The sequence below is a fragment of the Aegilops tauschii genome, chromosome 5, assembly GCF_002575655.3.
Source record: "Aegilops tauschii subsp. strangulata cultivar AL8/78 chromosome 5, Aet v6.0, whole genome shotgun sequence".
NCBI lineage: Eukaryota > Viridiplantae > Streptophyta > Magnoliopsida > Poales > Poaceae > Aegilops > Aegilops tauschii.
In genome coordinates, this window is record NC_053039.3 from 393,460,526 (window position 1) to 393,531,087 (window position 70,562).

At 48.1% G+C, this 70,562-nt stretch overlaps 5 protein-coding genes and 1 long non-coding RNA gene across 7 annotated transcripts; 1 reads left to right on the forward strand and 5 right to left on the reverse strand.

Moving 5' to 3' along the window:
* Positions 1-17,508: 17,508 nt before the first annotated feature.
* On the forward strand, positions 17,509-22,065 carry LOC109778576 (uncharacterized). 2 transcript variants are annotated; one of them, XM_020337145.4, is made up of 12 exons: positions 17,509-18,159; positions 18,303-18,442; positions 19,150-19,210; positions 19,320-19,439; positions 19,817-19,948; positions 20,045-20,149; positions 20,261-20,655; positions 20,767-20,866; positions 20,966-21,025; positions 21,103-21,189; positions 21,272-21,403; positions 21,494-22,065. In XM_020337145.4, the coding sequence occupies exons 2-12, from the start codon at positions 18,330-18,332 to the stop codon at positions 21,800-21,802; spliced, it is 1,614 nt and encodes a 537-aa protein (XP_020192734.1). In that variant the 5' UTR covers positions 17,509-18,159; positions 18,303-18,329; the 3' UTR covers positions 21,803-22,065. The 2 variants fall into 2 exon arrangements, with proteins under 2 accessions (XP_020192734.1, XP_020192733.1); XM_020337144.4 differs by having other exon boundaries at positions 17,510-18,159; positions 20,042-20,149.
* LOC141023454 (uncharacterized) lies at positions 18,495-19,865 on the reverse strand. The gene is made up of 2 exons (XR_012184968.1): positions 19,729-19,865; positions 18,495-18,625 (listed from the first exon to the last, which is right to left on the reverse strand). It is a non-coding gene; the product is annotated as an uncharacterized lncRNA (long non-coding RNA).
* A 238-nt stretch (positions 22,066-22,303) lies between the features above and the next one.
* Positions 22,304-24,562, reverse strand: LOC109778572 (tetraketide alpha-pyrone reductase 1). Its single transcript, XM_020337139.4, has 6 exons — positions 24,103-24,562; positions 23,834-24,006; positions 23,564-23,755; positions 23,311-23,473; positions 22,810-23,002; positions 22,304-22,671 (listed from the first exon to the last, which is right to left on the reverse strand). Exons 1-6 carry the CDS (start codon positions 24,275-24,277, stop codon positions 22,521-22,523), a joined length of 1,047 nt encoding a protein of 348 aa, XP_020192728.1. The 5' UTR covers positions 24,278-24,562; the 3' UTR covers positions 22,304-22,520.
* LOC109778574 (uncharacterized) lies at positions 24,427-25,457 on the reverse strand. Its single transcript, XM_020337140.4, has one exon. It carries the CDS (start codon positions 25,455-25,457, stop codon positions 24,522-24,524), a length of 936 nt encoding a protein of 311 aa, XP_020192729.1. The 3' UTR covers positions 24,427-24,521.
* Positions 25,458-25,656: 199 nt separating this feature from the next.
* LOC109778575 (protein Iojap, chloroplastic) lies at positions 25,657-28,842 on the reverse strand. The gene is made up of 5 exons (XM_020337141.4): positions 28,082-28,842; positions 27,821-27,959; positions 27,554-27,692; positions 27,310-27,398; positions 25,657-26,079 (listed from the first exon to the last, which is right to left on the reverse strand). The coding sequence occupies exons 1-5, from the start codon at positions 28,277-28,279 to the stop codon at positions 25,967-25,969; spliced, it is 678 nt and encodes a 225-aa protein (XP_020192730.1). The 5' UTR covers positions 28,280-28,842; the 3' UTR covers positions 25,657-25,966.
* A 94-nt stretch (positions 28,843-28,936) lies between these two features.
* LOC109778571 (uncharacterized) lies at positions 28,937-33,488 on the reverse strand. The gene is made up of 4 exons (XM_020337138.4): positions 33,213-33,488; positions 32,036-33,126; positions 29,796-30,345; positions 28,937-29,680 (listed from the first exon to the last, which is right to left on the reverse strand). Exons 1-4 carry the CDS (start codon positions 33,376-33,378, stop codon positions 29,319-29,321), a joined length of 2,169 nt encoding a protein of 722 aa, XP_020192727.1. The 5' UTR covers positions 33,379-33,488; the 3' UTR covers positions 28,937-29,318.
* Positions 33,489-70,562: the final 37,074 nt, after the last annotated feature.

Genomic DNA, 70,562 nt, shown 5'->3' on the forward strand with positions numbered 1-70,562 from the left:
CATCTACAAAGCTCGACTTGTCGCTAAGGGTTATCGACAAGTTCAAGGGGTTGACTACGATGAGACTTTCTCACCCGTAGCAAAGCTGAAGTCCGTCCGAATCATGTTAGCAATTGCCGCATACTATGATTATGAGATATGGCAGATGGACGTCAAAACGGCATTCCTTAACGGCTCCTTAAGGAAGAATTGTATATGATGCAGCCGAAAGGTTTTGTCGATCCTAAGAATGCTAACAAAGTATGCAAGCTTCAGCGCTCAATCTATGGGCTGGTGCAAGCATCTCGGAGTTGGAACATTCGCTTTGATGAGATGATCAAAGCGTTTGGGTTTACACAGACTTATGGAGAAGCCTGTGTTTACAAGAAAGTGAGTGGGAGCTCTGTAGCATTTCTCATATTATATGTGGATGACATACTATTGATGGGAAATGATATAGAATTCTTGGAAAGTATAAAGGCCTATTTGAATAAGTGTTTTTCAATGAAGGACCTTGGAGAAGCTGCTTATATATTAGGCATCAAGATCTATAGAGACAGATCAAGACGCCTCATTGGTCTTTCACAGAGTACATACCTTGACAAGATATTGAAGAAGTTCAGTATGGATCAGTCCAAGAAGGGGTTCTTGCCTGTATTGCAAGGTGTGCAATTGAGCACGGCTCAATGTCCGACCATGGCAGAAGATAGAGAAAAGATGAGTGTCATCCCCTATGCCTCGGCCATAGGGTCTATTATGTATGCCATGCTGTGTACCAGACCTGATGTAAACCTTGCCGTAAGTTTGGTAGGAAGGTACCAAAGTAATCCCGGCATGGAACACTGGACAGCGGTCAAGAATATCCTAAAGTACCTGAAAAGGACTAAGGATATGTTTCTCGTTTATGGAGGTGACGAAGAGCTCGTCGTAAAGGGTTACGTCGACGCTAGCTTCGACACAGATCTGGATGACTCGAAGTCACAAACCGGATACGTGTATATTTTGAATGGAGGAGCAGTAAGCTGGTGCAGTTGCAAGCAAAGCATCATGGCGGGATCTACATGTGAAGCGGAGTACATGGCAGCCTCGGAGGCAGCACAGGAAGCAGTCTGGATGAAGGAGTTCATTACCGACCTAGGGTGATTCCCAATGCGTCGGGCCCGATGACTCTCTTCTGTGACAACACTGGAGCCATTGCCCTTGCGAAGGAGCCCAGGTTTCACAGGAAGACCAGGCATATCAAGCGTCGCTTCAACTCCATTCGTGAAAGTGTTCAAAATGGAGACATAGATATTTGTAAAGTACATACGAACCTGAATGTAGCAGATCCGTTGACTAAACCTCTCCCTAGGGCAAAACATGATCAACACCAGGACGCAATGGGTGTTCGATTCATCACAATGTAACTAGATTATTGACTCTAGTGCAAGTGGGAGACTGTTGGAAATATGCCCTAGAGGCAATAATAAATGGTTATTATTATATTTCTTTGTTCATGATAATCGTCTATTATTCATGCTATAATTGTATTGTCCGGAAATCGTAATACATGTGTGAATGCATAGACCACAACGTGTCCCTAGTAAGCCTCTAGTTGACTAGCTCGTTGATCAACAGATAGTCATGGTTTCCTGACTATGGACATTGGATGTCGTTGATAACGGGATCACATCATTAGGAGAATGATGTGATGGACAAGACCCAATCCTAAGCATAGCATAAAAGATCGTGTAGTTTCGTTTGCTAGAGCTTTTCCAATGTCAAGTATCTTTTCCTTAGACCATGAGATCGTGCAACTCCCGGATACCGTAGGAGTGCTTTGGGTGTGCCAAACGTCACAACGTAACTGGGTGACTATAAAGGTGCACTACGGGTATCTCCGAAAGTGTCTGTTGGGTTGGCACGGATCGAGACTGGGATTTGTCACTCCGTGTGACGGAGAGGTATCTCTGGGCCCACTCGGTAATGCATCATCATAATGAGCTCAATGTGACTAAGGCGTTAGTCATGGGATCATGCATTGCGGTACGAGTAAAGAGACTTGCCGGTAACGAGATTGAACAAGGTATTGGGATACCGACGATCGAATATCGGGCAAGTAACATACCGATTGACAAAGGGAATTGCATACGGGATTGATTGAATCCTCGACACTGTGGTTCATCCGATGAGATCATCGTGGAACATGTGGGAGCCAACATGGGTATCCAGATCCCGCTGTTGGTTATTGACCGGAGAGGCGTCTCGGTCATGTCTGCATGTCTCCCGAACCCGTAGGGTCTACACACTTAAGGTTCGGTGACGCTAGGGTTGTAGAGATATGTGTGTGCGGAAACCCAAAAGTTGTTCGGATTCCCGGATGAGATCCCGGACGTCACGAGAGGTTCCAGAATGGTCCGGAGGTGAAGAATTATATATAGGAAGTCAAGTTTCGGCCACCGGGAAAGTTTCGGGGGTTACAGGTATTGTACCGGGACCACCGGAAGGGTCCCGGGGGTCCACCGGGTGGGGCCACCTATCCCGGAGGGCCCCGTGGGCTGAAAGTGGAAGGGAACCAGCCCTTAGTGGGCTGGGCGCCCCCCCCCCCATGGGCCTTTCCCCCTGCGCCTAGGGTTGCAAACCCTAGGGTGGGGGGTTTCCCACTTGCCTTGGGGGGCAAGGAACCCCCCTGGCCGCCGCCCCTTGCCCTAGATGGGCTTTGGCCACCACCCCCCCCCCCTCCTAGGGGGCCTATATAAAGGGGGAGAGGGAGGGCAGCAACCTACAGCCTTGGGCGCCTCCCTCCTCCCCTGCAACACCTCTCTCTCTCTCTCTCGCAGAAGCTCGGCGAAGCCCTGCCGGAGACCCGCTACATCCACCACCACGCCGTCGTGCTGTTGGATCTCCATCAACCTCTCCTTCCCCCTTGCTGGATCAAGAAGGAGGAGACGTCGCTGCACCGTACGTGTGTTGAACGCGGAGGTGCCGTCCGTTCGGCACTCGGTCATCGGTGATTTGGATCACGGCGAGTACGACTCCGTCATCCACGTTCATTGGAACGCTTCCGCTCGCGATCTACAAGGGTATGTAGATGCACTCCCTTCCCCTCGTTGCTAGTACACTCCATAGATGCATCTTGCTGAGCGTAGGAAAATTTTAAATTATGCTACGATTCCCAACAGTGATATGGTCAAGACATGATGCTATATTTTATTGTATGAGATGATCATGTTTTGTAACCGAGTTATCGGCAACTGGCAGGAGCCATATGGTTGTCGCTTTATTGTATGAAATGCAATCGCCATGTAATTGTTTTACTTTATCACTAAGCGGTAGCGATAGTCGTAAAAGCAATAGTTGGCGAGACGACAACGATGCTACGATGGAGATCAAGGTGTCGCGCCGGTGACGATGGTGATCATGACGGTGCTTCGGAGATGGAGATCACAAGCACAAGATGATGATGGCCATATCATATCACTTATATTGATTGCATGTGATGTTTATCTTTTATGCATCTTATCTTGATTTGATAGACGGTAGCATTATAAGATGATCTCTCACTAAAATTTCAAGATAAAAGTGTTCTCCCTCAGTATGCACCGTTGCGAAAGTTCTTCGTGCTGAGACACCACGTGATGATCGGGTGTGATAGGCTCTACGTTCAAATACAACGGGTGCAAAACAGTTGCACACGCGGAATACTCAGGTTAAACTTGACGAGCCTAGCATATGCAGATATGGCCTCGGAACACGGAGACCGAAAGGTCGAGCGTGAATCATATAGTAGATATGATCAACATAGTGATGTTCACCATTGAAACTACTCCATCTCACGTGATGATCGGACATGGTTTAGTTGATATGGATCACGTGATCACTTAGAGGATTAGAGGGATGTCTATCTAAGTGGGAGTTCTTAAGTAATATGATTAATTGAACTTGAAATTATCATGAACTTAGTACCTGATAGTATCTTGCTTGTCTATGTTAACTGTAGATAGATGGCCCGTGCTGTTGTTCCGTTGAATTTTAATGCGTTCCTTGAGAAAGCAAAGTTGAAAGATGATGGTAGCAATTACACGGACTGGGTCCGTAACTTGAGGATTATCCTCATTGCTGCACAGAAGAATTACGTCCTGGAAGCACCGCTGGGTGCCAGGCCTGCTGCAAGAGCAACACCAGAAGTTATGAAGGTCTGGCAGAGCAAAGCTGATGACTACTCGATAGTTCAGTGTGCCATGCTTTACGGCTTAGAACCGGGTTTTCAACGATGTTTTGAACGTCATGGAGCATATGAGATGTTCCAGGAGTTGAAGTTAATATTTCAAGCAAATGCCCGGATTGAGAGATATGAAGTCTCCAATAAGTTCTACAGCTGCAAGATGGAAGAGAATAGTTCTGTCAGTGAGCATATACTCAAAATGTCTGGGTATAATAATCACTTGATTGAACTGGGAGTTAATCTTCCGGATGATAGCGTCATTGACAGAATTCTTCAATCACTGCCACCAAGCTACAAGAGCTTCGTGATGAACTATAACATGCAAGGGATGAATAAGACAATTCCCGAGCTCTTCGCAATGCTAAAGGCAGCGGAGGTAGAAATCAAAAAGGAGCATCAAGTGTTGATGGTCAATAAGACCACTAGTTTCAAGAAAAAGGGCAAAGGGAAGAAGAAGGGGAACTTCAAGAAGAACAGCAAGCAAGTTGCTGTTCAGGATAAGAAACCCAAGTCTGGACCTAAGCCTGAAACTGCGTGCTTCTACTGCAAGCAGACTGGTCACTGGAAGCGGAACTGCCCCAAGTATTTGGCGGATAAGAAGGATGGCAAGGTGAACAAAGGTATATGTGATATACATGTTATTGATGTGTACCTTACTAATGCTCGCAGTAGCACCTGGGTATTTGATACTGGTTCTGTTGCTAATATTTGCAACTCAAAACAGGGGCTACGGATTAAGCGAAGATTGGCTAAGGACGAGGTGACGATGCGCGTGGGAAATGGTTCCAAAGTCGATGTGATCGCGGTCGGCACGCTACCTCTACATCTACCTTCGGGATTAGTATTAGACCTAAATAATTGTTATTTGGTGCCAGCGTTGAGCATGACATTATATCTGGATCTTGTTTGATGCGAGACGGTTATTCATTTAAATCAGAGAATAATGGTTGTTCTATTTATATGAGTAATATCTTTTATGGTCATGCACCCTTGAAGAGTGGTCTATTCTTAATGAATCTCGATAGTAGTGACACACATATTCATAATGTTGAAGCCAAAAGATGCATAGTTGATAATGATAGTGCAACTTATTTGTGGCACTGTCGTTTAGGTCATATCGGTGTAAAGCGCATGAAGAAACTCCATAATGATGGACTTTTGGAATCACTTGATTATGAATCACTTGGTACTTGCGAACCGTGTCTCATGGGCAAGATGACTAAAACACCGTTCTCCGGAACTATGGAGAGAGCAACTGATTTGTTGGAAATCATACATATAGATGTATGTGGTCCAATGAATATTGAGGCTCGTGGCGGATATTGTTATTTTCTCACCTTCACAGATGATTTGAGTAGATATGGGTATATCTACTTAATGAAACATAAGTCTGAAACATTTGAAAAGTTCAGAGAATTTCAGAGCGAAGTTGAAAATCATCGTAACAAGAAAATAAAGTTTCTACGATCACATCGTGGAGGAGAATATTTGAGTTACGAGTTTGGCCTACATTTGAAACAATGCGGAATAGTTTCGCAACTCACGCCACCCGGAACACCACAACGTAATGGTGTGTCCGAACGTCGTAATCGTACTTTACTAGATATGGTGCGATCTATGATGTCTCTTACTGATTTACCGCTATCGTTTTGGGGTTATGCTTTAGAGACGGCTGCATTCACTCTAAATAGGACACCATCGAAATCCGTTGAGACGACGCCTTATGAACTATGGTTTGGCAAGAAACCAAAGTTGTCATATCTTAAAGTTTGGGGTTGCGATGCTTATGTGAAGAAACTTCAACCTGATAAGCTCGAACCTAAATCGGAGAAATGTGTCTTCATAGGATACCCAAAGGAGACTGTTGGGTACACCTTCTATCACAGATCCGAAGGCAAGACATTCGTTGCTAAGAATGGATCCTTTCTAGAGAAGGAGTTTCTCTCGAAAGAAGTGAGTGGGAGGAAAGTAGAACTTGATGAGGTAACTGTACCTGCTCCCTTATTGGAAAGTAGATCATCACAGAAACCAGTTTCTGCGACACCTACACCAATTAGTGAGGAAGTTAATGATAATGATCATGAAACTTCAGATCAAGTTATTACTGAACCTCGTAGGTCAACCAGATTAAGATCCGCACCAAAGTGGTACGGTAATCCTGTTCTGGAGGTTATGTTGCTAGACCATGACGAACCTACGAACTATGAAGAAGCGATGGTGAGCCCAGATTCCGCAAAATGGCTTGAGGCCATGAAATCCGAGATGGGATCCATGTATGAGAACAAAGTATGGACTTTGGTTGACTTGCCCGATGATCGGCAAGCCATTGAAAATAAAGGGATCTTCAAGAAGAAGACTGACGCTGACGGTAATGTTACTGTCTATAAAGCTCGACTTGTTGCGAAAGGTTTTCGACAAGTTCAAGGGATTGACTACGATGAGACCTTCTCACCCGTAGCGATGCTTAAGTCTGTCTGAATCATGTTAGCAATTGCCGCATTTTATGATTATGAAATTTGGATGTCAAAACTACATTCCTGAATGGATTTCTGGAAGAAGAGTTGTATATGATGCAACCGGAAGGTTTTGTCGATCCAAAGGGAGCTAACAAAGTGTGCAAGCTCCAGCGATCCATTTATGGACTGGTGCAAGCCTCTCGGAGTTGGAATAAACGCTTTGATAGTGTGATCAAAGCATTTGGTTTTATACAGACTTTTGGAGAAGCCTGTATTTACAAGAAAGTGAGTGGGAGCTCAGTAGCATTTCTGATATTATATGTGGATGACATATTGTTGATTGGAAATGATATAGAATTTCTGGATAGCATAAAGGGATACTTGAATAAGAGTTTTTCAATGAAAGACCTCGGTGAAGCTGCATATATATTAGGCATCAAGATCTATAGAGATAGATCAAGACGCTTAATTGGACTTTCACAAAGCACATACCTTGACAAAGTTTTGAAGAAGTTCAAAATGGATCAAGCAAAGAAAGGGTTCTTGCTTGTACTACAAGGTGTGAGATTGAGTAAGACTCAATGCCCGACCACTACAGAAGATAGAGAGAAGATGAAAGATGTTCCCTATGCTTCAGCCATAGGCTCTATCATGTATGCAATGCTGTGTACCAGACCTGATGTGTGCCTTGCTATAAGTTTAGCAGGGAGGTACCAAAGTAATCCAGGAGTGGATCACTGGACAGCGGTCAAGAACATCCTGAAATACCTGAAAAGGACTAAGGATATGTTTCTCGTTTATGGAGGTGACAAAGAGCTCATCGTAAATGGTTACGTTGGTGCAAGCTTTGACACTGATCCGGACGATTCTAAATCGCAAACCGGATACGTGTTTACATTGAACGGTGGAGCTGTCAGTTGGTGCAGTTCTAAACAAAGTGTCGTGGCGGGATCTACGTGTGAAGCGGAGTACATAGCTGCTTCGGAAGCAGCAAATGAAGGAGTCTGGATGAAGGAGTTCATATCCGATCTAGGTGTCGTACCTAGTGCATCGGGACCAATGAAAATCTTTTGTGACAATACTGGTGCAATTGCCTTAGCAAAGGAATCCGGATTTCACAAGAGAACCAAGCACATCAAAAGACGCTTCAATTCCATCCGGGATTTAGTCCAGGTGGGAGACATAGAAATTTGCAAGATACATACGGATCTGAATGTTGCAGACCCGTTGACTAAGCCTCTTCCACGAGCAAAACATGATCAGCACCAAGACTCCATGGGTGTAAGAATCATTACTGTGTAATCTAGATTATTGACTCTAGTCCAAGTGGGAGACTGAAGGAAATATGCCCTAGAGGCAATAATAAAGTTATTATTTATTTCCTTATATCATGATAAATGTTTATTATTCATGCTAGAATTGTATTAACCGGAAACATAATACATGTGTGAATACATAGACAAACAGAGTGTCACTAGTATGCCTCTACTTGACTAGCTCGTTGATCAAAGATGGTTGTGTTTCCTGGCCATAGACATGAGTTGTCATTTGATTAACGGGATCACATCATTAGGAGAATGATGTGATTGACTTGACCCATTCCGTTAGCTTAGCACTCGATCATTTAGTATGTTGCTATTGCTTTCTTCATGACTTATACATGTTCCTATGACTATGAGATTATGCAACTCCCGTTTACCGGAGGAACACTTTGTGTGCTACCAAACGTCACAACGTAACTGGGTGATTATAAAGGTGCTCTACAGGTGTCTCCAAAGGTACTTGTTGGGTTGGCGTATTTCGAGATTAGGATTTGTCACTCCGATTGTCGGAGAGGTATCTCTGGGCCCACTCAGTAATACACATCACTATAAGCCTTGCAAGCATTGTGACTAATGAGTTAGTTGCGGGATGATGTATTACGGAACGAGTAAAGAGACTTGCCGGTAACGAGATTGAACTAGGTATCGAGATACCGACGATCGAATCTCGGGCAAGTAACATACCGATGACAAAAGGAACAACGTATGTTGTTATGCGGTCTGACCGATAAAGATCTTCGTAGAATATGTGGGAACCAATATGAGCATCCAGGTTCCGCTATTGGTTATTGACCGGAGAGGTGTCTCGGTCATGTCTACATAGTTCTCGAACCCGTAGGGTCCGCACGCTTAACGTTACGATGACAGTTATACTATGAGTTTATATGTTTTGATGTACCGAAGGTTGTTCGGAGTCCCGGATGTGATCACGGACATGACGAGGAGTCTTGAAATGGTCGAGACATAAAGATTGATATATTGGAAGCCTATGTTTGGACATCGGAAGTGTTCCGGGTGAAATCGGGATTTTTCCGGAGTACCGGGAGGTTACCGGAACCCCCCGGTAACTTAATGGGCCTTAGTGGGCCTAGGTGGAAGAGAGGAGAGGAGGCCAGGGCAGGGCCGCGCGCCCCTTCCCCCCCCCCCCCCCCAGTCCGAATAGGACAAGGAGAGGGGGGCGGCGCCCCCCTTCCTTCCTCCCCTCCGCCTCTTCCCCCTCTCTCTCCTAGTCCAACATGGAAAAGGGGGGAGTCCTACTCCCGGTAGGAGTAGGACTCCTCCTGGCGCGCCTCTCCTCCTTGGCCGGCGGCCTCCCCCTTGCTCCTTTATATACGGGGGCAGGGGGCACCTCTATACACACAATTGATCAATGATCTTTTAGCCGTGTGCGGTGCCCCCCTCCACCATATTACACCTCGATAATATCGTAGCGGTGCTTAGGCGAAGCCCTGCGTCGGTAGAACATCATCATCGTCACCACGCCGTCGTGCTGACGAAACTCTCCCTCAACACTCGGCTGGATCGGAGTTCGAGGGACGTCATCGAGCTGAACGTGTGCTGAACTCGGAGGTGCCGTGCGTTCGGTACTTAATCGGTCGGATCGTGAAGACGTACAACTACATCAACCGCGTTGTGTTAACGCTTCCGCTTTCGGTCTACGAGTGTACGTAGACAACACTCTCCCCTCTCGTTGCTATGCATCACCATGATCTTGCGTGTGCGTAGGAAATTTTTTGAAATTACTACGTTCCCCAACACCGCGTGCTCCTGCCTCCAATGGCCGGCTGTGATGCTGCGGAGGCCTCACCGCCCCCTACTACTCCCACCGCTGGCCTGGCCATCCCTCTACTCACCCACACCCCCTGTTATTATGCGACGACGACAGCCTCACACCGCAGCCGAACCAGTGAACCCTCGTACTCCTCTTCACGTGGGTAACCACTGCCGCATCTTCCCCGGCTCCGCGTCGTCCCCTTCCTAGGCCTCGCCGTCATCCACCGCCCGGGTGCTCTCAGTGCAGCGTGGTCAAGGAAGGACTTCCATCGGAAGAGTACTGAACGTGAAGAGGCTGACAGCTGGGTTCACGGCCGCAGCAAGGAAGTGCCTCCTTGTTACGCGGAAAATAATGATTCCTCCACCTGACAGCAGGGACCCACGGACGGGCCACCGTATTTCACGAAAAAATGTGTTGGGACCCACCAGCTACATCATCGCACGCAAGGAAGTGCCTGACAGTCGGGACCCACCTGGTCGAAGCGTACGTGGCGTTCTCATTCTGGTCGCGAACGTGTACGTACGTAGTGGTCGATGTAGAGGCTCGCACGTGTCGTAGTAGAGGCGCGCACGTAGCATGTACACGTACGTACAACGGCCAGGGTGCAACAAAGTAAATACGGCCACGTACGTACATACGGGCGGGGTCTCGAACGCCTACTCGCGCATACGTACGGCCAGGGCTCGTATACATGGCTGGGTCGGAACGGAGAAGCTGCGCCGTCGTCGTGATCATGCGGAGGCAACCGGCTGGGTCGGAACGGAGTGCGTCGTCGTGTTCATTGGGAGCCAACCGGCTTGGACGAAACAACCGATGGAAACGAGGCCTGGCGTACCGCAGAACGGAGGAAACGGCCTTGTGTTCGACCGGACACGGTCGAAACGGGATCCTGTTCATCGGGAGGGGTCTGGCGTACTGCAAAATGGAGGAAACGGACCTCCTACAATGAAAACGGGGTCCTGTTGATCGGGAGGGGTGTGGGGTACCGCAAAACGGAGGAAACAGACTTGTGTTGGAGCGCTACGGTTGAAACGGGGGTCCTGTTCATCGGGAGGGGTGTGGCGTACCGCAAAATGGGACTCCACGGGATGCTGTTCATCTCCACCATCGACCTCCTCCAGCCTCCACGGGCTACTGTTCATCCACCGTCGACCTCCTCCAGCCTCCACCTGCGACTGTTCATCCACGGGCTCCTGTTCATCCAGCCTCCACCGCACGCTCCTCCACCGGCTACTATTCAACCAGCCCTCTCCACGGGGTCCCGTTCAACCACCCCTCCACGGGCTACTGTTCATCCAGCCCTCCACCGGCTACTGTTCAACCAGCCCTCCACGGGGTCCTGTTTATCCAGCCCTCCACAGGGTCCTGTTCATCCAGCCCTCCACGGGGTCCTGTTCATCCACCGGCTCGATCGATCGGGGTACTGTTCATCCAGCGGCAACGGCCTCTACTACCTCGGGGTCCTGTTCATCCAACCCCCCACCGGGAACTGTTCATCCAAACCCCCCAACAACGCTCACTGTTCATCCAGAGGCAGCATCGATCGGCTTCAGTTAGCAGCAGTAGCGAAGGAATCACTCGGCTTCAGTTAACAGCAAAGATCGATCGATCGCTCGGGTTCAGTAACGCGTAGCCTGTAGTGCAATCGCTCGGGTTCAGTTAGAGCCCAACGCCTCGCTCGGGTTTAGTTAGAGCGCAACGCCTCGCACACACGCGCGTACGTACGAGAGAAACGCGCATCGCTCGGCCCCCGACCACCCACCGTAACTGGGAACTCCCCGATATTTTCCTCGCCCTCGCTGCTACCACTGTTTTTTCTGTCATGGACGACCCAAAGAATGTCATGCAGCTGCGTCTCCGGCCCGCCCAGGATGAAAAGCACATTTTCTATCATGATTTTTTGTCATAGAAGTAGGACCCCACCACATCTATGATGATACCGGGTTTTGTCACAATTATCGTCATAGAAGTGTCATATGTATGACAGAATGTTTTTTTGTTCGGCCCAAAATGTCACGGATGTGTCTTTTTTTGTAGTGTCACCGACCAGTGAGCCTACGAAGGAATTACTCACTCCCGGTGGGGAGCATCATGGAATTGGCGATGGAGATGGGTTGGTGATGATGAAGAACGAAGATCCCCCTCTCCGGAGCCCCAAACGGACTCCAGATCTGCCCTCCCGAGGAAGAACAGAGCTTGGCAGCGGCTCCGTCTCGTGGAACGCGATAATTCTTTCTCCTTGATTTTTTCTCCGAAAATAGGAATTTATAGTGTCAGGATTGAGGTCTACGGGGCCACCAGGTGGGTACAACCCACCTGGGCGCGCCAGGAGAGGGGGGCGCGCCCTGGTGGGTTGTGCCCACCCAGGGGCCCCTCTCCGGTAGGTCTTGGCTCCAGAAATTCTCATTTATTCCATAAAAATTCCTCGCGAAGTTTCGTTCCATTCCGAGAACTTTTATTTCTACAAAAAAAACACCATGGTAGTTCTGCTGAAAACAGCGTCAGGCCGGGGTTAGTTTCATTCATATCATGCAAATTAGAGTCCAAAACAAGATGAAAAGCGTGAGAAAAAGTAGATACGTTGGAGACGTATCACACGCGCTCCTCCTCCTCCTCCTCCTCAAGCCGGAGCGCCTCCGCGTCGCGTTGCAGCATCGCCTCGTAGCACATCTGCCGCTCACACGTCGGCATGCTCCTGACGGAGCCAGTGCGCCTTCTAGTGCTCAAGGTGGGCCGCCTCCTGCACCGGCGTCGCGGCGTAGTGGACAGGAGGCGCGCTCACCCACTCGCGGTACTGGCCCGTCCACGTGTAGGCCTCCTCCGGCCAAGTGGGTGGAGGCGGGGAGCGCTTTCGCGTCGGCTCCGGCTTGGGCTCGATGGGCGGCGGCGGTGGCAGAAGCGGGACGAAGAGCGGGGTGTGGACGGAGTCCCCCGCCGCCGATAGGGCAAGGGCTTGCTCCTACCCATCCCAGTGCGCGTCCTCCTCGAGACGGCTAGCCTCCAGCGCGTGCTGCAGGGCCTCCTCGAGGGCGGCTTTGTACTCCGTCTCCATTTCCGCCGGCTCTACCTGCGGGGGCGGCGGTGAAAACGGTAGCGGGACGGCGTCGACGCCTACACATCGTTGCTCCTCGTGTTCGAGGGCAAACCAAGCCTCCCAGTTGGAAGAGTCGGTGGCGTACTCGGGCATCCGCCTCTGCTCCGGCCTGAGCTGCGTGCGGCGCCTGCGCACCTCCTCGTCGTGCGCCCGCTGGGTCCGCGGAACCGCCGGCTGCGGATCCAGATGCCAGTGGTGTGGCAGCATGACGTCGGGGTAGGGCAGCGGCTGCCTGTACTCCTAGTGCCACCGCGCTTGGTGCACCGGGACGTGCAGGCGCCGACGACCTGGGCGGAAACGCGCCAGCGCCGGAGGAGGAGCACGGGAGGACGAGGCGCTGTCGCCAGCGAGGAAGCAAAGGGAGTGGTGGGGGACCAGATGTGGACGGAAGTGGATGAGGCCGGCCCCCGCCGCACGCGTGGTTAAAAAAGGACGCTTCCACTAGCTGACTAGTGGGCCCGCTGTCGGTGATCGTCATAAATAAGACGACGGGTGGTAGTTGGCTGGCCTACATGTGCGGCCGCGGCGGACACCGAGGAGACGCGCAGCGCGTCCGCTTCGCTCTCACGCCGACGCATTTCAGGCGCAATTTTGTGTCGGAAATGGATCGGCGCGGACGCCAGGCAAACGAGATTTGACTTTGGGTCGACGCGTTGGGCCTCCACTTTTGTCCGCGGCGACCTAAACAGACGCAGGCGGACAAAATAGATCGCCCCATTGAAATTTCTGTGACAGACTTTCATCGAAAGACATGCACCATGGTGATGTTCGCCACAGGCGCCAAGATTCTCTGCCTCCAGTAGCTGCACCAGCAGCACCACTCTCCTCTCCCTGCAGGCGGCCTCACCAATATTGTGCCGCCGCCGGCCGTGTCATCGCTCGTAAAGGTCCGGCCAGGAATTTACACAACTAATTAAATCCACCGTACATGTGCACTGTGCCCGTGCCCAGCTGCTTTCTGCACACCACATTCAGTAGCATCGTCGTCTGCTGATTGCCGGAGTAATTAATTAGGAGTAGTACTGGTTGGCAGTGTCACTCTAACTAGCTAGGAGTACTGTAATCAACAGGCCTGACAAGCTTAGGGAGCAAGCCTGTGTACTGAGTACTGACGACATGATTATACCTTACCGCATGAATTTGTTGATCAATGGACCGGTGACATCGATAGGATTTGATTTGAGTCAACTCACATTTGTATATGCTACGTAGGTGAGTACGAGTACAAGTATATGCATGACCATGCAGTTTCAATCAACCGGCCCTCGCATGCTTTACATAAAGCAAAAGCATAATATATCTGAATTTGAATGGTTCGTGATTTGGGTAGGGTCGCTAAGCTAAGTACGCAGTCGTCGGAATATCGGACCCAAATCGACCGGCAGTTGAACCACTGCCCTAACCAACTAGGATGGATCCATCCGCCCATGCAGAATGATGGTTACCTTGTAGCTAATGTTTGTTACTCCCTCTGCGGCGCTGCTGCTGGTCGGTGCGGGGAGGAGCACGGGCGGCGGGAAGGCCAGGAGTCGCGGGCGGCTGGAGGCTGTGGCGGATGGCGAGGGAGCTGCGTACGAGTTTGGGCTCTTGATTGGAGCGGAGGAAGGCGGCCGGCGAGGGAGCTGCGGCCGGCGCGGACGGACGCCGGAGCTGCAGCAGTGGGGTGGAGCCTGGCGGAGGGGAAGAGCGATGGAGGAAGACGAAGATCCCCGGCGACAAGAATTTCAAATTGAGGGTAGTTTGGTACTTTTCCTGTTTTCACCTGGTCGGAGAAGTTCCTCAACGACAACTATTTCGGAACAGAGGGAATAGTTTCTTGCGTGATGATTAAGTTCTAAGTAAACAAAACAAGCAGAAGCGAGCGCGGGCTCGCTGAGTGACTACGGGCTAGAACTGTGATGGAATTATCGCCGACATGATTTTCACGGACATCATCATATATGAAAGTGAAGGTTTGATGTTTCGTGTCCCTCTCGTTGTCCGAATCCTTCGTTTTTTCTTTCTTCTTTTGACAATCTTGGTTGATGCACGCATCCGTCGATCCTTTTCATTTACGTCCATGAACACAGTGATTACCTAGTCACGCGGGATGAATATACTGGAGCTCGATTGATCGATCGGTCACGGGTGAGCACAGTTAATGGGATGGATCATAATTGAATGGGGATCCGATCAATCGAGTATAATCAGGTCAGTTGTGTTTGCATGGAGCGCATTTCCGGTCGGGTCCATGCCATGGTGCCAGCGCTTGTCCCTTCCTCGCAACAGGAAACACCACCGTACCTCTACGAGCAACAATGATAAATGTGTCTTGATGCATGCATGTGGCAGTCCTACTACTGCTTTGGTTATCACTTGGCGGTCTTGTGTACCACCTAAACAAAAACTGAAAATTCGTGTTAGGTTTGATCGTCTTATGCCATGTGTTTGTGTATGACAAACTGACTGTGTGTTTGATGAATTTTCTGCACTTTTCTGAGCGGGGCTCTGTCGGTGTCCAGCGGGGGGCTTTTGTGCGCGAGGAGGAACTGGATGGGGACATGTGCATGCACGTACGTACAGTAGCCGCAAAAAGGAAGCAGACGGGAAAGAAATATGTAAAGGCGCGGAGGGTTCGGTTGGTGGTCCTATAGTATCGATCGACATGCCCGAGATGCCGCCGGCCGGCCGGCGGTCGAGTGCGATGAAACTTCCTCGAGATTTGCCAAATCCACGATGCTGCTGCAGTGCTGCCGGGATGGGTATATATCAAGCAGATCCTGTGCGTGGCAGCAGGCACAGTGTAGCTAGGTGGGTCCCGGCCTCGGATCCGCCACCGACGCGCGACACACGGCCGCACGCACAGGCGGCGCGGCGCTGGGGCGGGGGCGAGCCAGGTCGCATGCATATGCACGCAGCAGCCAGTAGGGCTGGCTCGTCCGTCCACCTGGTGTCGCCAGCCACACGTGTTCCAACTCGTCCAACGCACCCGACTCCCGGCTGCACAACTTGGCCGATCCATACATGCATCTTGATTGGCGGATTTCCTGTCCTCATCACACGTCCAAGTCGTCGGAGCGTGCCACATCATTGAGCATGATCACAGTTCACAGATACTAATAACTGATGAACTGTACACATCAACGAGCCATCATATGGACTACTGTAGTACCGGTAGGTGGGTGGCGGATCGGATGGCTGGCTGGCTGGTTGGTCCCGCGCGCAGGTCGACATGGGCGGCTGCCACGCGACCACGCACCGGCCGGCGTCTACGTAGTACGTGGCACATGCCCACACTCGTAGCAGGTGCATGCACGCACGCGCGCCGCGCTGCGAGCAACGCCGACGCGCAGATTGCAGTCCCGCTGCGCGCTCAGGCAGGCTCGATCGGCCGGCCCGGCTGATCCGCTTCGCGCCACTCTCTGCCGCATGCGTCGGCAGGCAGGACAGGCAGAGAGAAATCCCGGGAGTCCGTGCGCGCGCGCGCGGGGGGCCGGCCCCGTTCCCGATCTCCGTGGCCTCACCCACGCACGCACTTGTTTATTCGCCACAGACACATTACGTAGTACTAGTACGCTGTAGATGCTCGCTTTGTTTGGTTTCTTTCGCCGTGGTTCGTTTGTTCACGCACTCCACCGAACGTATCACCCGCGGCCGGCGCCGGCGGCATAAAATAATCCAGTCCGCGGATTCGGTGCTTGGCCTCGACAAGTCCCGATCCCATCGGATCTTTCTCAGCCCATCATCCCTGCTTGCCTCCTCTGTTCTTGTGACGAGCACCGGCGCGGACTCGCATGCCGTGGCTGTGCCTGTTCGCGTGCGTGCCCCGTAGACGCACCGGCGCGACCCGAGCACAAGCGGGCAGCGGCTCCCGTCGTCGCCGTACCCCTGCCCGATCCGTATTCACACGGCCTGGCCCCCTTCCCCGTGGTATGTGGTCACATTGGGATCTGGACAGTGACGCGTCGCCGGTCCAGTTCGCACTGATAGGCAAGCTAGATGCCAGGAACAATCACGCCGGCTTGGCATGGAGCGCGAAACGGGTACGGTGACAAGGACGGCGGAACCAAAGATCGCTGGGGTTCACGCCGGAGGTAGCGAGTCACGGGGCGAGCCTGCGTGGCGCTGCGCAATCTTGGTTGGATTGGACCGATCTCGGATCGGTACATTGGTACAAAAAAGGCGCCGCCGGGTGAACGGGTTTGACCCTCAACTAGGCATGCAGTGCAGGGCTCGCTCCACGCAACGCCAGCGTGTCTGCTTGCGTTCCACAGAAAGGCGCATGCAAGCCGTCTTCCCTCCCCCTCCCGCACTCAACATAGCATCAAGGAATCTACGTCTCCTCCGTGCAAAGAAAGAGAAGAAAATCCAAGCGAGGAGAAGGTTTCTTTCTCGAGAGTGGATAGTGGATGACCAACGAGTAGAAAAAACGTGAAACGACCAAGCCATATGGGGTGGGTGACGGAGGGTGGACGATGATTAGCAGACAGAAAATCTGAGGAAATATGCATTTTTGGGGCGGCGACGGAACACACGATGGAAAAGGCGGTGGGATAGGTAGCTCCGGTCGGATCACGCTACGTTTCCGCAAGAAAAACAAGGCTCATTCACCTCACTCACCTGCCCTCCCAACCTTTTTTGCCTCTAAAAAAGAAACCCTGTCCTCCCACCTCCCTCGCTGGGCTGCCACCCCAGCAGAAGAAGCAGATAATAATACTCCACCCATTCTCGTATCTTCACCATCAAAGAGGAAATACCTTCTTTATTAGCCAGCGCAGTGAGTGAGGAGAGGCATTTCATTTCATTTGATGCTCCTCCTCCTTCCTCCCCCTTCCTTGCTTCCTCTCTACTCACCCAGCGAGCGAGCGAGCTGTCGATCACACGGCTACGGCGGCCTACGGCTTAGCCTTTCCCTCCCGCTTTGCCTAAAGAATTAGAGAGATTGATGCCATTGTTCGATTCTCTCGCCTTCCTTTCTCCTTCTCCCCGCGCCTTTTTCTGCCCGTCTTTTCCCTTCCGTCGCCACATTCATCGCCTCGTGGCGGCGTGGCCTATCTCTCTGCTCCGCTTATTACTAGTACTAGCATGTACCCTCGGCAGCAAAGGATTAGTTGCTTAGTTCCTCATCTTCTCCGTGATCCGTAGCCACCTTCTCCCTCTCTCTCTCCGTCCTCCATTGTTCTTGGCTGCCGGCTGCGTCTTCTTCCTGTCGCCAACATCCAAGAAACTTTCTGCGTTTCTGCAAGTGCGGCCGCCGGCCGGCCGGAGGAAGCTGAGCCGCACGCAGAGCGAGGCCTTCATTGCTCCACCCATGGACGGCTGACCCTGCAACGCCGTAACAGCAGCTCGAGGTGAGGGATCCCCTGCCCTGCCGCTGCTAGATTCCTCCCTCCGCCTGGACGAATTCATCGTCGCCGGAGCGAGAGTTAGGAGTTGCTTGCATTGAGAAATGGGAGTGATCACGTGGAGGTGACGTGGGGCATGTGCTTGGCAGGTTTCTCGCCGACGAGCGCGGCCGGCCATGGAGAGGGCCTGGAGATCGGGGGCGCTGTCGGAGACGGCGTCTTGCGCCGACACGCCCAGGTCCGGCTCCGGCCACTCCTCCTGCAACCTCCAACACCGCCACTCACAGAGGTTAGCACCGCCCGCTTATTCTTCTTCTTCTTCTTCTGAATTACAGACAGAGTTTCCTCGAATACTTCAATTGCTATTTTTCATTCACTAAATAAAGGAACAAAAGGAGTATGGTTTGGTCATTTTCAGTAAGAATTAAGAATTATACACCGACCCACATAGGAGGGAAATTGTCCTGATTACCTGTGGAGCAAAAAAAAGATAGAGTAAAAATGTGTAGAAACACTGCAAATTGGCACCCAACTTAAACTCTATACTCCAATCCATAACCAAGTACGTTCAGTTTAGTCGTCGCCCATATATGCATACAGAACACTTAACAATTTTGTAATGTTTAGTTGAGCAACTTATTATTCCGTGTACTGTATACTGTACGCGCCAACCATCCTCGTCACATCTCATTCATCTCCTTTACACCACCCGTACGGTGCCCCTGTGCAAGGATGCTCAGCCTTCATTTTCCGCACAAAATGGTTGACTCACACACTGTGCAACGAAATTAATGGCAGACCCACTTTCACCTGCATGTATGTATGGACTCCATGAATGCATAAGTGTACTAACAAATACAGAATTGATTTATGGTGCAAAATGCTTTTTTATGTTAGTGGGTTTTGGCATGGAATCTGATCAGACGGTAATTTATATTAGTTGATTTTGGCGTGGAATCTGATCAGATGGTAATTATTCCTTGTGTGCCGTTTCAGTATGCTGAGGACACGTGAGGCTGCAGTGGACATGTCGCCGCGATTCTCCTACTGCAAGCCTGTGAGTAAATTGGATTTGTCTTGCAAACTTTTCGACATTTTTACACTATGTTTCTTTCACCATTACGCACAATTTAACCGGTAGGCTGTGGTTTTATCACATATTGCAGACCATCAACCGGGACAGCAAAATGCTCCACAGAAGGCACTCGCTTAACTTGCCAGAGCAGTCGTTGCCTGGCCGTCACTCCAGGAAAACAACGGAAAGAACTCAGAAGGCAACTTCAAAGGTTTGGTTTGCTGCAAATCCTCGCACATTGTTTCAAATACGCCGAATCGCAAGGTTTTCGTGTTTTGTTGAAGCTGAAAAAAATATGCAGATATGCGTGTCTTATATCTATGCTAGTATGTTTTTATTCTGGAGTAGCTTCTTTTCATTGAGTAGTCTAACTAAGGTAACACACGCGTTTAAAAAAGACGGCAACACACCACTAATCCATGAAATGTAATAGTCCAAACACAAACAATTTGATTGCATACTCAACTGAAAAGTGAGGAAGGTATGGATGTTCATCGTACCATTCGGTTTTTTTTCCTTCTTTGTAGAACGCTCATCTGCACCTTCAATTATGCCTGTGTTCTTAGCCGTGACCTTGCAGTTCTGCAGTCCATCGCAGATTTAGCTGGGGAGATCGCGGCCCTCGAGCAGGAAGTCATCCGCAAGGAACTGCATCTGCTGACCCTCTACAGAAGGGCATTTGATCAGCAGCTATCCGATTCCTGCAGTTTTGTGAGCGAGGTACACAAACCTTAGGGTGCTAGACAGATGCGTACTTTTCAGTCATGACAACAGTATGAAGTCCAATACGCTAAGATTAATGCCATGAAACAGCAGGTGGATCAAGAAGCAACTAAAAGTATTGATGAGGGCGCGCTCCGTCTAAGAGATATCAAGCAATCTGCAGCCTTCAATTTGCCAACTGTCTCAGATTCTATGAGTGTATGAACTAGAGATCTCCCTTGATTGATTATTTTCAGCATTAATTACCCACCCAAGCAACATAATGTTCCTACCTGGAAATATGCCTCACTCAACTTTTGCATCTCACAGGAGGTATCGTCAAGACCGGCTTCGAAGCATTCCAGCCTAGTGAACTTCTTGAATGCTTCTATTTCAGACTACGTACCTAAGATCTCTTGCAAACTATCAGAGGACATCCTCGGGTGCATTGCTTCGGTCTACTGCAAACTTGCAAGCACGCCATCTCAAGATGCCGAGTCCGTGACTTCACCAAGTCATTCTGTTTCATCTTCAAGCACCTTCTCTCCGAGGCGTCGTAATGACAGCTGGAGCCCTCGGTACACCTTTGATGCCACCACAAGCCCTCGCCGATATCCATACCAAAAAGAGAATAGTGAGCAGAACATAGGCATGATCATTGTTCCAAGGATACATATAGATGCTGGCAAGTTTGAATATGCGTCAAAAATGCTGGAGACTATCAGGTAAGCAACAGAAAAAAAACAAGAGGAACATTGGTTTTTCTATACTGGAATCGAAGTTAAGAAAGATGTTGCTTCGGTCACTAACCTATAAATTATTTCTACTGCATCCAGGTCCCTGATACAGCGGCTCGAAAAAATCGATCCAACAAAGATGACACACGAGGAGCAGCTCTGCTTTTGGATCAACATCCACAATGCTTTAGTCATGCATGTATTGCTCTACACTCAAAGGACACCTTTTGCTGCGTGGATGGTTAGCCTCGGAAATTAGATCTCATTTCTAACCTATATACTGCCTTGTGATGTACAGGCTTTTCTGGCCTATGGGATACATGATAAACGCCTGAAGAGCACTGACATGATTCTGAAGGTACATTTTTATAGCCTAGTCTTATCTCTACTCATAATCTGAAAGTGCCTGAGCATCTGAACCAAATGAATTATCAGGCTGCGTACAATGTGGGTGGTGAATCAGTAAATGCGCAAACTATTCAGAACTCGATCCTCGGATGCCAATCCCATCGTCCATCATTGGTATGACCTGCTTCTACGACACACAAAACATGAAATGCCCTATTAACAAGAACAAACACACTAACCAGCATTACCTTCACAGTGGGTTCGCGCGCTGTTCACACCAGCAAAAAGATCCTTGGCAGGGTCGACGGCGAGGCACCCCTATGCTCTTCACCATTCCGAGCCGATCGCACATTTCGCGCTCTCCACAGGGACATTTTCAGACCCACCCGTAAGCTCCTCAGCATCTCAAACTTTTGCTGCCATTGCCCACACCATTGTCCTCATGTAAAATCTCACCACGAAATTCACCCTGTGGCAGGTGCGGCTTTACACGGCCAAGAAGATCCACCACCAGCTGGAGCGAGCACGGACCGAGTTCATCCAGGCCAATGTCGCGGTGAAGAAGCAGGCCCTCCTGCTGCCCAAGGTGCTCCACTACTATGCCAAGGACGCGGCGCTCGAGCTGCGCCACCTCGTGGAGCTGGTGTGTGAGAGCACGTCGGAGACCCAGCGGAAGGAGATGGCCCAGCTCCAGCACCGGCTCAGGAGAAAGATCGACAAGTGCGTGGAGTGGCTGCCCTACAAGTCCAACTTCAGATACGTTGTACATAGGGATCTGGCCGAGTAGGCAGGGCAGGCACCGGTTTTCGGTTTTGGTTTTTGGTTTTGTTCTTATGGTGTAAGTAGTTACCGGGTTTTAGATGAACCTAACCCATGGTGTGGTGTGTAAGTGTGTAAATACAGCTGAAGTGTGAATTGTGTTGGTTTTGGTTATAGGGGCTGGGTGTACTGGTGATCTAAATTGTGAAACCTTCTCATTTTGCCATTGTGGTGTGTACTGCTCAATAGTCAACTGTGCATCCAGAATTGACATGATGGCATTAGAGAAAATTGTCGGTCTTATCTTATCTGCACATCGAAATTCAGGTGAAAATTCATATCAGCCCTGGATTTGTCTAGTAATTTGGCTTTCCATTGTGGCGGCGATCTCACAACGGTGAAGCAAGTGGCACAAATGCAGAGTCGATAAAATAAACAACAACATAAATGCTCAACCCAGGGAGGAAACTGGTAAAACACTAGGCAGTGAGGCGCCAGCAGAATGCATGATAAAAGTAACTGAGCTCTATTCAACGTTTCAAATGTTTCATTGCTGATTGAATCAATTGCAAAGCATATGGAAACATTTCGTGTAGTCGCATAATCTGCGAGTGACAGTTGATGTTTGGTAATAGTAGAGACGACATAGGAATTATTTGAAGAGAAAAAAAAAGACTCGAGAACTGACATGATCTAGACATAGTTGCGACGTGTTTGGCTATGGCTTGTTCGTGTTGTCTCTATTTTCACAACGGGCACTCCAGCAAATGGCCCTGAGCTTTCAGCGACTCGACGCAGTCGTTGAACATCTCTTGCACTCCTTTGAACTTGAGACCCAGCCCCTGGAGCTTGGATGTGTTTAGCTGATACGCCTGCTTTCCATAGGGGTTACTGAGCCTGCAGAGAGATTTCAAGGTACGCATTTCAGTCAAAACTCGGCAAAGAGACGACTCGAAGAAAAATATGTATGTTTGCAGCAAGAGCAGATATTAAGACTGCTCGTGAGAATGAGTTGTATGCATTGCATCGACTTACCTCCTTGGAATAGGGAATACTGGAAACTGCTTCGTGAGTAAGCCAACCAATTCATTGTTATCCAGAACCACTGAACTGCACAGATATCTGCCCCTTGCCTCGGGTGTTTCGTACACTAGAATGTGGCTCCGTGCAACATCGTCAATGTGAACATATCCCATCCTTCCATACGAAGTGAACCTGTCCGTGTCACCTGCAAGAGCATATAACAGCAGTTAGCGAGTAACTACAAAGGGTACACCATTTGAAAAACAGAACAAGCAACGAACCAAATGTCACCTGCAAGAGCATATAACAGCAGTTAGCGAGTAACTACAAAGGGTACACCATTTGAAAAACAGAACAAGCAACGAACCAAATGATGCCAAAAATGCTTTTAGATCTGAAGCCAGGGACTTGCATTCAGGAGAAAACTTGGAAAAGGTTGAACTAAATTACTGAGGTCACACAGTAAGTTTTAGCACCCTACTGGAGATAAATGAGTAGAAAAACCTTACATACCTTGAAGTAAGCCAAGGATATCAGAAGCAGTTGTACACAGTTCATGGGACAAACTGGGCCCAATCACGAATGAAGGAAGAACAGTGACAAGGTCAATGTTATTTTCCTTGGCAAAGTCCAATGCTGCTTTCTCTGCAAATACCTTTGCCAGGGCATACCATAGCTTTTTTGGGGCATAGAAGAGGAACTATTTCAGATCAAAGTTTTATGCAGAAATGTAATCTGGTGTACAGTTTACAATGTTCCGTATTACCTGTAGCTTTTCGCAGAGTGGCACAGAGCTCCACGTTGTTTCATCCCACAACAGTTCTGGCTGCTGGGTTTCGTCCCTAATCCTCACTGCAGACGATGAAGATGTGAGAACAACCCGTTTTAGAAACGGACTCTTCTTGCACGACCTTAGCACGTTTAGGGTGCCATTAATTGCAGGACCAAGTGTTGCTTCCTGCGAAATGAATATCATATTCAGGTACATGGCATGGTAATGATAATAGAGTGAGTGCTGGAAGCAAATGCAGCATGCCTTGCAATTGGAGTCAGATTTCCCGAGGACAGGTGATGCAATGTGGAAGACACCCTCACAAGCCATCACAGCATCATCAAAGCTCCCTTCCTCCAATAAATCAGCTCTCACAAGTTGGAGCCTCTCATTTGCACCAGGTAATTTCCAAAGGTGTCCAACTTTTTTCCGATTCCCTGCCAAATTCCAAATACACAGTTCAAACCATAGTTCATTTGCTTGCAGATATGTACGATAATAATGTCATCAAGAGGAATGCTACAAAGGATTACCTGGGTCTCTGACTGTCCCTATCACATGATATCCACACTCAAGAAGTCTTTTGATGAGCCAAGAGGCGAGAAAGCCTGAGGCCCCGGTTACACACACTTTGCCCTTGGTTGAGCTCACCATTCTCTCGAACTGGAAGTGGTGAAGCTGAGATTTGATGCAAATCCAGCTTCTCATATAAGCACGTCAAAGAACATTCTAGAGGAGGAGGATCAAGAATGGTTCATCACCCCATTTTTGTGATCACAGTTATTAACAGGTACAAAGCTGGGTTGGTAGAATGCAGATTTACAGTACATTCTGAAGATATCTAGGTGACAGGTTGGTGTGGAATAGCATTGAGTTTGCTGACTTATATTTTTGTTCATTCCATCAGGCTGATAACTTGTGACTCGAAGAACGAAAGTTTACATCAAAATTTTCAATGTGAACCAGCACTAAACCTGGAGCTAATTTTCAATTGTTGAGAACAAAATGTTGCAGCTAGAGCATCAAGAACCCCATGGAAGCTGCTAAACCTCGAGCTCACGACGTCCACCTCAATGCCGAGCCTCCTGACGCCGTCGGCCGTGACCGGCCCATGAACGGCCACGACCATGTCGGGCCATCGCGCCCTGAGCCGCGCCCAGCTCCAGCCCGCGGCGTCCAGCCCCTTGAGCAGCCCCTCGACCTCCGCCGAGCTGGTGAAAACGATGGCGTCGGGCGCGGCGGCGTCCGGGGCCACCAGCCGCTCGGCGCAGCCCGGGCCGACCCAGCACGTGGTGTACGCCGGAGCGCGCACGGCCGCCCAGCCGGCCGCGTCGAGCCGGGCGAGGAAGTCGGGCACGACGGGCGGCTCGCGGAGGCCGTCGACGTCGGGGACGGGGCAGAGCACGCGGCGGCCGGACCCGCGCCCCAGCGCCTCCACGAGGCCGGCGGGGGTGGGGACGTCCGGGACGAGGACGGCCAGCCTCCCGGCGTCGCGGCAGAGCCTGGCGAGGAAGGCGCCGTCCAGAAGGTCGGCGTCGCTGCCGAGTGCGGCGACGGTGAAGGGGAGCGCCGACGCGGCGTCGGAGAGGGGAAGCTGGGCGGAGGAGGAGGAGGGGAGGGCGCGGGAGAAGGCGGCGATGCCGGAGCGGGAGGTGAAGGCGAGCGCCGCGAAGGGGTCGAGGGCGCCGGGCAGGAGGTAGGGGCGGAGGCGGTCGGGCTCGTGGGCGCGGATGGCGATGGTGGGCACGGGGAGCGGGTGCGCGCCGCGCTGCCGCAGCAGCGCGCCAAGCCGGCCACCGTATCCTTCCCCGCCGCCCCCGCCGGTGGTCTGAGGCGTCGTGAACGCCACCCGCCGGCCCGCGAGCGAGAGGCCCTCCGGCTGCGCCATTACCACTCTATCTGAATCTGAAGGATATCCAGTGTCTCAACTGTCTTTTGCTAGTACAGTTCAGAGTTGAGAAATAACAGTGAACACCACTGACCGTCAGAACTCAGAATAGTTCAGACAACGTCCAAGAAAAATACAGTAGGCTGGTAATAGATGCCAGCAGACAAGATCAGAACTAGGAAATTTCCAGCACTGTGAATTCAACAATCTACCACCAATCTTTCTGGATTCTATTCCTCTTGCTGTTAACATTGTTCAATAGTGCGTGGTTGCTACAATGATACACATGGTATAACAACAGATTACAAGAATGTTTGCATGATGGCGCCAATTTCACATACTTCAGGAGAGTAGTCACCCAGCATCACTGTCCAGCTGTACGACCAAGCTATCTATCTATCTGCGGGCAGCTCTCCGCATCTGAGCATCATGGAATGTTGTTGGTTGGGGCGATGAAGTGAATGATGTCCTTGTTTGGCTCGACTGCGAAGATGCAATGTAAGCGGTGGTTACTGCAACTGGGTCTCGAAAGGGAGTTCGATGGGGGTGGCGTTGCCGTAGAACTCCTCCAGGTTGTAGAATTCCCGCTGCGGGGGAAGAAATATATGGACAACGACATCACCTGCATTAAGAGTGCAGAGAAGGGTCAAGTAGGTCTACGGCAAATTTGTTCATCGTAGAATTCGACACTGAAACATTGATCCTCAGGTGAGTGACATCAGTGGCTGGCAGTTTTCAGCATATTCAAAAGGCTGGAAGTTCCTATTCAATTTTATCTTTTAACTTATTTAAGTTACTAGAAAAGAGAAGCGGAACAAAACCAATTCTGCCTGCCTACTTGCACTGCTAACATGCTGTATTAAACTGAGAGCAAGCAGAAATATGCACAATCAATCGTAACAAAAATTGAGTCTTAAAATTTCAGGCTAAGTTCACAACTGGATAAGGACACGGTTGTTATCCAACAGTTCAAGTTTACTTATACAATTCAAAATCATGAGTTTCGGACGAAAAGCTTTACATGTTCTCGTAGATTGAATTTATGTCCAGAAGCTAAGAAAATCTGTGTCTTCAATTTATAAGCAAAAAAATAACACCTGGTTGTTTCACCATTCCATCAAGTCAGAACGCGAATTTGTGCTTGAAGTCAAAGATCAGCTCATAAGCAAAGAAATAGCACTAGTTGCTTTACTTTCCATCAAGTCAGAAACCTAATTTGTGCTTGAAGTCAAAGATCAACTCATAAGCCAAAAAAATAGTACTGGTTGTTTTACTTTCCATCAAGTCAGAGAGCTAATTTGTGCTTGAAGCCAAAGATCAACTCATAAGCCAAAAAAGTAGTACTGGTTGTTTTACTTTCCATCAAGTCAGAGAGCTAATTTGTGCTTGAAGTCAAAGATCAACTCATAAGCCAAAAAAATAATACTGGTTGTTTTACTTTCCATCAAGTCAGAAAGCTTATTTGTGTTTGAAGTCAAAGATCAAGACCTTTCTCTACCCCTATACATAACACTCATGATGCTTCAGTAGAAGTTATCCAAAATGAAACTATTATAAATCCAAAGTTCAAATCATGAGTTTCGAACAAAAAGCTGACTATGCTGATTGAATTTGTGTCCGGAAACTAACAAAATACGTGCCGTCAACTTATAAGCAAAAAAATAAAAATAAAGGAAATAGCAGTAGTTGTTTTACTATTCCATAAAGTCAGAAGCCTAATCTGTGTTTGACTTCAAAGATAAAGACCTTTCTCTACTAGATGCTGCAGTAGAAGTTGTCCATATGAAACTGAAGCATTGGAACCAATTATAATGAACACATTACACATGACAGAAAAGTACAGAACACTGACCAAAGTCCAGCAAGGTCCATGAATTGGGTTTTGTATCACCAGACGCAACTCTGCTGAACTGCTGCTCGCCGATGTCTCTCATCTTGGAACTGCAATGCAAGAATACAAATATATAGTCACACAAGAGTCATAATTAAACCCATTTGAGACACCACGTCGGGTCGGGTGGCTAGTGCATATACACGTTTCCCTTGGATTCAACTTATGTTAATCAAGAAGAAACAGGATGTAAAGTATCCAGCACCTGATGGCCTCAATCTGCGCATTTGAGAAGGCGGTGAGGATGATGAAGAACTCGGTCCAGTAGACAATCGGCTTCACGAACAGCACTCGGATATCGGCTGCCTTGACCTCGCTTGCAACTTTAGCCAGAGAAACGGCCACTGAAACACATATGGCAAACAACCATCAGATTTACCAGCATGCACAAGTGTGCTCCTGGTTCTGCTGCGCCAGTATATGGTTAGTGTTTTCTGAACATTTCTCGACTGTAGAGGCGTATGCAACATACGTGACAGGCACTCGGCGTCCTCGTCGGCCTCGCTGGCCAGAGCCGCGCTGCCGCCCCCGCCGGAGCTGTACACGACCTCGCCGTGCTTCTGGAGCAATTCCTCGAGCAGCTCGTCCGCGCCCTCCCCTGTCCCCGGGTTCTGCGCACGCGAGCAAGAAATGAAAACCAGAGTCAGAAGTCAGAACGACTCTACCAGAGCAACTTGAAACAAATGGGAAAATGGCGCGAGGGCCGGGCCGGAGCTCTGCCGGCACCACCCACCACATTAGACGAGGAAGAAGAGGGCGGGGAGCGAGCCCGGAAGGGCGCGGCGGCCGGTAGCAGCAGCGGCAGCAGGTCGCTCCTCAGGCGGTGGCGGGGGACCACCCCGACGGCGCGCCGCGGCCGCGGGTGCAGCAGCGGGACGGCGGCCGGCGGCGCGCGGGCGAGGCCGTGGCCCTGGATCGCGGCGCCTCTCATGGTAAGCCCGAGAATTTTCCACGGGAGGGAGGTTGCAGTGAGCGAAACGGCAAGCAACGAGGAGCGAAGCGTGGAGGAGATAAGCAGGACGAACCACACTGACTGAAGGAGTGAAAGGGGATAGGCCAGCAAAAAAAAGAATTCAGAGATTTTTTCCTCGGCTCGCCATTTTGTTTGTTTGTTTCAGCGGTCCAAAGCGCCTGGAGATGCGTGCAAGGAACATACTCCCTGTGGAATGCGCCTTCTCTGTGTCGAATATGCCTACAGCCAGTTGAGCTGTGTGTGTTTCTCTTCAAAATAAAATTTGTCTGTCTGCTTTTGGTTTTCATGAGAAGGAAAGCTCTATATTTTGTGGCAGCTAATACGTTTACCGTCCATGCTTCAGCTAAATTTTCATAAGAAATTACAGTCTTTGACTTCATTGTAAATAATAATGGTAAATATAAAGGATCGGATATGGGTCCTCATAGTCAAACATTGTGGTCGATGATCGGCCTGTCTAATTTCACAGAAATATGGCTGAGCAAATGAATTACAGGTCTAACAATGAAATGTTACAGTTGGCAAAATGAGAGATATGCATCAGGGGGGCCATCCTTTTCATCAAACAGTGGGACAGAAAGAAGTAAGCACTAACCAGGCACACATTATCATGAATTTTGAGCAAAATCATAATAATTCTATAATAGTAATACTATGCACATAGGTCGCATCCCTCTTCGTGGTTTAATCACATCCGGCATAAGATGTCTCACACCCACATGAGGGCAATAGCTAAGTAGGAGTAGTAGTTATATACATATATTACCATTAGTTATTTTTTTCTTTCTTTTTTGGGTTTTCCAAGCCTCCTGCATGAGCTGAAAACTAACACCTCAAATCACACTTTGGAAATGCTTCTACCTCTTCGCCTTTTTCCAATGGGAATGCTTCTACCTCTTCGCCTTTTTCCAATGGGAATGATAGCAAAACAATAACTAGCAACTGAGGGGTAATGATGAGGATCAACCGCTAGGGTAAGTCGAGCAAACTTTGTGCATCATCTTGTCATGTAGGAGGACTTCCATAACCCCTTGCAGAACTTGATTGCGTACCCGGTGCCAGCAGCAAAGGTCCACATGATGGCAGCAAGCAAAACCAGTAGCGAGACTGAGATCAGCCCTGCGCCCCTTCTTCTAACCTGGATAACTGGGGCGCTTGCTTCTTCCTTCGGAGCTTGTTCTGACCTAAAGCTAGAAATGCGTTGGAGTGTTCTGTTGAGAACATTGTTTTCAGCCGCCAGAGCTGGATTGGCAGGTACCGCATCCAGCAGGGCTGACACAGCTGAATTGAACCATGACTGCGAATCCACTGGACTCAGGTTATGTGGTTGCTCATTCACCGTGTGGAAATTCGCAGTGCCTGAAATGTTCAGAAGTAGCTAGTTCAGACATTTGACTAAGTTATACACCTGAAGGAATTTATACGTGATCAATTGAACGAAAAGCTTGCAAAACAAAATGAAGTCATTAATCACCTGATGCATGTGAGAAGACAACATGGTTATGATTCATGTGGTTCCGCACATTCAGAGCGACCTGGTTGTGCGTCCACGATTCAGATGTATACTGAAATCCCTGGTTCTGGGATCCACTATCACCAAGATAACCAAACTGGTTTTCAGTCGCCACTCCAGCTGTGTCAAATGAGCCAGGTAGAAACATGGAAGCGTCGGCAAACTCCAAACTGTCAAACATACCATTGGATGCAGAAATTAAGTGCTCAGTTGCAGTACAATTCATACTCTGTCCTACATCTTCTGGATCCAAGAAATCGTTGATTTCAAGGAACTCCTCCTCAGCATCCTGACCGTCATAACTGGCCAACCCTGACACAGATCGCAGAGCACTTGTTTCTTCAGTGCAATCTGTTTCCCAATTCAATGGCATGTTGGTGAGGGCAGACTGTGTAATTTGATTACTGGGCTCCGATCGTGGATCAAGATCTCTGTTTTCTTGCACTGCAGAAGAAGGATCTACAGAGTTGAATGTAGCACCGTGACATCCATGGAAATCTCCAGAGCCAACCTATGTAAGCCAATGTAACTTAAGATTCATAAACTGGACAGCAGATATATAATACAATGTTCCAAAAAGCGGAAAGCATAAGCGGAGCGGAAGCCCACAGCTTAGAGCAATGGGCGCTTAAGCGTTTTTTTTAATAGGTAAGAATTTGACTGCTTTTGAATAATATGCAAAGAAAAATAGGAAACATAGCACATAGCTAATTGAAATAGCATAAAAAATGTAGTTCACACCATAGCAAATATGTATCAGGTTCACACAGCAAGTAAAATAACAACTAAAATGCAGCTCAGTTCAAACAGACATAGCCTAATAGAGATGAGAGAATTCCTTATTTAACACCGTCTTAAAATTTGTTGCCTTATTTGACACTGAAAAACTTTTTCTTCCTTATATAACACCGAGTCTAAATTTTATGCTCTTTATGACACTATCGTCCATTTTGAGTCTTAATGGTGTTAAATGACACATGAAAAGACCTATTTGCCTCTCATGTGATATGTGATCAAAATTTTACGCGTATGTGTGTCCGGCCGACTCGTTTTGTGCCTCGGTCCCTACCTTGACGGTGTTGTAGCCATGTGCTTTCCGGCGTACAAGCGTACGAGGCTAGCTTGAGTTTTTTCCAAGCTAATGGGTTCCGCCAAGACGTAGATGGTAATGTGCACGTACACACCAAGAAACAAGCAGGCAGACAGGTGGGTCGATTCTAGTTGGACGTGTACTGCTATACGTACTGGACGAAGCTAGCTAAGCAGACGATCTCTCGCTTGATTGATTCTACGTTGGCTGGCTAGTTAACCAAGCTAGCGATATTATCACGGCGACTACACAAACACACGAGGCGGTTGATGGCCACATGATCGTGTCGGTCCTGTTTATTTTCTCTTGTTCAATATCAACTCTATTAACTTACTGATATGTTGTGTACTACTATCGATTGTGTACAGGCACTAACTATTTTCACACAAAAAATGTACAAGCACTGATCCAAACAGAGTGACATGATGAAGCTAAACTACCACATGACAATTTTAGTCACAAATCACATTGAGGGCAAATAGGTCTTTTCGGGTGCCGTTAAGGCTTAAAATGGATAAAAGTGTCGTAAAGGGCATAAAATTTAGAAACGATGTCAGTTAGGGAAGAAAAAGTTTTTCGGTGTCAAATAGGGAAACAACATTTAAAACAGTGTCATATAAGTAAGTTTCTCAATAGAGATCATGTGGCCAGAATCTGTAGTCCCCGAACAGATCCCAATAATAAGATAAATGGCATATTGCCATTATTGCACAAGCAGCCAAGCAGCAGTAGTTCAAAAACAGCCAAATATATTAAAAAACACTTAATCTACTGCTTAGGGCCAAAGCGAAGCATTTTGCTCAGCGCTTGAGCGTCGCTTAAAAACGCTTTCTTGAACACTGATATAACAGCTTATGCATGTTACTTAAAATTCTGACTCTGATGTCTTTTAGGGATATAGCATATTCTCAAATACTGATCAAACCCAAAAACTCATTTTGTGTCTTCAAGTTTTGTAATTGTGTGAGGATGAAGGCAGAAGTAACAACCAATTATGACAAATGCAGAAGACAAACTAGCAGTTACACAAGTACGCAACATGTCGAGCATTCCAGATTTTTCAATCATTTAAAGGATGAGTAGTACATAGACTATAGAGAACAAAACACACCTGATGGAACTCATGACGAGGAACTGGTGTGGAGAAATCTGCCAGTGGTTGGACATTTCCCTGGTCATTCTCTAATTGCAACAGAAGCCCTTCAATATCCTCATAGGGAAGCTCGGTGACAGTACATCCTGAAGCGTCCACAACGCCATTACTAGTGGTATAATCCGCAACACTAATCTCCTCCATGTTGGCATTGGGCCAAGCCTCATGCTCATGATCATCATGCTGAAGCTGCAGTTGGGGAACGAATTCTGAGAATTCTTCGAACGATTCAGTGGCCCGTTGATCATCCGATATTTCCATCAGTAGCCCCTCAAGATCCCCAAAAGGGAGTTCAGTGCACGTATTCACCGCCATTACCATACCACGGCTGCTGGTTGTAGCATCTGCGACCTCAGATGTGTTACCATCATCGCTGGGCCGACCTTGAGGATGGCCATGCTGAAGCGGAGCCTGTGAAGAAACCGGTGTCGAGAAATCCGACTGTGGTTCACTGTTTCCCAGATCATCTCCATTTTGCAACAGGAACACCTCAAGATCCCCAATCTGGTCGTCCACTGTCATAACCCCAATCTGCTTGTCCACTGTCACACCCCCAATCTGCTCGACAACTGTCAAAACATCCCCAATCTGCTCGTCCGCTGTCACGGCTCTAGGTAGACTGACGGCGATAGGGATGGGATCAGAGGGCAGCTCGCAGTCGTCGTCGTCGTCGTCCAGCCAGTCCTCCTCCCGGAAGGGCGCGCCGTACTGCTCGCCGTTCTTGGGGCCGACCCCGCTCTTCTCGAAGAGCTTGTAGAGGGCGTAGGACTCGCGGCCCCGTGCGGGCGGCGGGAGCGCGTCGGCGAGGATGGTGTACTCGTGCATGACCCAGTCGGTGCGCTCCCCGCGCGGCGCGCGGCCGTGGTGGTAGACGAGCGTCTTCTTGTTCCCCACGGCGCGGCCGGCGTTGCAGATGGAGCGGTCCTTGCCCGTGGCCTTCCAGTAGCCGTCGGCGGTGGTGCGGCTGGCGCGCGAGCCGTTGGGGTACTTGCGGTCCAGCCGGCTGCAGAAGAACCACTGCTTGTCCCCCGTCCGCAGCGCCGACCTCTCTGCTCCACCATAAAATCGAGGTCAGGAGGGGCGGAGGGAGGGAGATCGGCGGGAGAGGCGAAGGTGCGGGTCGGGGGGCACGTACCGGGGAGGTGGGAGGGGTGGGACTTGTAGACGTCGACGTCGGCGATGTAGGGGGAGGGGCGGCCGGCGGCGACCCGGCGCTTGAGGAAGAAGAGGACGAGCTCCTCGTCGGTGGGGCTGAAGCGGAAGCCCGGCGGCCAGCGCGGCGGCGGCGGCGGGGTCTCCATCTCGGCGGCCGGCGCGGAGGCGGTCGAGGGGGGTGGGGGGATGGGTTGGTGGTGGACTTCGGCTCGCCCTGGGGAGAGAGAGTTTGCCGGGTCAACTTGGTGCTCCGGCTCGGGTTAATAAGGGTACGCGGGCCCTCCTGCGGTTTACGAGGCTTCGTGGCAGCTTCGTGCGCTTGCTTCGCGGGGCCCAAAGGCTGAAACTCGCGGTGACGCGCAAGCGTGGCGCGACACGGCCCTACCGGCCAGTGACACATCACGCACGAATGAGGCAATTTCACCGAAAATTACATGTGAATGAGGAGATGCAATTTTTGGAGAACGATTGGCGGGGACGCGTCATCGGGACCATGAACGAGGAAGAAAAAGCTCAAGGTTTGTTGATAGTATATATACTATTAACTGAACGACTCAACAATCCTAGCTCTAAACATTTTCAACAAAATTCTTTATTTTTTGAACTGGAACAGTGTCAACATTTGACTAATAGCAGTTCTTTTCTAGCAACGTGACTATTTTGACCATGTTGCATAGGGTGACCAAATCAAGTTAGTCGAGCATGCCGAGATGAGTACAATCATTTTAGGATTAAAGTGTTTGGGATGTGAAGCTGCCTTTTGAGGATTAAAGTGTTTCTTTGGCCGGTCCTAGAAAGGAGCATTCCCACAAGTGATGTTTTTTTACATAATGGGGGCAAGTGTGCAGAGGAATGCCCTTTCTGTGGGTGTCATGAATCGATCGCCTCTTTTTCACGTCCCGGATTGGTAGGTATGCTTTTGGTAACATCGTGAGTTGGGCTCTGAATATCCCGGAAGGATTCATACAGATGGATGGATGTTTTAATGCATGGCCAACAAAGTTTCGGGGTGTGAAGAATAAATTAATGACCGAGTGACCGTGGGGATGATGACAGTGTTGTTGATGTAGGCGATTGAGAGGGCAAGTGCTCATTATTAATGTGTTATACATATTTTGATATTTTTAGCTTACGACTACTATTAGCCTGTGTGTTTGTGACATGGGACAACTGGTGAAATTATTGGACCAAAATTTGTTGAAAGTTTGAACTTATCTTCTCATTTATTTATTTTGCTAGATTTTTTCGAAGGCCGCAGCTGCATTAGACTTGGTTTTATAATTAGGGATGTGACGTGTGCATCTATTTTGTACCACCTCTCATTTTGTTTGTATGCAATTGTGATGTTTTTGTACTGTTATTTATTGTTGGGGAACGCAGTATTTAAAAAAAAATCCTACGCATACGCAGGATCTATCATGGTGATGCATAGCAACGAGAGGGAAGAGTGTTGTCTACGTACCCTCATAGACTGAAAGCGGAAGCGTTATGACAACGCGGTTGATGTAGTCGTGCGTCTTCACAATCCGACCGTTCCTAGTACCGAAGATACGGCACCTCCGCGATCTGCACACATTCAGCTCGGTGACGTCCCACGAACTCTCGATCCAGCTGAGTGTCGAGGGAGAGCTTCGTCAGCACGACGGCGTGATGACGGTGATGATGAAGCTACCGGCGCAGTGCTTCGCCTAAGCACTACACACGGCTAAGACAGTTGTCTGTTGTGTTCTAGGGTGCCCCCTGCCCCCGTATATAAAGGAGCAAGGGGGAAGGCCGGCCGGCCCTAGGGCGCGCCAAGGAGGGGAGTCCTGGACTAAGGGGTCCTCGGGCGTCCGGCCTGTTGGACATGGGCCGGACTGATGGGCTGTGAAGATACAAGACCGAAGACTCTCACCCTTATCCGGATGGGACTCTCCTTGGCGTGGAAGGCAAGCTTGGCGATTCGGATATGAAGATTCCTTTCTCTGTTACCGACCTTGTACAACCCTAGTCCCCTCCGGTGTCTATATAAACCGGAGGGTTTAGTCCGTAGGGACGATCATAATCATACAGGCTAGACTTCTAGGGTTTAGCCATTACGATCTCGTGGTAGATCAACTCTTGTAATACTCATATTCATCAAGATCAATCAAGCAGGAAGTAGGGTATTACCTCCATAGAGGGGGCCCGAACCTGGGTAAACATCGTGTCCCCTGTCTCCTGTTACCATCGATCTTAGACGCACAGTTCGGGACCCCCTACCCGAGACCCGCCGGTTTTGACACCAACATTGGTGCTTTCATTGAGAGTTCCACAGTGACGTCGAAGACAGGATTGATGGCTCGCCTTGTTATCAAGGACAGTATCACCTCCGGAGGAGCCCTGGCCTCAAGACAAACCCTCCGGCTGGGCGGCTTTACCATGACCACCCGTTCGGCCGTTAAGCCGACGATGACTTCTCGGGTCATCGAAAATTGCCTCCTTGTTGACTCCGAATACTCCACACGGATGGATCCGACGGAGTTGTCGTCTTTGAAAGAACTCCTGGATCGCAGCGCCGCCTTGGGGGTCGCTACAAACTACGATCGGATTGGGCTTAAACCCGATCAGAGAGAAATCAAATCTCCACCGATCACCCATCAGATAGCGGTAGTTGAGGAGCAAAACGATGACTCTTCCTCTATATTGAGGACGAACTATGTTCGGATTTCCGAGATTGAAGAGCCGGATACCTGTCCGCGGAGCAACAAGGCATGTCCTCCGAATCTAGAATCGGATGGTGGACCTGAAAAACTGGTTGATATCCCGGAGCCCGAACTTTTAAGCTCGGAAGTCTCTCAAACTCCGGATCCCAAATCGGGTCAGGGTTCGGATTTAAATCCATCCACCCACCCAGATATACGCGATCTCATGTGCCTACGACAGCAGTCTCAGGAAACAGTCCATCACTTTTGGGCCAGATTCCTCCTTGTCAAAGACAAGGTTAAAGATTGCTACGACGAAGACGCGATCTCAGCATTCTGCAATAATTGCACAGACGAAGGAATCCTCAACGCCATCAACCGCCGTCGCGTATCACACTTCGCTGACTTGGCAACCATAGTATAGAAGTACTGCGCAATGAAAAGCGCCTGGAAAACTCAGGTAGCTCGCTGGGAACCACCGGCTTCCACTCAACCCCTCGTCTGGGCAAAAAGGACGCACCCTCGCGGGGCGCCCGACCCAATAGTAAAGAAATCAAAGCCCATTATGGGGCGCAGAACCGTTCTGGAAGGATGGCTCGATAGGCCATGCAAAATACACACAACGCAGGATACCATACCAACCCATAGCCTTAGAGCATGTTGGATACTCCGGCAAGTGGCCAAGAGCGGCGAGGATATCCTCACCAAAAATACCCCAGAGCAACACCCCCCGAAGGATGACGACCTCTGCGTATTGACAGTCTTCGAGACCTTCGCTTCAAACAACCAGCGCAAAAGGGCCTTCCGCGACCTCGCCGAAGTCTGCCAAGTCGCAGCAATAAACCCTTGGAACGACACGGCCATAACTTTCAATGCCAGTGACGAACCAAAATTCCGGACAGTCTGGGCACCAGCCGCCCTAGTCCTCAATCCAATTGTGGATGGTTTTCAGCTCACCCAAGTGCTCATGGACGGTGGCAGCGGACTAAACCTCATCTACGAGGATACACTCATCAAAATGGAAATAGACAGGAGCCGTATCGAGCAAAGTAGCACGACCTTCTGAGGAATCAATCCCAGTCGGGAAGCACGATGCGTGGGAAAAATCACACTCGACGTGGTATTCGGCACGCCGGAGAATTATCGGTCCGAAGAGATAACCTTCCAAGTGGCCCCTTTCAAAAGCGGATATCACGCCCTGTTGGGGCGAGATGCATTTACACGCTTCCAAGTTATACCTCATTACGGGTACATGAAGCTGAAGATGCCCGGGCCCAATGGCATTATCACTCTTGCCAGTGATCCGGACATATCACTCCGCGCCAAAAACAAAACCGCATCCCTGGCCCTCGAGGCACTGTCTGAAGCCCTCGCGGCCGAAGAGTTAACCACACTACGCTCCACGGTGGATAGGGACGACGTAATCCTGGACAAATGACCCAAATCCACCTCCTTTAAACCAGCAGATGAAATAGTCAAATTTCAAGTCCACCCGACGAACCCCAAGAAGACAGCATCCATCGGGGTACAGCTGGACCCAACAGTCGACGCCGCGCTACGAGAGTTCCTGCGCGAGAACTGGGACATATTCGCCTGGCACCCTTCTGACATGCCAGGAATCCCACGAAGGTTGGCCGAACACGGCCTCAACATATTGAAGGATATGAATCGGTCAAGCAAACACTTCGGCGCTTTTTCTGAACCCAAACGGCAAGCTGTGGGGGAGGAGCTAGCCAAGCTACTCGAGGCCGGATTCATTAGAGAAATAAAACACCCGGACTGGCTAGCAAACCTGGTGATGGTACCAAAGAAGGATAAATCTTGGCACCTATGCGTCGATTTCAAAGACCTCAACAAGGCCTGCCCTAAGGATCCCTTCCTCCTACCTCGCATCGATCAGATTATTGATGCCACTACAGGACACGACTCACTGTGTTTCCTCGACGCATACTCCGGATACCATCAAATCAAAATGAAGGAGTCCGGCCAAGCCGCAACGGCATTCATTACCCCATATGGGCCATTCTGCTTCAACACTATGCCCTTCGGACTTAAAAACGCCGACGCCACATATCAACGCATGATCCAAACATGCCTGGAAAAACAGATCAGCAAGACCGTTGAAGCATACGTTGACGACGTCGTCATCAAAACAAGGCACGTCGAGTCATTGATAGACGATCTGCGTCTTACATTTGACAACCTCCGCACATATGACATTAAGCTCAATCCGAAAAAATGTGTTTTCGGCGTTCCCGCCGGAAAACTGCTGGGCTTCAATGCCTCCAATAGAGGAATTGAGGCAAATCTAGCCAAAATCCGAGCTTTGTCACAATTGGCTACACCAACAGACCTTAAACAGGTCCAAAAACTACCCGGATGCATGGCAGCTTTAAGCCGCATTATCTCCAGACTAGGAGAAAAAGCATTGCCGCTTTATCGCCTTCTCCGACGCACCGACTGATAACACACAAGTATAGGGGATCAATTATAGCCTCTTTCGATAAGTAAGAGTGTCGAACCCAACGAGGAGCTAAAGGTAGAACAAATATTCCCTCAAGTTCTATCGACCACCGATACAACTCTACGCACGCTTGACGTTCGCTTTACCTAGAACAAGTATAAAACTAGAAGTACTTTGTAGGTGTAACGGGATAGGTTTGCAAGAATATAAAGAGCACGTAAATAAAAACTAGGGGCTGTTTAGGTAAAGAAGCAATAAAATTAGTATAGCGAGTGTGGAAAAGTGGTGGTAGGAGTTGCGAAATTGTCCCTAAGCAATTGACTACGTTACTAGACCGATAGCAAGTTTTATGTGGGAGAGGCCACTGCTAGCATGTCATCCCTGACTTGGAATTCTATGCACTTATGATTGGAACTATTAGCAAGCATCCGCAACTACTAATGTTCATTAAGGTAAAACCCAACCATAGCATTAAGATATATTGGTCCCCCTTCAATCTCGTATGCATCAATTTCTATGCTAGGTTGAAGCTTCTGTCACTCTTGCCCTCCAATACATAGTCCTATCAACATACAATTAACCCTATGGTGTGATCCACGCGCGCGCTCATATGATGGGAACCAAAGGACAGCAACATAACCACAAGCAAATTAAACCAATCATAGCAATTCTCCAATTACCGATAGGACAACGAAAATCTACTCAGACATCATAGGATGGCAACACATCATTGGATAATAATATGAAGCATAAAGCACCATGTTCAAGTAGAGGGTACAACGGGTTGCGGGAGAGTGGACCGCTGTAGATAGATGGGGGAAGGTGATGAAGATGTTGGTGAAGATGACGGAGGTGTTGGTGAAGATTGCGGTGACGATGATGGCCCCGGCGGCGTTCCGGCGCCACCGGAAGCGAGAGGGAGAGAGCCCCCCTCCTTCTCCTTCTTCCTTGGCCTTCTCCCTAGGTGGGAGAAGGGTTTCCCCTCTGGTCCATGGCCTCCATGGCATGGGAGGGGCGAGAGCCCCTCCGAGATTGGATCTGTCTCTCTGTCTCTCTCTGTTTCTGCTTTCGTCTGCCTTTTCACCGTTTCTTATATTCCCGAGATCCGTAACTCTGATTGGGTTGAAATTTGGACACGATCTCTATCCGGATTTTAGCTTTCTTGCGGCGAAAGAAGGGCTCCAACCGCCTTACGGGGTGTCCACGAGGGTCAGGGGCGCGGCCCCTGCCTCGTGGCCCCCTCGGGCATCGTCTCGCGTTGATTCTTCTTCCCAAAAATCACATATATTCCAAAACAATCTCCGTCAGTTTTTATCCCGTTTGGACTCCGTTTGATATGGATTTTCTGCGAAACAAAAAACATGCAACAAACAGGAACTAGCACTGGGCACTGGATCAATATGTTAGTCCCAAAAATAGTATAAAAAGTTGCCAAAAGTATATGAAAGTTGTAGAATATTGGCATGGAACAATCAAAAATTATAGATACGACGGAGACGTATCAGCATCCCCAAGATTAATTCCTGCTCGTCCTCGAGTAGGTAAATGATAAAAAGGATAATTTTTGATGTGGAATGCTACCTAGCATAATCTTGATCATGCAATCAAATCATGGCATGAATATTAAGATACGAGTGATTCAAAGCAATAGTCTATCGTTTGACATTAAGACAATAATACATCAAGCATACTAATAAAGCAATGATGTCTTTTCAAAACAACATGGCCAAAGAAAGTTATCCCTACAAAATCATATGGTCTGGCTATGCTCCATCTCCACCACACAAAATATTCAAATCATGCACAACCCCAGTTTTAGCCAAGCAATTGTTTCATACTTTAGTATTCTCAAACTTTTTCAACTTTCACGCAATACATGAGCGTGAGCCATGGATATAGCACTATAGGTGGAATAGAATATGGCGGTAGTGGATAAGACAAAAAGGAGGAAGATAGTCTCACATCAACTAGGCGTATCAACGGGCTATAGAGATGCCCATCAATAGATATCAATGTGAGTGAGTAGGGATTGCCATGCAACGGATGCACTAGAGCTATAAGTGTATGAAAGCTCAAACTGAAAACTAAGTGGGTGTGCATCCAACTTGCTTGCTCATGAAGACCTCGGGAATTTGAGGAAGCCCATCATCAGAATATACAAGCCAAGTTCTATAATGAAAAATTCCCACTAGTATATGAAAGTGAAAGCATATGAGACTCTCTTTATGAAGAACATGGTGCTACTTTGAAGCACAAGTGTGGTAAAAGGATAGTAGCATTGCCCCTTCTCTCTTTTTCTCTCATTTTTTTATTTTCTTTTTTATTTCATTTTTTTATTTTTTGGTGGGCTTCTTTGGCCTCTTTTTTTATTTGGGCTTCTTTGGCCTCTTTTATATTTCATAAAGTCCGGAGACTCATCCCAACTTGTGAGGGAATCATTGCTTCCATCATCCTTTCCTCACATGGGACAATGCTCTAATAATGATGATCATCACACTTTATTTACTTACAACTCAATATTGCAACTCGATAAAACTAATACATGATGACTCTATGAATGCCTCTGGCAGTGTACCAGGATGTGCAATGATCTAGCATAGCAAAGATATCAAAAAAGGACAAGCCATGAAAATATCATGCTAGCTATCTTACGATCATGCAAAGCAATATGACAATGAATGCTCAAGTCATGTATATGATGATGATGGAAGTTGCATGGCAATATATCTCAGAATGGCTATGGAAATGCCATAATAGGTAGGTATGGTGGCTGTTTTGAGGAAGGGTATAAGGTGGTTTGATGCACCGGCGAAAGTTGCGCGGTACTAGAGTGGCTAGCAAGATGGAAGGGTGAGAGTGCGTATAATCCATGGACTCAACATTAGTCATAAAGAACTCACATACTTATTGCAAAAGTCTATAAGCTATTGAAACAAAGTACTACACGCATGCCCCTAGGGGAAGGGTTGGTAGGAGTTAACCATCGTGCGATCCCAACCTCAACACAAAGGATGGCAGTCAAAAATAAATCATGCTCCGACTTCATCACATAACGGTTCACCATACGTGCATGCTTCGGGAATCACAAACCTCAACACAAGTATTTCTACAATCCACAACTACCCACTAGCATGACTCTAATATCACCATATTTATATCGCAAAACTATTGCAAGGAATCAAACATATCATATTCAGCGATCTACAAGTTTATGTAGGATTTTATGACTAACCATGTGAATGACCAATTCCTGTCATCTCTCTAAATAGATATAAGCAAAGCAAGAGAGTTTAATTCTTTCTACAAAAGATATGCCCATGCTCTAACAAATATAAGTGAAGTAAAAGAGCATTCTACAAATGGCGGTTTTCTATGTGAAGAGAAACAGGCAATCCAAACTTCAAATGATATAAGTGAAGCACATGAAGCATTCTATAAAGCCATACTCAAAAGATATAAGTGAAGTGCAATGAGCATTCTATAAATCAACCATGGACTATCTCATACCAGCATGGTGCATAAAAGAAAAGTGAAAACTAAATGCAAAAGACGCTCCAAGATTTGCACATATCGCATGAACGAAACAAATCCGAAAACATACCGATACTTGTTGAAGAAAGATGGGATGCCTTCCGGGGCATCCCCAAGCTTAGACGTTTGAGTCTCCTTGAATATTTACTTGGGGTGCCTTGGGCATCCCCAAGCTTGAGCTCTTGCCTCTCCTCCTTCTCCTCATATCGAGACCTCCTCGATCCTCGAACACTTCATCCACACAAAACTCAACAGAAAGCTCGGTAAGATCCGTTAGTATAATAAAGCAAATCACTACTCTAAGTATTGTTGCAAACCAATTCATATTTTGTTTTTTCATTGTAGCTACTGTAATATAACTTTTCCATGGCTTAATCCACTGATAGGAATCGATAGTTTCATCAAGCAAACAATGCATCAAAAACAGAATCTGTCTTAAACAGGGCAGTCTGTAGTAATCTGAACATTCACCATACCTCTGGTACTCCAAAAATTCTGAAAAATTTAGGAAAAATAAACAATTTGTATATAAAGACAGTGCAAAAAATTTCTGAACCGTTTGACATTCCAGTAAAAAAATGAAAAATCACGCACTACAGCCAAAGTTTCTGTCTTGCACCGCACAACCCAACAAGCAATGTAAACATCCTAAAGGCAAATCTTGGCACATTATTTTTATAATACAATGGAATTGTACAAGGAGATAATTATTTTTATTGAAAAGTTTCTGTAATTAAGATTCACAAAGTTTCCGTGAGCATGAACAAAGTTCAAGGAGCTCTCCCACTTCAACAATGCTTGTCTCTCTCACTTTCACTTTCCTTTTTGAAAAGTTTTGGGTTCCCCTCTTTATTTTTTTGTTTTTAAACTTTATAAAAGCACACAACAGAAATAAATGACTCTCTAAAACTTCCGGGTTGTCTCCCTGGCAGCGCTTTCTTTAAAGCCATTAAGCTAGGCATATAGTGCTCAAGTAATGGATCCACCGGGATCCCAAGGTATATCAAAGCCAATTTTAATTAACAATGATTTGGCATTTAGTAGTGAGCACAAAGAAACATATATCATGCAACAACGAAGTCTAACTCTCTTTCTATGCATCGGCATGTCATAAAGGAACAATTCATGCACACATAGTAAAGGCCAATGCATAGTATAAACAGTTTCTTGCAATTTTACCATATTGGAAACATGGAGAGGCGGAGATGTAGTTCCTCTCTCATAATAATTGCAAGTAGGAGCAGCAAGCACATGCGTATTATATCTATCAAAATCATCATGTGTAGTAGTAAAACGCAACCCATCAATGTAATTCTTAATAAGGGCAAACTTCTCCGATATAGTGTAGTCGGGAGAATTCAAAAAGATAATAGGACTATCATGCGTGAGTGCAATAGCAACAATTTCATGTTTAACATAAGGAACTATAGCAAGTTCATCTCCATAAGCATAATTCATATTGGCAACTTGGCCACAAGCATAGCAAGCATCATCAAAAAGGGATATTTCAAAAAAATCAAAGGGATCATAGCGATTATCATAGCAATCATCCTTCGGTAAGCACGAAGGGAAATTAAACAATGTATGAGTTGAAGAGATACTCTCATTAGAAGGTGGGCACGGGTGATCAATCCGCTCTTCCTCCTTTTGTTCTTCGCTCTCCTCCTCATCTTTTTCATCTAATGAGCTCACAATGTCATTAATTTCTTCTTCCATAGACTCCTGCAAAATATTAGTATCTTCTTGGATAGCGGAGGAGTCCTCAATATATGGTTTAACATAGGCATTAGAAGCATAATTATCATAACAATATTTAAGTATGACAAAATTTTCAGATTTGTAAAGACTAGCGCATCATACTTTTCAATCAAACAAGCAATTTCATAAGCACCCTTAAAAGCAACAAATTCTTCAATTTGTTGAACATCATAGTAATTATAAACACCCTTAGCATACAAAGATATGATTCCATTATCACTAAACTCACATTGATAGGGAAGGTGTTTCTTAGGGTTTTCAGAAGAACAAGTAAAATCATATATTTCACATAAATTCCAAGCATAGCATTGCAAACGATGAATTTGATCCAGTAAAAGTTTCCCTTTTTGAGATAAGCGGTGTCGCACATAACAAGCATGCTCATCTAAAGATTTTCCCTCAACTAAGCCAGTTGGGGTTTTAGCACGAGCACATAGGGATCGAAGATGATCCAAGTAAAAAGCTTCAGGAGTGTGATAGATTTTGAGTGGTTCTTCAACCATTGGTGTAGTAGGTACAACTAATTTTTTTGGTATTTTGCGTTTCCTACCCATAACTAAAGATAGAAAACAAGAGCACAAAATAAAAACTACTTAGGGATAAAGCAAACAAGCACACACGAGAATATTCACCCCACGCTATAACTCCCCGGCGACGGCACCAGAAAAAGGTCTTGATAACCCACAAGTATAGGGGATCAATTGTAGCCTCTTTCGATAAGTAAGAGTGTCGAACCCAACGAGGAGCTAAAGGTAGAACAAATATTCCCTCAAGTTCTATCGACCACCGATACAACTCTACGCATGCTTGACGTTCGCTTTACCTAGAACAAGTATAAAACTAGAAGTACTTTGTAGGTGTAACGGGATAGGTTTGCAAGAATATAAAGAGCACGTAAATAAAAACTAGGGGCTGTTTAGGTAAAGAAGCAATAAATTTAGTATAGCGAGTGTGGAAAAGTGGTGGTAGGAGTTGCGAAATTGTCCCAAAGCAATTGACTACGTTACTAGACCGATAGCAAGTTTTATGTGGGAGAGACCACTGCTAGCATGTCATCCCTGACTTGGAATTCTATGCACTTATGATTGGAACTATTAGCAAGCATCCGCAACTACTAACATTCATTAAGGTAAAACCCAACCATAGCATTAAGATATATTTGCCCCCCTTCAATCCCGTATGCATCAATTTCTATGCTAGGTTGAAGCTTCTATCACTCTTGCCCTCCAATACATAGTCCTATCAACATACAACTAACCCTATGGTGTGATCCACGCGCGCGCTCATATGATGGGCACCAAAGGACAGCAACATAACCACAAGCAAATTAAACCAATCATAGCAATTCACCAATTACCTATAGGACAACGAAAATCTACTCAGACATCATAGGATGGCAACACATCATTGGATAATAATATGAAGCATAAAGCACCATGTTCAAGTAGAGGGTACAGCGGGTTGCGGGAGAGTGGACCGCTGTAGATAGATGGGGGAAGGTGATGAAGATGTTGGTGAAGATGCCGGAGGTGTTGGTGAAGATTGCGGTGACGATGATGGCCCCGGCAGCATTCTGGCGCCACCAGAAGCGAGGGGGAGAGAGCCCCCCTCCTTCTCCTTCTTCCTTGGCCTTCTCCCTAGGGGGGAGAAGGGTTTCCCCTCTGGTCCATGGCCTCCATGGCATGGGATGGGCGAGAGCCCCTCCGAGATTGGATATGTCTCTCTGTCTCTCTCTGTTTCTGCTTTCGTCTGCCTTTTCACCATTTCTTATATTCCCGAGATCCGTAACTCCGATTGGGTTGAAATTTGGACACGATCTCTATCCGGATATTAGCTTTCTTGCGGAGAAAGAAGGGCTCCAACCGCCTTACGGGGTGTTCACGAGGGTCAGGGGCGCGCCCCCTGCCTCGTGCCCCCCTCGGCCATCATCTCGCGTTGATTCTTCTTCCCAAAGATCACATATATTCCAAAAAAATCTCGGTCAGTTTTTATCCCGTTTGGACTCCGTTTGATATGGATTTTCTGCAAAACAAAAAACATGCAACAAACAGGAACTGGCACTGGGCACTGGATCAATATGTTAGTCCCAAAAATAGTATAAAAAGTTGCCAAAAGTATATGAAAGTTGTAGAATATTGGCATGGAACAATAAAAAATTATAGATAACGAGGGAGACGTATCACCGACCACTTCGAGTGGACAGATGCGTCAACGGCCGGACTGGAAGAGATAATGGCTCTTTTAGCGAGCAACCCAACCCTGGCCGCGCTGAACGTCGGCGAACCCATGTTATTATACATCTCGGCAACACACCAGGTGGTGAGCGCGGTGCTCGTCGTCGAGCGAGAAGAGGACGGACACAAATTCCCACTTCAGAAACCGGTATACTACGTATCCACTGTCCTCACACCATGCAAATCCCGGTACCCTCATTACCAAAAGATAGCATACGCGGTCTTCATGGCATCCCGGAAGCTACGACACTACTTTCAAGAGTGCTCAATCATGGTGGCTTCCGAAGTACCACTCAATGACATAATAAACAACCGTGATGCCACGGACCGGATCGCAAAGTGGGCCATCGAGCTCCTTCCATTCGACATAACGTACAAATCGCGCTGGGCCATCAAATCCCAAGTACTGGCCGACTTCTTCACCGAATGGACAGAGGCCGAATTCCCTAAAGAGTACAACACATATTCCAACTGGGTCATGCACTTTGATGGTTCCAAAATGCTGGCGGGCTTAGGAGCGGGCGTTGTCTTAACGTCCCCCACCGGAGACACAGTTCAGTACGTACTCCAAATATTATACACAGACTCCAACAACGCAGCCGAATACGAGGCCTTATTGCATGGTCTTCGGATGGTCGTCTCCATGGACATACAACGCTTGGAGGTGCGCGGGGATTCAAACCTCGCAATATCCCAAATAAATGGAGACTTCGACGCCAAAGATCCGAAGATGGCGGCCTATCGTAATGCTGTTCTCAGAATGTCAGTTCGGTTCGAGGGGCTGGAGTTTCATCATGTGGCTCGAGAAAGTAATCAAGCGGCGGATGTCCTTGCCCGCATCGGCGCCAAGCGCGACCCCGTCCCGCCCAACATATTTCTGGAAAGGCTCTTCAAGCCATCGGTGGTGTGGCAAGGGGAGAGCGGCAACACTACTCCAGACCCGATTATACCCCCAGATTCTGAACACAATACCGATATCATCGGGGGCTCAGCCACCGAAATAACACCATCGACCCACCTTATCATGGCAGTCATTGCCCCATGGACCGAACCCTTCTTGGCCTACCTTAATAGGCAAGAGCTCCCTGAGGATAAGAATGAGGCTCGCTGCATTGTCCAGCGCTCGAAAGCCTACAAGGTTCATGACGGAGAGCTCTACAAGAAAAGCGCTACTGGAGTACTTCAAAGATGTATCTCCGAAGAAGAAGGACGACAACTCTTGGCTGAAATTCATGCCAGTCTCGATGGTCACCACGCCGCGGCTTGGGCCCTTGTAAGTAAGGCCTTCCGTACAGGTTTCTATTGGCCGATGGCCCGAGCAGATGCACATGACCTTGTCCAACGTTGCGTTGGATGCCAGCTTTTCGCCAACCAAAGCCATATGCCACCCACCGCTCTAAAAACAATCCCCGTCACTTGGCCTTTTGCGGTCTGGGGGCTTGATATGGTCGGACCCCTTAAAGGAGGAAGCCATAATAAAAAATATCTGTTGGTCATGGTAGATAAGTTCACTAAGTGGATAGAGGCCAAACCAGTAAAAATGGCCGAATCCGGACCAGTGATAGACTTTATATCCGTTGTCGTACACCGTATGGTGTCCCACATAGTATCATCACCGATAACGGCTCCAATTTCACAGCCGATGAAGTGGTGTGCTAAATTGGGCATTAAGCTCGATTATGCCTCGGTCTACCACCCACAAACAAACGGTCAAGTCGAACGAGCTAATGGTCTTATTATGAGTGGCATTAAGCCCAGACTAGTGCGGTCATTGAAAGAATCAGACAAGCACTTGGTTGAGGAGCTCGACTCCGTACTCTGGGGGCTACGGACCACGCCCAATCGCACTACCGGATATACATCTTTCTTCATGGTGTACGGCGCAGAGGCTGTGTTGCCCTGCGACATTATTCATGACTCACCTCGAGTGCGCATGTATGAAGAGAGAGAGAGAGGCCGAGCTTGATCGTCAGGACAGCTTAGATGCCCTAGAGGAGGAGCGCGATGTTGCAAAAGCCCGTTCTGCATTTTATCAACAGCAGGCTCACAGATATCAAAGCCGGGAAGTGCGGTCCAAGACTTATAACATTGGCGAACTCGTTCTACGCTTACCAGAGAAGAAAAAGGACAAACTCAAGCCCAAGTGGGAGGGTCCCTTCATCATAGATGAAGTTCTCACTAGAGGAGCATACCGCCTGCGTGACGCATCGGACAACCGCTTAGAGCCGAACCCGTGGAACGCCGCCAGACTCCGAAGATTGTACGCCTAGAGCTGGACTCTTTGTTCGTCTCCTTCTCCCTTTGTTTCCATTATTTCTTTTTTTCCTTCCTCTCTTTAACTTTTCTTCTAGCTTTAAGCTATTGTGCGGCTACACCGCACAACTATGACGCGCACATCCTTACATGTACACGCTCATAATACCTGGGGGCTTCTTTTACAGACAACACATATGTGTCCTCTTCCGCATATGTACCTTTTCTTCGCCATTATATGCATCGATATGACTTAAGTTTTGGCCAAGCTGGGTTGCCTGGCTCCTGTGCTTATGCCCTACGTTCTCGTTTGTTCGGCTAGGGCATAAAGGGAGCACCTCTGCGATTGTTACTGCCGGGTCATCCGGACGTGTACCTCAGACTGGGTGAAGCCGAAAGCTAGCGTTCTTAAGGGAATATTCGGTCGACGGACTAAAGACGTGTTACACTCATTACACTATGAACCCCCAGATGCCACGTACACTACGATTTTTTCAAATCACAGTTCGGACATGCACAATTAACGCATGTTCACCCAGGGAAAGGAACCCTTAACGGAACTATTCTCTCTGGAAGATGTTTCTTACAATTACAATGTAATATAACATAGCTAGCCAGATACAACTTGTCTGTTAAAGAAACTATGACCCCTACGTCTGGTTTCCACGCATACCCTGGTCTATTCGGCCGCTTTGGTATTCGGAAACACTCCACACCTTCGGGTCCCGAGGTCGAAGCGAAAAGGCCTGCCATGACAATCGTTTTACAATCCGGCTAGAGACAATTATGTCAATTGAAGTACATAGTCACTTGGACTCAAAAACTTCTTCCTCTATGCCGTCTAACAGGCTGTCTAGCTTACAATCCTGTTGGGGATATTTGGCGGCTACCCTTACTTGGTCATATACTAAACTAACTGGAATTTCTTTTCCATCTGACCCTTTAGGCCCGACCCGGGCCATATGATTCGGATCAAGCTTGGTGTACCGTGTCTTCACCATGGCCCAGGCCTCTCGCGCACCCTCTCGGCAGGCTGATATCTTCCATAATCGAATACGCCGCCGTGCTCCTTTGAATAGCTCCACGAGCTCCACCATACTTCCGGGAGGAGAGGCGGATGGCCATAAAGCCTTGGAAACACTTCGCATTGCTTGCTGCACTCGCTCGTGCATTTGGGATAGCTCTTGTAGCAGCTCGCTTTGAGATCCGGACATTTCCTCTTCAGGACGGCCAGTCAGCATACCTGCAGACATAAATCTGTCAGTTCCTGTCCTTGTCGAATTATAGGGAGGCAAGTTTGAAAAGCATACTGAATATGTCGCCTCGTAGTCTCTTATTCTCCTTCACGGAGTCCGCCGGCTGGGCTCGCACATCTTTTAATTCTTCGGCCAGCAGGGTGTTGGAATCCTGCACCTTATTTCTCTCGTCCCTGACCTGTGTCAGCACACGATCGCCCGCGGCCATTTGCCTTTTGGCCTCTTGTTCACCCGCTTGCGCGACTTTCAGGGCCTCCTTCAGTTGATCCGACGATCCTGCCATGGGGAATGCAAAAAGTACTAATATTCCTGGTATATAATTATGTTTTCTCGATGGAGGGGAACATTACCAGGCGAGGCCTTTTTGGATTTCTCCAGTTCGGCGGTAGCAGCAGCTAGCTGGGTCTGACACTTTTCCAGCTCTTGAGACAACAGGTCGTTCTTCTCTGTGAGCACTTGGTTATACAATGATCCTTAAATCAGTTGTATCAACTGCTTCAAGTCTCGGGGGCTACTGGTATATAATTATCAGAATTGTACAAATGTGTACTTACCCGCATATCTTTCAAATGCTGGTCTGTGGCTCTGGTAAGCCCGTCTCGAGCAGCTCGGATGTATGCATCAGCCGAGCTGAAGGCGTTGAATGCCTCCTTTGTAAAGCCGGGGTCGCGAAGAGCGGCCCGCCGGTGCCGATGATTCATGGCGCTTTCCACTTCAGAGTTTGTGATGGATACATCATCCGACTCCTCTGCCGAAGGACAATCCGACGTCACTCCCGTATCAGCCCCCACCTTTAAAGCAGGGTCGGGAACCTGACTTGTGGAGGCGCGGCCGGTAAGATCCCTAGACATAGTCCGGCGAATGCTTTTCCTGATAAAACGCAGCGGATAATGTCACGGTTTGATGTGACTACCAGGGGGCATGATCAAAAACCATACCTCTTTGTTGAAGGCTCTGCCGTATTGTCGTTCGCTTTCCTCTTCGAAGATTTGCTTGGTGCGGGCGCTGCTCTCTTAGGAGATGCCTCTGGCGCACGTTGAGGCGTCGGGCGCCTCCCCTTTGGAGCACGAAATAGTGCGGTGAGTAAGGCGTAATGAGGAAGCTCTCTCTAAGAAGGTGTCTCTTGATCACTTACATGCAAGGCAGGGAGGAGACCGGGATAGTCGGCGTTGATGGCCACTTCCGTGCCGTCATAGCTCACCTGGTAGAACACCCCATCCTCGAGCTCCACAAATATGTCTGGGTCCTCTTCGAATCCGGGGTCAAGGTCCCGGTTGTGATCCTCTGGCTGTGGGGCGGGGCTATGGATCCCCTTGGTAACCTTCCGCCATTCCTGTTACAAATGGATGGGTTAATGTCCATTAAAAATGACTCAGGGAGAGAATTGAGTAAAGTGGTGGGATTAGAACTCACCCAACTAGGAGGACTGTACATGGAAAATCCATCTCGACGTTTAATACGAGTGAACTCCTCTTTCTCCCCTTTGTACAGCTCGGCCAATATTTTGGCCAAAGTGGCGGGGGTGTCCGGACCCTTCCGAGCGCAGCGGGAGGCGTCATCTTCCCCATTATAGTGCCACATGGGAAGCACTCTGTATTGGAGTGGTTGAACCCCCCGCACTATGGAAGTCGCCATTACCTCGACTATCGATAGTCCGGACTGGGCGAGCGTCTTTATCTTGCCCATCAATTGACGGACTTCCGCGCTATCTTCTTCCTCGAGGCTCCGAGGGCGCCAGTTGTGGCGTTTCTTCAACGGAGCGCTTGAAAATTTGGGAAGACCCATTCGGACTGGGTCAGGAAGGGTAACGTCCTCAATATAGAACCACTCGGAAGGCCACTCTTCGGACGCCTTCTTTGGCATGCCGGACAGGTATCCGGTCCCGGCGACGCGCCATACCTTGGCTCCACCCACTTCGAATATTGATCCCTCTTGGTTACGAGGGACGAGGCAGAATAATTTCCTCCATAATTCAAAATTGGCCTCGCAGCCCAGGAATAGCTCACAAAGAGCAACGTAGCCCGCGATGTGCAGGATGGAGGCATGAGTGAAATTATGCAGTTGGAGGCCATAATACTCCAGAAGTCCTCGAAGGAACGGGTGGATTGGAAATCCGACGCCTCTTAGCATGTAGGGGATGAAGCACACTCGTCCCCCCTGGATGGACTGAGGAAATTCTCAGCCTGAGCCCCGCCGTTGAAGGAAGTCAATCCTGCTCGAACGGGGACTACATCCGCGGGGGGAAGAAATCCATGTGTTTGCAGCTTCACCAGCTGACCGTGGGATACGGAACACCTCTCCCAACTGCCTTTTTTGGAGCCGAGGGGACGGGAGGAAGAACTGGGAGCGCTAGCCATGTTGGAGTGGTTCCTCCTAGCGAGCTCTGAGGATTTTCCGTGTGGTGTGGAACGGATCTAAGATCCAGTCTGTTTAAATAGACGCTTTTCTTACATGGCCGGGGTGTTATGTGCAAAAAATACACTAACCTCTCGTATTCGCTCGACACATGGAAGCTGATGCCATGGATGCACAGAAGCCGATGGGTACGACATTAAATGGAAGGTCGAATACAGCTCTTTGAAGTCAACGGAGGAGGAACCCGCCTTGCAATGCCGAAGACAATCTGCGCGCCGGACACATCGTCATTGAAAGCCTGGTTCGGGGGCTACTGAGGGAGTCCTGGACTAAGGGCTCCTCGGGCGTCCGGCCTGTTGGACATGGGCCGGACTAATGGGCTGTGAAGATACAAGACCGAAGACTCTCACTTGTATCCGGATGGGACTCTCCTTGGCGTGGAAGGCAAGCTTGGCGATTCGGATATGAAGATTCCTTTCTCTGTAACCGACCTTGTACAACCCTAGTCCCCTCCGGTGTCTATATAAACCGGAGGGTTTAGTCCGTAGGGACAATCATAATCATACAGGCTAGACTTCTAGGGTTTAGCCATTACGATCTCATGGTAGATCAACTCTTGTAATACTCATATTCATCAAGATCAATCAAGCAGGAAGTAGGGTATTACCTCCATAGAGAGGGCCTGAACCTGGGTAAGCATCGTGTCCCCTGTCTCCTGTTACCATCGACCTTAGACACACAGTTCGGGACCCCCTACCCGAGATCCGCCGGTTTTGACACCGACACTCCCCCTTTCCTAGTCCTACTAGGAGGGGGAAAGGAAGGAGGAGAGGGAGAAGGAAAGGGGGGCGCCGCCCCCCCTTCCCTAGTCCAATTCGGACCCAAGGGGGAGGGGGCGCGCGACCTGCCCTGGCTAGCGCTCTCTCTCTCCACTAAGGCCCATCTAGGCCCACTAGTTTCCCGGGGGGGGGGCACTACAAAAAAATACACTTCCGTGATGATACGTGTTTGTCACAGTAGGTTGCATTTTTGTCATGCATGTACATCCATGACGATTTTATGACAGAATCAAGATAGTCATACATGTGCTGTCGTAGAAGTGTTCCATGACATTACCAAAATTATCATCACGGAAGTGTCCACTTCCATGACGATAAATCGCGCGTCACAGAAGTGCTTTCGTCAAGGGTGACCGACACGTGGCATCCACCATAACGGAACGCCGTTAACAGCCCCGACCAATGGGAAATTTCCACGTGTAAAATTCTTATTGGCCGGACGAAACACGTGTCAGCTCGTCAGTGGGTCAGATAGGCGCCTATGATATGTCGACACGTGCCACGGCCCACCACTGGCCCATTTAGCTTACAAAGCCGGCCCGTTTGACTTGGTCAAAAGTTAACGGGCTGGCCCATGAAAAGCCTGTTAACGGTCTCTTCGCAAATAGCCCATTTTACGGCCCGTTAGGCCCTAAAGGAAATCGGCCCAACAACGTCATGTGGGCCGTCGAATATAACACCAGCCCATTTCACTTTTGGCCCATGTATGGCCCACGACGTCTTTCGACCCATATGAGGCCTTCGTATCTTTCGGCCCTTTACAGGCCCACGGTGACTCTAGCCCATAATGAACAGTAATTTTCTTTATACCCGTTAACGGCCCGTGATTTACATGGGCTGTTTCCAGCCCGTGTTAGCTTTTGGCCTATTGACGACCCATACGTTCTTGGGCTCCTTTTCGGCCCTCGATTACTTCCGGCCCGTTACTGGCCGTTCCCCTAATGGGCAAAATTCGGCCCATGGCAAGAGTCGACCCGTTACTGGCCCGTTCCCCTAATGGGCCAAATTCGGCCCATGGCAAGAGTCGGCCCATTACTGGCCTATTACCCCAATGGGCCAAATTCGGCCCATGGCAAGAGTCGGCCCGTTTCTGGCCTGTTAACCCGTTGCGCCGTTTCCAAGCCGTCCTATATTCTGGCCCATTAACGACCCGTTATGCCTGTGACAGAATTAATCCTTTGCTGTCCTACGGCCTGTTAACGGCCTGTTACCGTGCTGGGCCGATACCAATTATGCCCGATTACGGCCCATGTAGACCCATTTATCCGACGGCCCGAGGCCCACTGATTACAGGCCCATTTATCGACGGCCCGTAGGAGACCCATGGATCCTACGGCCCGTATATGGCCCATGGTAGTTGCGGCCACTAGCAAACCAGGGAAAAAGAAGACTAGGAAATAAATAAGGTCGAAACTAACGCTAGGCTATTAAGGCGATTGCACAGATTACATCCACTCGGCATCAAAGATCGCCACCAGTGCAAATATAGGGAACACCCTACACTATACAAAAATGGCTTGCTGTTTTCTTCAGCCGGTGGCTGCACGTTAAGAATAAATTTTGTATCGCACCAAAACAAATTACAACTATATAACAAAAGGAAGGTTGGCATAAAACTTAACAGTCTAGCAGATAAATGCACCACCAGAAGTTCAGAAGCTCAGTTCATTTGACCTGACTGTTACGTTTTCATGCTGTATTGTGTGATGGAGCACCATAACCCTCGCCTTCATTTCCCCTAGGCTCCTGAACAACATAGCAAATGTCTGATAGTCTGGTTTCAAAACCATGCATATCTTGACGACATTGAGCAATGTTTCTCCTTGTTTCACAAAGGGTCTCTGTTAGGGTATAGACTTGTGTCTGGAGCGCAGATACAACATTGCTTTGAGCTTGCATATCTTGATCATGAGGCAGTTTGGACGATATTGCCTTAACAACCAACCCAGTATTACGCAGGAACGTGATTTTGGCACTGTTAGTGGACAGGTACTAACCCACTGCAGCAAGAGCTGACATTGCGGTTATAGTTGCCTCGCCACCTTCAGAAGGTGGCGGTTCCACCATTTTTTCCATAGCTCGCTGAAAAGTTGAGGTTTTACATTAGTAGTACCAGAACAGAAGATATTAAGGAGGCAACAAAACCAAACAAAATAGCTTTGGTCTATATACAGAACTTATTCTGGTGAACCCATGTAAAATATTAGTTGTATTTTATTGCAAAGTACATAATAAAACCAGGTTCCAAACATATGACCATGTACCATCGCTAATCTATTGTCTATTTCTTCACATTGTATTGAGGGCTAAGGATAAAGAGACGAAGTTTATAATACGGTAAGCATAGTATGACATCATTCATATCACAAAACAACTGAGAACAGACAAACAGGCAATTGTAACATTGTGTGGGCAAGTCCAGCACGGAACTAGATTACGGGTCAAGATCAAAGGAACATCACTCCTCTCTTTTAAACCTTGTAAGGTGCAATGATACGCTAAGACAATTGTGTATAAAATTGAAAAGAGTAATAGACATTGGCTGCAAACCATGCAGTTCAAGGCACAAGTCAGAGTAAGTAGTAGTTAAAAGGCATGAGGATTAAGGACTTACAACAACGACTTTGACTGGTGTAGTCATGCCCTTCTTCTTGCTGGTGTGACAGTCCTTGAAGATTTCCACAGCATTTGGTTCAGGTACTTTTTGGTCCTTGCGGGCTTTCCTCTGCATTTCGAACAAGTCAATATAGATCTGATAATATGGTACAGCGAAAAGAGTGAAACAACAGCTAATTACAAGAGCCTCGGAGTGTGCAATATAGCTACGAGATCCTGTCGTCTGTTGGAATTTCACTTTCGTATGGTTGGCCTTGTTCTTTGAACAGTTCACCTACAAGAAGATAGATTTGTGTGGCACATGCGTAAATAGGACTTCAACATGTGATCTGATCACATATATATAATGTACCCGATACTTCGGATCAGACCAGTGTTTAACAAGGCCCCTCCAGTCTTCATCCGATATATTTTCCACTGGAGATGTTTGGGAAAGTTCACTGTTAGCCTTGCCTTCAAAGTGAGTTTTCCTCAAGTTATACCGATACTGTCGCAGAGTAGACTTGAAAACATGGGTGCAAGCTTGTCTGGTTGCATCATCTTGGCTATCCAACTTGAACCTCATCTGTTGAAAATTATGGGAGTATCATTATTAGCAACCTAGAAAGTATGGGACAGAGCAAGACGATATTACTAGTTTCCATACATAACCATACTTACAAATAAATGGTCGAGGAAGGTGTTGAACTGGGTTTCGTCTTTGTCATTCCTGTACTGAATCCATGTTGGGAGGATACGTACATGACACCTAACGGCAACCGCTGCCTCTGATACTAACTTGGCTGACTCTGTAGCATCACATGGCCTTTTTAAACCTGCCTCAAAACGGATCTCCATTCTTCCTCCTCTAGATTTAGTTAACCTATCGAGCATTATCCCTGATGTTTGTTTCCTCTTGCGCCTAGGTGCTAGTCCAACAACGAACATAGGAAGTGTTAGTGTACATCAAACTGTGAGACTACATATAAAGAAGCATGCAACTGTAACTTGACTCCAGCAACTACCTTCTTGCTGTTGAAGCTCACAAGGTTCATGTGATATTGCCAACTCGTCTTGTGTCAAGAGTGCTTGGGAAGTAGTGTCAGGTGGCAAGGGAGCTTGGGAACGTGCTGCTAGCTCAGTTGACGCACGAGTAAGTCGTGTAGCTGGTAGTATTGTGGTAGGTGTTGCAAGAACTAGGGCTGTCTCTGCTTGTTTGGTGGCAGCTATTTGTTTCTGTTTGGCTTTTTTGCAACTCGTGTAGCATGGGATGCCGTGTTTGTAGAATTTTTCGCTGGACTTTGACCTTCTATTACACCATCAGTACCAGCAGAATCTGCAGGATTCATCCGCTTCTCATTCCCTGCCATTCTGTGTTTCTTCCTCTTTCTCTGTGCCATGTTAAGTCAAGCCGACAAGAAAAACGAATAACAATTTAGTTCTTCAGAACAAATTGATGCGTGATGCAGACGAACTGAACTTTGATGTTAGACAACTACATGATAGGAGGATGTGATATGTATGAAAAACAGGACGGAAGAGATAACTAGAACTATGATGTGTAAACTAAGAAGAAGACATTTCACCAAATTAGAAGCAATGCAATGGAAGGTAGACACCATATGAAAGATGCTACAAATATCGCTCTGCCAAGTTAACAGTGTCTCATCATAAATGGCGTTTAACAAATGTGAAGCAGTACAAGAAATAAATCATACGCAAGATGCAAACAACATCACACTACCATGTTAGAGGTCTCTCGTCATTAGTGCCATTGCATATTCACAGCATTGCATATTCACAGCTTATGATGTGTAAACTAAGGAGAAGGCATTTCAACAAATTAGAAGCAATGAAAGCTAGACACCATATGAAAGATGCAACGAATATCACTCTACCAAGTTAAAACTGTCTCGTCATAAGTGCCATTTCAACAAATTAGTAGTACAAGCTAGAAAAGAATGTGAGATGTAACCTATATCACACTCCGAAGTCAAACGTGTCTTATGATAAGTGATTGTTGCAGGTTACACAACAGTAGTAATTTGATGTAAGAACATGGTGTGATAGACAGATTGTATGTTCTAGAAACAGGAACACGTGTCTTATTCAAGTATAATGTGTAAAGTAAGCAGATGGAATTCAACAAAATTAGAAGCAATACAAGCTAGACATCACACATAACATGCAACCACATATAACAGTGCCAAGTTAGAGGGAGCACCGGTGATGCTGCACTAGGGGAGACGTGCTCATCATAAACACAACTTTGTTGAGTGTCTATGCATGTGTTGTCTTGGAAATCATCTTGGGGGTGTGGAGGAGTAGAAACTGTAGAGGCCCTCCGTTCGGAAGGAGCACCTTTATCCGCTGCCTTGCTAACTTCCTTCCGCTTTATTGATTTTGAATTGTCAAGTAAAACCGACAAGAAAAAGCAATAAAATTCTCTCTTCAGAACTCATTCATGCATGATACTGACAATCACTACTTTGATAAGGCAAACACATGATACCAAGATGGAACATGTACGAAAAACAGGACGGCATGGCATGTTCACAACTGTTTGTGTAAACTAAGCAGAAACCATTCCTGCAAATAAGAAGCAATGCAAGCTAGACACCACATGAAAGATGCAACCAATATGACTCTGCCAAGTTAAAAGCGTCCCATCATAAATGGAATTTCAACAAATTAGAAGCAGCGCATGCTATAAATCATATGAAAGATGCAACTAATATCACACTGCATATACTAAAGGTGTCTCGTCATGTTGATTGATGCGGGATACAAAAAACAATAGTTTTATGTAAGGACATGCTTAATAGACAAATGTACTATGTACTAAATACAGGAAGGCATGTCACATTAACAGGTATAATGTATAAGCTAAGCAGACTAGCACATGCAGTTTAACCAGATTGGAAGAATTACAATCTAGACACCATATGCAACATGCAACCACATATCACGCTGCCAAGTTAGAGCAAGCACCTGCGATGCTAGTGTAGGGGAAATGCTGTAATCAACTACAGAGCTACGTTCACTATCTTCATCTAGCATTTCTGTTTCTTGAGAATCATGTCGGGAGGCTGACGCTGCATTCTTTAAATGAGGAGTAGTCCCCTTGCCCGCCTGCCTCGTCATAAGTGATTAATGAGGGATACACAAGAACATTAGTTTGATGTAAGAACATGGTTAATACACAGATGTACTAGTATGTACCAAAAACAGAAAGGCATGTCATATTCAAAGGTATAATGTGTAAGCTAAGCAGATGCAATTTAACCAAATTGGAAGCAATACAAGCTAGACATCCGGCTGGAGTGGTGAGCATGATCATCTCGGACCTAAGAGCCTGGTGGGAGGCGGGCTGCTTCGCCACCATCGCAGCTTTTTAGTTGGCTTCCAGGTGATGCCTATCTTTCCTGGGCTTGTCACTGGCTCGGCCAGTGCCCTGACTAGCTATTTGTCTTCTGGTGCTCACGGGATGGTGGTTCATGTAAAAAAATATCTTTCCTTATCTTACCTACTTCGGCCTTTCGAATACAAGCTAGACACCATATGGAACATGCAACCACATATGACACCGCGAAGTTAAAGCAAGCACCTGGGATGGTGGTTCATTGCGAGCGAGGTCATCAACTCCAGAGCTACGTTTACCGTCTCCATCTGCTGACACTGCACCCTTTATAGCGCTGTAACGTGTCTTGCCTACCCGCATACGAAGCTGGAGCGACTTCTCTCTTTTATTTTTGGCTTCTCTCATGGCAGCAGAGTCTGAAATACCCTTGCATAAAAACACAATAGTGGGAGTAAGGGTGAAGTGTGTGCAGAACTAGTGCACTGTAAAAGTAGCAGATAGCAGGTGGCTGAAAAATAAATGACAGGAGACATATGATAGCTCTACAACATTGCATGGCAAACAAAATTAGATTCTACTCCATATGATTTTGTAATATATGAGCACAGGAAATGCAGGTACTCCTCCAGCACACCACCACATGTGGTCATATCTAAGATAACAGTCGACTGAAAATAAATAGGTCAGTCGATTTTTTAATGAACCGTCCGATCTATAAGGAACGGGCAGATGGCCTTCGTCTACCTCCCGCCAGTCACTGTTGACGATCTTTCTCGAACCGCCAGCGACCACCGGCCCAGACCCCTGCCTCCGTCGCCCCGCCCTCCCATCGATCTCACACCACCGCCGTGCTTGGCAGCGCCGCCAGGCCATCCCTTTAATCATGGCCGACCTCCAGATCGGGCGCCAGTAGCTCTAGGCCACACACGCCCCTAAGATAAACACCAAGGCGCTGCTTCCCCGGCGTAATAGGCGTACTAGCGCCTGTTACACCAGGGAATGCTTCCGTTAATTGGGAATCAACTGGCCAGAAATTGAAATTCAGGGGGGCGACGGACCTCTAGCTAAGGTGAAATAGTATATGAGGAGAAACCTTGTGCATCGCGAGTTACTAGGAACATCTAGTATCAAGAAGAAGCGGTCAACTAGTGTCTTCTGTGGGATGAATACCGTGCAAACAGAGACGTAAGATTTGCACGAATAAGGGAAGAGGAGTACCTTTTTCGGTTGCCGGTGTGGTCACCTCCACATGTCGCGCCGATCTTCTTCTTTTTACCGGGGAAACCGATGTTCTGGAGGGTGCAGGCTTGGACGAACCCATGGACAAATTGTTGACTGTGTTGCCGTGGCCGTTTGTCGGCGGAGGGGAAGCAGATCCGAGGCGGCGAAGGACGGCGTAGCAGGAACAGCTCCGGTGCGGTGGAGGGTGGCGAAGTTGGAGCGGCAGCGGTGAGGCGCAGGACGGCGTGGTTGAACTGGCTCAGGTACGGACGGCTCGGCCTTGGCTTCAACTACTAGCCGTGGAGGGCGTTGTAGTTGAGGTTGCGGTGGACGACGACGTCGGGGTATCGGCTCCAGCATGATGGAGGAGGGCGGCGGTTGATGGGTGGGATGGGGTGGCGGACGGAGGACGCCGGGGTTTCGCGGCTGGTGGAGAGGTAGTTTTGGCGCCCACGAAGTACGAATGGGGAATCGGACGGGTGGGGGGGAACCATGTTTCGGTCCGGGACGCGCTTGTTTTTGGCTTTTTTGAACAGAAGATGGGACGCGCTTGTTTGAAATTTGGGGAAAGTACAAACTTTGCCCCCCTCTTAAATTTCGGACCTACTGCGGGTCGGGGGTAGGATGGTAATCCCAGGTGTCCCAAATAGTGGGCGGGAGCGATTTCGGCCGCGCGCATGTGTGCTTAGGCGGTCGGATGCGGTTGCGTGGCGTCTAGATGAAGCTACAAACCTACCCCAGTTTAGACCTTTGGACGTTGGGCCGGTAGGTTTCATGGGTCGGAGTTATTAGAAAAGTAATTTCCTTGTACTACCAAACATTGGTCTCACGCGATTTCGGGCGAGTAGAGGCTCTTTTGGCGCTTCGTTCGAAATTTTGAAACACAAGCATTCACGTTTAGAGTACTCTTGAACTATGAGGATTGACCTAAATAGACAACGTTATATTTGACCCTGTATGTTTGAAAACCTCATTAAATTATCCGCTTCTTTTTGAAATTTTGACACTTGAAAATCCTATAACTACGATTATTTTGGAATGGAGGAGCTAAATTTGAATCTATTTTGTACACGACTACATATGCTATTATGTACAAAATCAGAGCAAAGATTGGTGCCCCCATAATTTAGGTATGGTTTACAAATGCCATGATATCAAATTCAAATAATTGAATGGACTTCATGTTGAATTCGATTTTTTTAAACCACCTTAAGTTGAATTCAAATGTATGCTAGTTCATAGGTAGCTATTTATAATGTCCATTGTGTAACTTTCGTATGTATAATGTGCTTTACACACACAACATGAACTATACTCACGTTTATATTCGATTGCTAAAGCGATGCATTACTGGAGTTCAAAATACTAACTATGTGGATCAATTGTGTCGAATAATAACATAGACATGCTCAAATTCGATAGAATCTAGATGTCTGATGGATCAATGACCGCTCCTTACGCGAATTGCAAATATCATGATCCCATCCTAATATTTGGATACAATTTATATCTTTAATCAATGTGTAGAGCAGTCTTTTACGTGTAGTTTCACTCTCCATCGGCGGTCTCTCACACATGCTCACACACTCTCTCCCGAGGTGTCTTTCACACACATGCTCTAGATATAACCCTCCCTCCCTCTCGTAACCATTTACAACTGTTTTCACTAACCTTTATCACAAGCACTCTTCCTCTCGTAAACATACACACGCACAATCCTCATCGACCCTTTCTATATACATGGACTTGCCTACGTGTCTCATGTACGCACATTATCTTTACGCCTGTCTCTCACGCATTGTCTCACACCTCTCTTCCTAATCGACGAGTATGATTCTAGCAGAGCATTCTGTAGGATGCCCCTTAAAGTTAGGTTGGATGAATAGTAATATCAGAGATAAAGGGGTTACCTTAGTCCGAGAACCTAGGGTTACAAATCCTAGCCGGCTTTGTTAGTGGACACAGAGTCCTTCACAATTCTGCTATCTTTGTCTTGTACGACTAGTCATCCATGGGTCTTCCTAAATGCGTCATCGGCCGACCAATGTGGCGCAGGACGGAACCGAACGAAGGGCCTCACCTCGACCCACCGGACCTCACGCGGTGACACACCCTCTGCCCCCACATCTCATTATCTTCTCACACCCACACATACCAACACAAACACCACACAGACAAAAAATTTCTCCTGGTGCCTCTATTCCCTCCCCCTTGCATATACACACTCAAGGGAATGGAATCTCTTGTCGTGATGTCATATTCGTCTCTCTCTCTCTAGACCACTCTCATTTCTCGTGCTATCTCTCCCACGCCCCCCCGTCGGCCCCTCTATCCATGCCTCTCTCGAATACGTAATACACACACATACCTCTCTAGGCCCCGCCAAATGCATCAACTACACATTCACACATGTTACATCACGTACCCCATTGATCTAAAAAGCCCTCTCTTCACGTTTATTTCTCATACAACATTCCTTTTGAATAAAGTGTGGCCAAAAAATTATTTTAGAGTTTCTACATATATACAACATTACAAAGTTATATGGAGGAGTACGAACGCTAATTTGCATTGCATGGTGCCCACAATGATATTTATTCCGCACTGTGAATTTGTATATTTTTATACTATATACAAAATTAGTCATAATAAAGAGAAACGAAGAGCATCTCTCTCTCCATCGCATACCCCCCATGTACGCCCCTTTCACGTATGCACACAAAACTATCTCCAGGTCCTCTAAAAGTAAGCCCCCAGAAAATTCACGCATGTTTCATCTTTCTCTCGCGATATATGCAATGACGATCATTATATTTGAAGCGAAAGCACGATACGTACATTGGACTTCAGAATCCACTCATTACGGTCACCATTTACGTTTAGTGGTTATTATACAATCACGGGCTCACCGTACAACTCTGTATTTGCTCATGAGATGACTAGTTGACCAGTTAAACGCTCCACGTGGCACCTCAAGTGTTGCATCACATTATCTCACTACCATCGTGCCCACCTGTCGACTTGTATCTACTCTACATCTACACTTATAAAATACATAAAATACACTTTTATAAAAAACAGAGTTGGCGATGATGGTGTGCCTGCCATCCTGCAATGTAGGCCATCCGATTTATATCTGACGGATAGGAAAGAAACTACGGCAATTTTGCAAAAAGGTACCCACACACCTCTCCACATTTGCAAATAAGGCCTTCCCTCGTTCATCCTTTTCTCTCACAAGATAAACAAGTCATACAAATGCATCTTCATGTTACGTGCAATGCACGGGCATCTTGCTAGTAAGAATGAAAACAAACGACAAAAAAATATTTGGACGGTGGTTCGAAGTCATGACCGCGGGCACAGCTGACAAGGTGGCCTTGTATTGGTATGCTGAGCCGTCTGTTTTAACACACAGGAGCTGGTGTGGTGATTATACACACACGCACGCATGCACACGAACTGCATCCACGCAACACTCACACAAACACATGCACCCACGCACGCACGCAACACTCACACGTACACACGCCACGCAACACTCACACGCACACACGCACACATGCATGCACACACCAGTACACCACACGACCAACACACACTCTCACGCTCAAGTGCTCAACCTACACGTGCATGCGCACACATCAGGCCCTGACAGACACATACACAACCAGGTGATTCCTGCGCACGGGTTGGAGCCTTGTCGCGCCTGCGTAAGTTTGTGTTTATCTGACCTTTTGCCTATGTGAACTGACAGGTGGGACCCACAAGGAACGTGGTCAATTTAACTAGTCAACATGGTGCCACGCAGACTATTTGGCCGGTCAACAGAGTGCAATCCGATGCTGAACTGTGAGCAAGTGACCGTATAATCACCGCAAAACGTATATAGTGACCGTAATCAGCTTATTCTGAAGTTCGGTGACCGTATTACGCTTTTCTCTCTGTAGGCCCTCCAAAACTACATCTCTACACGTTCTCGCATGTTACATCTAACAACTATGCAATACATCACTACTACTACACTCTAACACAATAAATCATATGTGTTTTTAGTTTTACTAGATATCATATTGTTACTTATAATTATTCAGTTTGCATACATTAAAATTGTCTTTGAAATGTATGGCCAGTATCATCTACCGCGCGGGAAAAATCCCGCCCTTTCCTGTTTAATCGGGTTTGTATCGATTGATCGTGCGAAACAGCAAAACTATAGTACTATACAGTACAAGTGATAGTTCACTGGGCCGTCGTGTCGTCTACTCCTCCGTCGTAAGAGTGGAGCGCTCGCTTTCATAAATCTTCTAGTCCCTTTCACCGACATGTGGGACATCAAGCTACCGGGTCCACGTGCCATACCGGAATACAGTGCAGAGCAGCCGGGGTGAAGCACCCCAGTCATGGCACCGGCGTAGTAATGAGCAATGAGGCATCAAATCACAAAGCTGCACCTTTCCCGCAGTTAAGTTGGAGGGATGAAGCAACCATCATTTCACTCGTTGCTGAATCCGCTTCTCCCTCATCTTCTTCAACTTAACCACGTGTTGCTTCTGCCGTTGTTCTGCCTCATGTGGGACGCGGATCGGCTTGGTAAAGCACTGACACGTGGGACCGCATGTTAGCAAACCGCCAAGACAACGTCCTCCGAAAATAAGAAGCCTAATCCTAGACTTACAAAGGGCTACGTAGCTGCTACGTATACTTTCCATCTAATCTATATATGCCCCCCTGATTTCAGGTGGGGTGGGCCTAATCCTCTCCTTTAATCCAATCAAATAGTCCCACATCACATCAGTTCATAACTTTACGTAAACCATTACGTGGATGTAGCATTGCTCAAATAAGAAACCTCCCCCGCCATCCGCGCGGCAAAATCACCTCCTTTTTACTAATCTTGATTCTATAATTTTTTAGATCAATATAATTGAGATTTGTATAGATAGCACACAGGAGCAAAACCAAGTGGTACGGTTAAGGGCATCCACAATGTGTAGCCAAATGTGAAAATAGCTTTTGGCATCGTGGGAACCATTGTGGATGGTGTTGCCAAAGCCAAAAAGATGGAACCGAAGCTCCCTGATTGATTGATTGAAGGAATAGAAAAATGCAACGTCTCTCCTCTTTCTCCCATGCTTTGACGCATGTAGTACAGTATAGAGCACAGAGTCTACTCCCCTGTCCCTTCTATCACAAATCACAAAGCAGTGAGGCGTCAAATCACAAAAGCACGGACGAAGCAACCATCATTTCACTCTACGCTGACTCCGCTTCTCCATCGTCTTCTTCGAGAAACCATCTCACCGCACTAGTACTCCTAGTAGTACTAGTAAAGGACTTCCTGGATGCAAATAAGGCGGTTGTCTCGGCTTGCAGGCGGCACTTGCGAACGACTTACCGTGGTCTCCCTCAATGGTGTTCTCCATCGAACGCACTTCGCCAAACCACCAAAAAAAAGATATCGTTGATGTCATCGCAATGGGGAAGGAAGTCAAATATAGTTACTACCTCCATTTTTTGTACACAAGGCCAGTATATCAAAATTACAATTTGCAAAGGGCCACTAACACTAATCGAGGCAAAATTGATGGGGTTAGCAACCAAGGACATTAATATCCCCTGCATGCATGCGGAAGTGAGAAGGTTGGTTTGCATGGCGCTGCATTAATCAAGCGATGAGGAGTGAGATGGTTAGCTCTTTGGTCTTTGGAGAAAAAAATACGCATTAATTGACACGTGAAACGAGGATTTGTATCGATTAAATCCCGTGAAGGAAAACCCCGCCTTTCTTTTTTAACACTAGTACTCCTAGTACGTACGTACTTATCCTATTTGGGTCTAGGCCTTGCATTGCCAAACTTCGCCACACATTTTTGCCAAGCTTGCCTAAAGTTTTCAAAATGAGAAGGAGGTACACTTGCGCACGGTTGTCGCGGTCGCACCGCACCCTCACACGGTCGCTCCTGCATGCCGCGGTCGCACCGCACCCTCACACAGTCGCTCCTGCATGCCGCAAACCCAACCAAGGGAACGCACCCTCACTGACACGTGCTGTCGCATGTGAACAAACCAAACTCAGCCATCCTATCGCTGACACATAATTTTCGTTCATAGAGTATGTTTATCCAACCGCATGTTGGGGAGTATCCGTACGGCCCGTGCGGTGGTCTGTTGGGGAAGAAGAAGAGGTGAGGAAGAAGGAAAGAAGGGTTAGGAGACGTAGGATATTCATCCAACCGCCTGAAATGGTAGACTAACCCAAGTCAGGCGACTTGCATAACAAATATATGTTTTTACACAGCAAAAGATCCATAAAAATAACAACATAAAGAAAAACTATCACTGCTTGCGGAAAGAGACGACCTCGCCGTCTTTGGCTGCCGGCGCGAACCAGCCGTCGCTGCCGACGTTTGTCTCCGCACCGTGGTTATCCTCGGCCTCCAGCTACTCGTTCAAGCGGAGCGTGCGGGCGCTCTGCATGGACGAGAGCACAGCCTGGTTCAAGTCGAGGACGTCCGATTCCGCCTGCAGGAGGGCCTCGATGGCAGCGACATCCGCGCGCTCCGCGTCGAGTCGAGCCTCCGCCGCCCGGTTCAAGTCCAGGACGTCCGGTTCTGCCTGTAGGAGGGCGTCGATGAGAGCGGCATCCGCGCGCTCTGCGTTGAGTCGAGCCTCTGCCGCCCGGTTCAAGTCCAAGACGTCCGGTTCCGCCTGCAGGAGGGCCTCGATGGCAGCGGCATCCGCGCGCTCCGCCTCAAGTTGAGCCTCCGCCGCCCGATTCACATCCACGACATCCGGTTCTGCCTGCAGGAGAGCCTCGATGGCAGCGGCATGCGCGCGCTCTGCGTCGAGTTGAGCCTCTGCCTCCCGGTCCTCCTTTAGTATCGCCATGTTGAACCGCTGGTCCGCCTGCACCATGGGGGACTCGGACGCCGGCACGAAGTCGACGTCCATCGGCTCATACCCATCGGGGGCCTTCTGCGCCGCGACCTCCGCCATGAACATTGGATCGGCTTCCTCCTCCTCGTAGGTTGGCTCCAGAGAACTCGGGGATTGGCCTGCCGCAAAGCGAGCTTGGGAACGGAGGTCTATGGCGCTGACCGCCGCCGCGATTTCTGCGCGGCGCTCCGGCGTCAACATCTTGTAGTAAGTGATCTTGCGGCGCACCATGGCTTTCCAGCGAACTAGGGGACGCTTGATGCGGGCTAGGGGATCGAAAGGTGGGGGAATGGGCTGGAGATTTGGTGTGGTTTTAGGGCAGTGGTTGGCGTAGGCCGAGCAGCGAAGGTTCTGGTGTGAATAGTGGTTCCGATGATGACCGGTCAATCGGTTTTGACTGTACATCGCTCTTATAGCGTTCACGTTGCAGCCCGGCACGCTGGACCCTCCACGTCGCTCACCAAATGGAACACGCTTCGTCTTGCGTTTTCGCTCGCTTGTGGGACCGCAGTTGAGAGCAAACCGACGTTCCTCCCCCTCCCCCGCCCGCGTCATTTATTATACCACCACTCCCTTTGTTTTGTGCGGAGTAAATAAAAACAGAGGGAGTATACTATGGATGAGGATCCCCTGACGTGGCCGAACCCATTGAGTAACTGACATGCGGGGCCTAGCAAGCATGGGGTCTGCCAGTAAGTGATCGAAAGGGAGGGTAAGGCAGGGATACCTACGTCAGAGGATCCACTTCCACTATACTACTTTGACCAAATGTTAGAGTAATAATATATGACATGCAACTTACACAAATGTTAGAGTAATAATATATGACATGCAACTTACACAAAGCATACAGGGTCTAATGCGTTTTTCGAGGCTAACTTTGACCAAATGTTAGAGTAATAATATATGACATGCAACTTACACAAAGCATACAGTCAAATCCGTATGTGAAAGGAGTTTCCAATGATATAATTTTCACATTATACATCTCATGTACTATTTATCTTGTCAATAGTCAAACTGGAAACCATCTCGAGTACAAATCCAGGAGTACGTACGAATCTAACATTATTGATTGGGCGTTGTTGAATGTTGATACCTTTTTTTTATCAAAGTAGAGATACTTTGACTACACATAAAACTTATATGTAAACTAGAAAGGATAGGGGGAGTATATTGTACGTTCAAAAACGAAACGAACATTGAATACCCTTTATATATGATTTGCGGATGCTATGATCACCGGTTCAAAATTTTGAATCCGCCTTAGGTATCACGTGCCCCCACTCGTTCCCTCTCGATTTCATCTCGGGGTCCGGAGATCTATTGAAAGAGGACTAGGGTGGGTACATGCGAATGATACTCGGCGGAATGTTCAAATGAGGCATGCGGGAGGATGGACTCGACTGGAGGGCGACATGATCGATGGAGAAGAGGGTTGGAGAGGAATGAGAAATAAGCAAACACCACATGATTATACTTGAACGGCTCAAATAAACAATAAGTTTTCTCGCTTGGCCTACATAGTGAAAGGCCTAATGCGCAACGCGGAGCACTGACGCTCGAATATGGCCGGGAAAACAGGGAAACCGACATGTGGGGCACACCCGTCGGGACGACGTAGCGCAGACTAGTCCAATGGAGGAGCTGGCCCACGACCTCCTCGCCACCGACAACCGTTCATGTGGGTCGTTGGGGCCAACAACGGGGCGTAGCTCCAGCACCGCCTCTGGACACGGCGACCGCGGTGAGCGACACACTCATATCGTCGCTAGACACGGTCGGTTTCAGTGTGCCGAGGGTGGCGTTAGTGCTGTGGCACGACCAACGGTATGTTTGGTTTGTGCCCAAGGTTGCCCCCATCAAAGCATTGGGTAGCCAAAATTTTGGTTGAGGTATTGGTTGCCTATGATTGGCCGACATTGGCAAGAAAAATGAACTAGAGTTGGCTAGAGTTCATTGGCATGCCAAAGAAATGGCAACCATCCAAACAAAGACCAATCTTCGGGTCATGACCAAAATTTTGGTTGAGGTATTGGTTGCCCATGATTTGGCCGACATTGGCAAGAAAAATGAACTAGAGTTGGCTAGAGTTCATTGCCATGCCAAAAAAATGGCAACCATCCAAACAAAGACCAATCTTTGGGCCATGACCAAAATTTTGGTAAGGTGCACTTTGGCCACAATCCAAACACACCCCAACACCCGGCTCGTCGAGGATGCACGGGGCGCCGCGACGCATCCGCGGAGTGGTGTAGCGCGACCAACTGCATCCTCTGGACCTGAGACCATGCCGGGTCGTCTTGCTTTTTCAATGACATGCGGGGATCGCATGTGAGCAAAGGGCATCTCCAACGTTGCCACGACCGCAGCTGACTACCCTGGCACACCAAAACCCTCGTCCCTCGCGCCGGCGCGCGGTGCGTTCCCAGCCGGCGCCAGCTGCCCGCATTCATGCCGTCCGTTCGTATGTCGTCGTTAAGAGGCTCGGTGCCCGAGGAACCAACTCCGGCGACTTAATGACGCACCCGGACGCTTGGCCTCACCGGAATGCGCTACTTAAAGCGGCAACGCCCAGCTAACCTCCACACCATAGCGCATCGTCCTCCTACCTGGCACCACATCCGCCATGACCGCAAGTGCGAACGCTCTGCGGGAGAGCTTGTCTTTGGGGATGAAGCTTGAGGTCGCCGCCCTCGCTCAAGTCGCCTCTCGCGACGCAATAGCGGCGTAGCCGGACGCGGACGCGACCGCACAAGCGGTGGCCACGCTGGCGGCCGACGACGGGAGCACCATCAGCCACGCGTACTACTTGCCGCCGTCCAACGTCCGGCACCGCCGAGGTCGGGGACTCCTCCGAGGATGAGTAGGGCATGGGAGGCGGCAGGGCATGGTGTGCCAAATGGCCGGTCCGTATCCCGTGTTCTACTCTTCCTTGCCGGAGACCACACCTTCACTTCACGGGTCTTGAACCCCGCCCCCGTACATAGAGATCGCAGATGGAGGACATCGGTCGCCGCTGTAGAATAGGTTTAGGGTCGGGTTTCTTTTATTTTTCTGTCCTATAAAAGTTCGAAATGTAATGAAAATCTGCCGTGTTTGCATTAATCTCGGCCGGTTTATATGAACTTTCACAATAATATACATATTGTAGGAGTACTAGCAAGATGCCCGTGCGTTGCATGGAAGATCAAGATCTTGTGGGAGAAAAGGATGAACGAGGGAAAGCCTTATCTGCAAATGTGGAGAGGAGTGCGGGTAAATTGTCATGGTTTCCTTCCTATCCGTTAGATATAGATCGGACGGCCTATATTGCAGGATGACAGGCACACCATCATCACCAACTCTACTTTTTATTGAACTGAGACAAATCTAACATGCGAAGTAAAATAAACACATAGGGTCTATACATACACAAATTATCTTAGGCACTCCAATAGTACGTCCACTACACATTCACGCATTTCACATCTTTATACATCTACGGGAACCTATGAAAGGGTTAACGTAAATTGCCTCTCTCTCTCCTCCCCTGATTTTCATGGTGGTGGGCCCCTCCCTCCCCCCAATCTACAATCAACAACTCACACGTTTCACATTATGTTAATTACGTAACTGGGATTACGTAGGTGTAGCATTACTCGTCCTAAAAAACCCAACTAAGCCAACCTCCCAGCATATCGCGCGGGAAAAGACCCGGCCGCGCCGTTTTAGTCGGGATTACCGGATTACTAGTAGTAGTATCGATGGATCGCGCGAAGCAACAATTTTTTTTTAGGGGGCGAAGCACCTAGTTTAAAAGGAAAAAGGCGGTACACTCACAGCACTCCTGTCGCGGTCGCATTGCACCCCACACACGTT

Excerpts from the sequence above, each read along its gene's own strand:
- LOC109778576 (XM_020337144.4), top strand. The coding sequence starts at position 18,330 with ATGGAGAGGGCCTGGAGATCGGGGGCGCTGTCGGAGACGGCGTCTTGC. Across the intron at positions 19,211-19,319 it reads GATTCTCCTACTGCAAGCCT|ACCATCAACCGGGACAGCAA; the intron begins GTGAGTAAATTG and ends CACATATTGCAG. Across the intron at positions 19,440-19,816 it reads CTCAGAAGGCAACTTCAAAG|TCCATCGCAGATTTAGCTGG; the intron begins GTTTGGTTTGCT and ends GCAGTTCTGCAG.
- LOC109778574 (XM_020337140.4), bottom strand. The coding sequence starts at position 25,457 with ATGGCGCAGCCGGAGGGCCTCTCGCTCGCGGGCCGGCGGGTGGCGTTC.
- LOC109778575 (XM_020337141.4), bottom strand. The coding sequence starts at position 28,279 with ATGAGAGGCGCCGCGATCCAGGGCCACGGCCTCGCCCGCGCGCCGCCG. Across the intron at positions 27,960-28,081 it reads CTTCTTCCTCGTCTAATGTG|AACCCGGGGACAGGGGAGGG; the intron begins GTGGGTGGTGCC and ends TCGCGTGCGCAG. Across the intron at positions 26,080-27,309 it reads ATGGACCTTGCTGGACTTTG|GTGATGTCGTTGTCCATATA; the intron begins GTCAGTGTTCTG and ends CTCTTAATGCAG.
- LOC109778571 (XM_020337138.4), bottom strand. The coding sequence starts at position 33,378 with ATGGAGACCCCGCCGCCGCCGCCGCGCTGGCCGCCGGGCTTCCGCTTC. Across the intron at positions 33,127-33,212 it reads CCACCCCTCCCACCTCCCCG|AGAGGTCGGCGCTGCGGACG; the intron begins GTACGTGCCCCC and ends ATGGTGGAGCAG. Across the intron at positions 29,681-29,795 it reads TGTCTTCTCACATGCATCAG|GCACTGCGAATTTCCACACG; the intron begins GTGATTAATGAC and ends TGAACATTTCAG.
- LOC109778572 (XM_020337139.4), bottom strand. The coding sequence starts at position 24,277 with ATGAGAAGCTGGATTTGCATCAAATCTCAGCTTCACCACTTCCAGTTC. Across the intron at positions 23,003-23,310 it reads TATCCTTGGCTTACTTCAAG|GTGACACGGACAGGTTCACT; the intron begins GTATGTAAGGTT and ends ATGCTCTTGCAG. Across the intron at positions 22,672-22,809 it reads GTATTCCCTATTCCAAGGAG|GCTCAGTAACCCCTATGGAA; the intron begins GTAAGTCGATGC and ends ATCTCTCTGCAG.